The sequence below is a fragment of the Mytilus trossulus genome, chromosome 14 (genome assembly GCF_036588685.1).
Source record: "Mytilus trossulus isolate FHL-02 chromosome 14, PNRI_Mtr1.1.1.hap1, whole genome shotgun sequence".
In the NCBI taxonomy this organism is placed as follows: domain Eukaryota; kingdom Metazoa; phylum Mollusca; class Bivalvia; order Mytilida; family Mytilidae; genus Mytilus; species Mytilus trossulus.
Window position 1 is genome coordinate 67,944,155 of NC_086386.1, and position 72,089 is coordinate 68,016,243.

Below are 72,089 nucleotides of genomic sequence, written 5' to 3' on the forward strand. Positions count from 1 at the left end.
AAGGGGAAAATACAATTGTCAAAGAGATTGCGCCGGTGGTCTGTTATTTTTCCTATGTGCATAATGTTACATACGATCCTGTGTGAAAATAAATGCCCAATGACATGACAAAATCGATTTCATATTTGACAGACGTTAGAACACACTTCGTTTCCCGATAATGACGTGAAGAGTCCTTGGAAAAATCAATCGAAATTACGTCTCTTATCATTGTACCAATGATCGTTGGATTGATTTAACTTCAGCAGTAAATATTACTGGATATTTTAGGTGAATAAATATAATTTAATAAAAAATACATGTTAATATACCGTTACACTTGGAATGTACAAAGTTGGAATCCTGTCACAGTTTTTAATTAATATTTTTTATTCATGTTCTGCAAACACTTATCAGAAACGCAATAAATTTGTCAAAGGAGAAGTAAACTTTTAGCATGCATGACTTGAAAGGAAGTACTTTATTGATTTTAGCCCACTAAAGTAGGTTAAAATGTGGAAACCCTGTAGATGGTGTACATGTCACAAGTATCACATTGTGTCTATTTTAAAGATTTTAATTCCAAGTTATAGGATTTTTCTTTACTGGATTTAAAGAATGTTACATTGCCAATGATTTGGAATAAATTGTATATATTAACTGGAAAATCAAAACCAAATATAAATACATTTTTTTTGCTTAAACATCATGATTCAACGATTATGGTATCCTGTATCAATGGAGAAAATATGGAAAATTCTGAATAAAATGTACTAATTGTTTTCAAAAAAAGCACATATTTAGGAGTTTTATAATACTGTTACATTTAAGATGGATTTTAAGAAAAAGTATACTGTTCAGATTAATTTAAGCAGATTTTGCAATAAAATAAAATAAAAAAAATGCTTTCGGTTTCTTATGGTTTCCTGTCAGGTTTAAAAAAAACTTTAATATAACATTGAAAATAGATTTTAAATATTAACATGAATCAAGTAACACTAGTAATGGTGTTTATTTATGCCTTTTGAATTATATTGTGCAAAATAAAGAAAATAAAGATTGGTTTCCTGTTCGGTTTCATGTCACGTAAACGGTGAATCAAAATGTATTAATTTTTTCTCGAAAAACTCAATTGTTCCATTCATACTATTCTAACACCAACACAACCCACTAAATAAAAGTTTAAATTTTAGAACTTATAAAAAAGGATACAAAAAGAAACCAAAGGCCGAATACCAAATTATGGTCCATATAGATTATTGTCTTTGCAAAAGCAATTTACCAAGAAATTTCAAATAAATCCAACCATGCCAGCTGTAAACATCTATATTTTTCTTGTGGTTTCGATTTGTAGCACTGTATAATATTTGAACAATGAAATCCACTCTTCAGAACAAAAGTTTATATACGTAGCTGTAAAACAAAAGCTTGTTACAGTTAGAATTTTGCTGTGCAACAGAAAAATTTTAATGGACAAATGTAGCTATGCATGTACATTTACATGTATCAATATCAAAATACATTTGGAAAGGCAACAGAAAATTAAAAGTAAAGGAGTATGGGTATGATTACCAATGAGACAATTACAAAATGTATCCATCAGCATGATCAAATTCCAAATGACAATAATGAAACATGGATGTAAAAAAATGAAAGCAACTTAAGGGTAGAAGAGTGAGCAAAACCAATACCACAATCCAAAATAATCTGCTTCAAAGGGTCAGACAAAATTAAACCATTTAAAACAAGAAAAAAAAATTACTGATTAAGGACAAATCATTTACAGCTGATTTCGATGAGTGTGTAGCTAAAGGTAATATCTTTGGTTAGCTTACTTGCTAGCTGAACCATGAAGTCATTGTTAGGTAAGGTATAATACCCTCCTTTTGAAGTAGCCTTGTCCAACAGGCAACAGACAGATACATGTAGATTGGTCATTTGTCAGACTAACTAGCAAGCTAACAAAAGAAATTACCTTTGCCTACACACGCATTGAAATTGGCTGTGACAAATTTTTATTTTAAGAATATATCACTTACATCTATAAATCACTAATTGTCTTGACTATAAATTTCAAAATTTATATTATACCTAGTATAACATGTTTAAACAAACAGAATTACTGTGTCACAGCCTGGAATGAAATACTTGACACTCACCCACAAACACTAACATACAAATGTATTCATGTACATGTAACATGGTAACATTTAGGAGATGATAAATTAAATTGTTTAATCAGATTATACTTTATGTGATTTACAAAATGAACTGTCACTTTTAAAAACTTTCAAGCAGACATTAAGAATTCTTTAATGAATACAAACTTCACACTTTTGTTATTCAATAATTTGTAATTTAAAATTTTATTTAGGAATTGGAGTGTTGAATCAATATTTGAAATTTATTGCATTAAATTTAACTGACAGATGAAGATTTGTAAAATTTATCATACAAGTACTCTTTAATTTTATTAACAATATTGTGTACCATAGTCCATACTTTTAAAACATGAACTATGAAATTTTCTTATAATATGCATCATTGTATTTTTGTATATGAGTTCAAAGGATTTTAGTAAAAGGTTCATCAATCATTGCAAGGTAACATAAACCAGCTATAAACATGATAAATGTATGGTTATGAGTTTTTAAGTCCAGACTCCTGTGTAAAATTGTGGCTTACATGTAAAAAAAAGATATACTTTATGTAGTACAGTACATGTAGTTAGTTCATAATGAAAGTTCAGATCATTCAATATTTTATCATAGTCTAACCACATACAATTACTTCTAGATCTGTTCACACAATAATACATGTATATGATTTTGCGGTTGGTCTCATGGATATGAAACTTATATTATTATACAAATTCATTTAGAAGAGAACTTTTTAGAATACATGCATGTACATGCTCCAAATTAGTTTTTTTGACTAATATCTTTTGCTTCACCGTTTATGGCAAAGCTAAAGTACATTCAGGGCATAATGATGAACACACATACTTGTTTTATTGGACCAGTGAATACATGTTACTTACATTTATCTTTCATTGAATATCAAACAAGGGTTTAAGAAAAGAGCAATTACGGTAAATGTTATGTTCTGCCTTTAATGGTTTGCAAATAGAGTCTGAAGAATGTTTTTAAGGTTTCAATAGGAAATGAAAAGTTTTTAAGTGAAATTGAAATAATCTAGAATTTAAATTTTATATTATAAGATATAGAGCATTAGTTAAGGTGGTATGGGTGTCTTCCACCTTCTTGGATTGTAAAAAACAGAGAACCTAAGGTCCAGATTTTCTATCAAGTTAGCAAAATTTGATGCAGGAATGCAGACATTTAATATGCATTTTTATTTTAAAGAACAAATTTATAAGAATATAACTTATAAATATTAAATTCTTTACAAGTGTTGATTATTTTGGGTTGTTTTTAAATAGACATTTTAAGGGGAGGTAACTCTAAAACAGTGCATTTTCTGAAGGATTCTTCATGAGATTTTCCTATTTTGTATTTTAGCCTGGAAAAACGCACGGTGACCCTATCTTTTCTTTTGATATTCTAAAAGTGTTGTCTGAAAGCTGTCTTTTCCTAATTTATTTTACAACTCTATCGTTTTGTTTAGTTTCTAATCACAAAATGGTGTTTTCCCTGTATAATCCCGAAAAATGTGTCATTTTGTCACCACCTGTAGCTTGAGAAAATGTACAGTGACCTATCATTTTTCTTATATTTTTTAACATATATATATCAATAGATACTATGTTTTGGCAAAGTATGAACAAATTCTATCATTTTTATTATACGCCCGTCGTCTTTTAGCACGGGCGTATTATGGTATACCGTTGTCTGTCCGTCCGTCCGTCGTCCACACTTCGGACAATAACTCAAAAACACTTTCACCAATTTCCATGAAACTTTGGTGAATTGTTTATATCTATTTATGTAAGCTCCCTTTCAATTTTTATAAATTTCAGATTTAAAGTTTTGGATTTATGGGGCTTGCCGCCTTTATTCATAAAAAAAGGGGTATTTTTAACACTTCGGACAATAACTCAAAAAGGCTTTCACCAATGTCCATGAAACTTTGGTAAATTGTTTATATCTATTGATGTAAGCTCCCTTTCAATTTTTATAAATTTCCGATTTTACATTTCCGTGTTATGAATTTTTATGCTTAAAAAAGGGGTGAATTTCCAATTTTGGGACAATAACTAACACTTACACAAAATTTTATGCAACTTTGATAAATTGTTTATTGACCTTAAAAGTGCTAATTTTTTTGTGCATTTTTATTTATTATTGGGTGGGGGGGGTATTTGACAGGGCTCACACTACATGTATTTCTAGTTGATCATATAAATTCATTTAAAGCATAAAAGACAAGTTAAAAGAGCAATGGGCGTATCATGCGTTAAAGCGCAGCCCTTTATTTTAGACTCCCATACCACCTTAAGGACCAAAATATTTAGCTAAAAATATTGATAGGTTATCATGGTTATGTAGCTTCTTTTCGAGATACAATGATACATGTGTATTTGAGTTTGAAAAAATGTGTGCATGAAGCTTTCTCTGACTTTTACCTTATATTTGTATTGATGTCAAAAGAAAAGAACTCTAGAATCTGCTTAAATTTAGTTAAATGACCTTTTATGACCTATTGAAGTCTTATATGAAAAGAAAAATAGATGTTATGGGGCAAAATATTTTACCCTGTATTGTAGGAAAAAAACGAAGAATCCAAACATCTGACACAAATTCCAAAACTTCATCTTAGTACATTCTTAATGTACTTACATTGTTCTGTTGTTTACAAAAAGCCTTGTTTGTGCTGATGCAAAGCAACCATCAATCAATAAACCATTGTAAATGCTACAAAATATTTAATTTAAGTCCAATGAACCTGCAACATGCAGGGTTCCAACTCACAACCTCAGAAGTGATACTGTAACACTAGTTGGGAGTCCATGACTACTTAGAACCCTAATGTAATGCTATGTTGCTTGAATGTGATACTTTCTGAAATAATTTTCTATTTATTTAGTGTGATGATGTAATTTTTACTAACATGATGATGCTTGAAAAATACCTTTTTAATAGCATCCTGTATGCAATTTGTGGGGAAAGTACTGCTATTTAAGCCTCAAGGATATTCTTTTAAAAATGAATCTTTAATATTTGGATTAAATTTCATCTTTTTTTTTAAAATTGACATATACATGTATGTAAAAATTGCATGCAGTGTTCTCTTCATATTCTCATATAGCCTCTTGGCAATCAGGAAAATATGAATCTTCAGCATGTTGTTTCTAAAAATTATAGCATTGCGTCCATAAAACAATCTATAATCAATTATGATAGCATCACATTCAAGAAATATAGTATCACATTACCGAGATGCTAAAAGGCCCTTGGGGGGGGGACACTGGAATGTATACATGATTTCATAAAAATTACAAAAGGATTATTTCTGAAATTGTGTTGGGTTGGTTGTGTCCACCACCATATAAGTGTAACTCAATAGGATACTTTAAAAAAAAATACATATATTGCCCCCTTGATATCTTCCCATCCGTTTTCTTTATTTCAGAATGTTCATAAATTTTAATTTTGGTAAAAAATCACTTACTTTTTATTTTTAATGCTGTTTTCAAATGTTTTACATGTGTTTTGTATGTACATTTATGTATATAAAAAAAATGAAATGTGTGAGTTAAAAAAAATTGATATACATTGTCACATTTTAACAAACTAAAAAATCAACTCATAGAAATCTATAAAACCTGATCAGGAGCTGATTAAATGTTAACCAATGCTTAATAATTTCCTTAAAATTATAAGAAAGTTATCTTGGTTTGAAACAGGACCTTGAATTGATGGCAGTAAAATCATTTTCATAGGCAAAATAATTAACTTAGCAATTTTAAGACTGACACTAAAAAAATAGAAGAAATATTATTGGCAATTATGCTGTACAAAATGAAATATCTGATCGATTTTTTTTTCTGGATTTCAGTAATTCCAGATTTAATTAAGAAGCAGATATAAACATACAACTTCACAAGTTGTCTCAATTTGTTAAAGCACAAAATTAAATATTTGTCCCTCTTGATAAATATTATTAAGAATAATATTTAATTAGCAAAGTGTGAATTTTAGACCTTCCATCTGAAGTATGTTTGATTTATATTCATATATAGTTTATGAAAATCGTACCAACATAAATATTTTGACAAAGCAGGGATTGTCAATTTCAACATATAAAGAAGCTTGAATACACTACAAGATAATCTCCCCTTTCTTTGAAGATTGAATTGAATTATCAAATCTGCTAACATAATACTTGAGCATTGATTTTAAGTAAATCATTATGGACAAATAGAATTAGACATTTTTGTACTTAAACATTTATATAATGTAAATCATGACCGTAAATTGCAATTTAGAACCCCGTCCAAAAGAAAATATTTTCCTTAATCCTTAATTCACATAAATCTGGCAGTTATTGAGTCGGGTGGATAAATTGTTTGACAGAATTGTCTACTGTTTGATACTTGTAGGAGCTTGTTTTATTGAGGTTTTACAAAATTTATTTAAGAAAAAAAAAGCCTTCAACTTCTTGAAGTTGATATGCATTAAAAATATGAAAATTAAAAAGAAATACTGCGTTTTAAGTATTTAGTCATGTTGTATAAATTTAGTTACATGTTTACAAACAGATATATGAAATATGACAGTTATGTCAAAGATGGAAAAAAATAGCACCAAAAAAATGTAATTGCTATATCTAATATAACATACACACAGACAAATCAAACTCAGAATAAATAAAACATGAATGATTCTCTTCAAATTGACAAGAAAATATGATCCTTCAGATACAAACATTTGTAATTTGTGTTTGCTCATAGAAAATTTACACACCCAATAATTTGCACTTTATAAAACTTTGCATTGAGAGAATATACAACAAGAAAATGTAGAATGTTTACAACATAATGAATGTTCTATGTTATTAGAAAACAAAATAGTTGTGTTATAATAAAAGTAAATCAATATAGAGATAGGATTTAAATAAAGATGTAAAGACTTACAAATAAGCTTGTAGTTTGTAAAAATTAAACTTTTATTCAACTGTGTTATTTCTATGTTTAAATATATAATAGCTACAGTGTATGAATTTGAGACCAAAGGTAGTGAAAAAATAGTATATTTTTCTTATGGTTCAAGAGGGTATACTCAGAATATATAGCTGGTGATAGGTGAAATATTTGCATAGACATATAATCATGATAATGATTGAAAATTGATCTTTTAGATGACAAATATATAATATCATGTATATATATTCAGAACAAAATCAAATTACAATATATTGAAATATGAATATAGTAGTTTGTTTGTTCGTTCAAAATGACTAGACTAAAATGAATGGCAAAAATTGTTTGGCTGCCTCTAAAGAAGAGGACATTTTGGATCGTCATTGCAACAGGCATTACCCTTAATGTGGACGTTGTACATGTGTTGAACTGTTTGTACAAGAGGCATCAGATTTAACAATCCTTTCCTGTGTGAGTCAATGCAAGGCTGCAACATATGTTTTGCTATTTTAATCATTATTTGAAGAAAAAAAACCACCACTTTTGAAAGGTCCATCAGATTTTCAACATTTATCATGTTTATAAAAATTCTTAGACCTCACACATAAAACTCCACCCTGTTTACAATACAGGGTTGTGAATTAATGTATAATCATAGTTTAGATAATGACATATTAAACCTGAAAAATAGGAAATAGACTTGGGACAAGATTTCCAAGAGATTTTTACATGGATAAATATAAATAACTGAGTAGTCTTCCTTAAACAATGAGTTTTGTAGCCTGGCAACACAATGGCAATATGATAAACTAACTAAAGGGAACTACAAGAGTTGAAACTACAAATGTATATTATCTACACTTTATACCTTTTTCTAAAACTGACAAAACATTAAATAGCTTTAAATGAGAGGCTTGAATACTAGAAATGATTTTGATGAACATTTTGCTATAAAAACAAATGCATTTACATGTATATCAGACTTATGTGTCACAATGAATATTTTTACATGTTTTAATAGGTAGGTTATGGGGGGAACAGTAACATGAATAAAGGGTAGCAAAGCTTTTTTTTCTATTGACTCAAGTTTGAGGAACCTATCTATAGTTATTTTATTAATAAAGAACACATTTTTATTTCAGGAAATTCTATTGGTGAAGATTATGGCCACACAGATGTAAGTATAACAGTCTAGGACCATGGATGCTAAGGTCAAAGGCCAAACAAATACACATCACATAAAATTGATTTCACACTATGTATCTGTACAAATTAGATGAATTGGTATGATGTGATAGTAGAAAGGCCTTATGTTTTCTCCTCTGTGTATCCAACCCATATTTCATCGGTATATAAACCGCACCATATGACCATTCTTTATGGGGTTGAAGTTTTTGATAAAGTGTTTTTTTCTAGAATCTTTAGTCCCATCACACTTTTGAACTGATATCAGAGTTTATTTGACTTTGAAATGTATTAGAGTTTAGCTTTTGTGAGCAGGGCATTGTGTCCTATGGACACACATTCATTTTATACATGATATGTTTCTTTCAAACTGCAGATATACTCATTACCGTAGTTCAAATTAAATTTCTTACGTTGCAGTCTCTATCAGGAAAACCCAACATGACGCCCCCTTCTCCCTCAACACTGTCAGCACTGATAGATATAACAGCAGAACAGAAAACTATAGCAGATCTCAGGTAATTATTTTAACTATAGCAGATCTCAGGTAATTATTTAAAGGGACTTTTTTACTTATGTATTTGTATGGTGGATATATTTGTTCTTTAGATTGTTCTTGTGAAGTGTTTGCTTTTCTTTTCCTGTTTGAAATTTTCCTATTTTGTGAAACCTTACATGTACAAGGTGTAAAATCTAAACAGTCTTAGTAACAATTGATCATTGGAAGAGGTTGTTTTAAACACAAGCCCGTATTTGTGGACATCGATGTTTTAGAATATATATTACTACTATCCTTGAATTTTGAATAAGTAACAATGCAAAAGAGTTTAATTTCCCTTTATCATTTAAATTAAAATCAACAAAATATTTTGTTTGCCTGAAACACAGAAATTTTCTTTCATTTTACTTTGGAATAAAATTGCTAATGGTCTAATTGAAATAGTTTATGGTCAAGGGTATTTTACTTGTAAATGTTTTTATCTCCCTTTGACATTGCAAATTCCATATACAATATTCTGCTTTAGAAGAAAATTTCAATATAAGAGAATGACAGGTTTATTAGGTTTTTCTAAACAACAATTTTTTCTCAAAGCATACAAAAAAAAATGGAATAAGATAAATCCTGAATGTATTTATATAATTATAAGTTTTTATGGAAATTTTCAGAAAATTAGGTGCTACAGTAGTAAATCCGAAGTAAGATATAGATAACTATTTTAGTTTTATAAACCAATCACATATATATATGTAATATTCTTATGTCCATGCAATATGAAAATAGTACTTTATACATTTGGTGAACAAAGCAATATATTATTCTTGCAAAATTAAAAGCAAAATATCCTGGACTATTATTTGGAGATTTAACCAAATATGAAATAGAAAGATTTGATGAAACAAATGTTATATGGAATTTGTCTTTAGTTAGGAGTTATTGATTTATCATATAAAATGTATGAATTTAACTTGCTACAGATGTAAATTTCTGTAACATCTATTATCAAAGTGTATAAGTTTGATCATGGAAGTATTATATTGACATAATACTTCTATGGCTTGATGAACAACTGAGGTTATATAATATTTCCAAGTGATTGGTTTATAGAACAGTATATAAACTATGGGACAATTAGTAAGGTTAGGTCTTTTTATGTTAATTAAAAGGTGCATGGGATTCACAGATGTAGTAGATAGTAATTGTATATAGAGAAAGCTGCAGAGATGTCAAATTTTTAGTTATGGAAGACAGTATTATTCATAACTAACACATTATATTCAATTAGGTCTCAAATGTTTTTAATTAGTCATTTCATCAATAATTAGCATGTTTACTAACTTTATAAGAAAACCTTTAAAAAATTTATGAAAAACTTATCAACAGCATTTTATTTAAGCTTTTGTCTAATGGACACCTGGAGTTAAAAGGGCATATTTAAAAAAAAAAATAAGTCTATGTTGTATGGTATATATATTATATATACGATTTAAATAGATCAATTGCAAATTCGACATTTTTTCCCTGTTCCTGATGGATGTTTACAAAGAATTAATCAAATGCGTATACATGTGGTAACAGTTCTATTTTTAAGATAGATACAAGAAAAGAATACCTATAAATAGCCTGTGGAGATTTTTGAGAAAAATATTCTTGTAATTGTATTTTATAGGAATCAACTTGACTCTCAGAGGAAAGAAACTGATCGTTTGCAGCAGACTCTGTATAGTGGAGAGTTCTCCAACTTTAAGTCCGTCCCAGTATCTCATCACTCAGGGTTACCAAGTAGTCCATCTAAAACAGGATTTTCCACACTACCATCTACAGAACTATTCTCTGCTAGACGACCTGTATATGATTACAATCCCCCGTAAGATTTTAATCAGTATAGATTAACAATGATATACTTCAAATTCAATTCAGTGCAGCTCTGGCAAAAATCCTGTTTTTGATCAGTCAATATTTTATTACTGTGTTCTTGTCAGGCTACTGTCTTTGTTTCTTTTTCAAGGACTATACAGGGTATAAAAAAAGGTCATCAATGACCTATTAGGGAAAGTGGTTCTGATGGCCACCCACACCTGTTGCAAAGTAAAATATTAAGCCCCTATCCAAAATTAATTATATTTTTTTTTTTACATTTATTTCATTTTGAATCTTTAGTGTATGTTTCCCTTGCGCTTTTTGTGTGTGTGCTTTCTCAATCCTTCATGCATTTGTTTGTTATTTATTATGAAAAAATGAGAAATGTTCTATATTTGTATATGTGTATGAAGGAAGTGAAGACGTATCAAACCAATCAAATCTCTTTGAAAATACGAAAAATGGAAACTTCAACCTATAGGATATATGTTAGTCAATAGGATTGATTAAGTAGGGTAAACATCAATAATACAGCAACCCAAGGACAAAAAGGAGACATATTAAAAGAACATCAAGAGTGCAACATACATGTATGAGTTTTATTATTTTATCATTGTCTTTTATAAAATTGACAGATCACATCTAGAAAAAGCTTTAAAAGATTCCCAGGAGCAGGTCACTGATCTCAGGAAAAGACTTCAAGAGGTAAGATTTTAATGTCTTAAATAAACTAAGATGTTAAAAATATCCAACAGAATTCAAATGAAGTGGATCTTAGCAAAAATAGGTCTCTTCTATGAAATATGTTAAAATATTCATATGAAAAAATCCTCCATCAGATTTATGACAAGAAAGTTACAAAAAACAAAAATGACCTGCAACAAACAACAACCACTGAAGTTGAGGCTCCATTCCATTTGTTAAAAGGTGATCACACTAGAAGTGACACTACATCCAGAGTTGAGATTTGATATCAACAAAGTACAGGCCAAACAAATCAAGGAATCTAAACAAATACTGCCATAGGCTGGCAATTTCTCAGTGGCAAATGAAAAAAAATAAATTCAGTGCAACATAAAGACAACGAACCTAGATATTGTAAATATTTTTGTAGTAAATAGTTTATGAAAAGTTAAAATAATTTGGAATGACATGACAATTTCAATAAATAAAGAGACTTAACACAAAACTCTCCAACTTTACAACATGCATTTTCTTACATAGGTTTTATAGTATTAATATATGACAATGCATTTTATGCATTTTATTTTAGGTTTTATCTATAATGAACTTCTATTTTGATGCAAAAACAAATTCTGTTTTTAAACTGATAAAGGGTATTTTTTATTACATGTGACAAGCTATGAGTTTTATTTTTTCAGAACAGTGAAACATTTGAACAGCACAAGAGACAGTTTAGAAGTACTATAGAAGATCTGAAAGCCAAGTTACAACAGACTGTATCTAACAGGGACTCTGTCTTAGAACTCAGGTTAGCAATCATATAAGAAGATTGAGGTATTAACTTACAAAATAGTAAAGGTTTTCATGAATATTGAAAGTGAAATTGAGAATGGAAATGGGGAATTCCTCAAAGAGACAACAACTACCCGACCACAGAACAGACAACATTGAAAGTGGCTTTATTACTTAGATTTCAGAAATCCTTTCTCCCTTTGGGGAAGATATTATGAAATAAATAATTGTTACTTATATATTTTTTTCTAGAATTTTAATTTTTTTCTAGAATTTTAAATTCACAAGAATCATTCAAATGGGAGGTCATTGTTGTTCACGAAGAACTACATTGCAACTGTATAATTTAATATAAACTTTTTTTGCAGGCAAAGAGAATCAACTAATCAGGAATCAATGATCCATAAACTACAGAGCTCTGTTCATCAACTACAAGAAAAATGTAAAGTTCAAGAAGAGGTAACTTTCACTCCATCCCATCACATAAAGCATTGTAGGTTTCATAGAAATTAAATTGCTTTAATGAGCAGTATAAATAGATAGAAGAAGATGTGGTATGAGTACATATTAGACAACTCTCCATTCAAGTCACAATTTGTAGAAGTAAACCATTTTAGGTTAAAGTACAGCCTTAAGCACAGATCCTTGGCTCAAACTGATTAACAGCAATTGATCAAAGATCCCCAAAAAGCTAATGTAAAACAATTCAAACATAAGTTCACTTTTATAAACATGAATAAAAGGAGATGTTGTGAACCAATGACACAGCAACCAAGTGGCAAAAATAAAAAAAGACATCTTGGAGGAAAAAAAACAGTTGAAAATTTGTCACTGGATTTAAGGATGATAATGAATACTCTTTGCAATTTCGTTTCAAATGAAGATTGTATGAGAATCTATTTTTTTGATACTTATAATTGATTGATAGATGTCTGACTTGTTGTCGTACAAAACATCATTCTCCGTCAAATACAGAAAAAAACCTTATTGCAACAAAGTGCATTTAAATTCAGACTTCAGGCCTTTCAATTTGAATCTGTAGCATGTGCTTTCACCCATTTTAATTGGTCATAAGTACTATCTAAATCTTTACTGGCCTTCCAGTGGTGTATTTATACTCCTCATACAAAACTGAAATAATTATTTGTTAAGCAACACAAATAATCTAAACAATGATTTTATATATCATATAAATATATTTTAAAAAAACATTGCAAAGGTAACGAGGACTGTATAAAGAGAGATAACCCTTGTAGAAATAAACAGACAAGAATTTTTATTGAAATTGAATGTCTATTTTTATCAAGTCAGTTTATTTTTTCCAGATTTTCATAACTTTATTCAAAGACATTATTTTTTATTAAAGTCCTAACGTACATGAACATTATTGAAATACTTTAATATACTCATGTAATGGTCATTCAATATATCTGTGTTTTTTAATTTTTATTATAACATTACTTCATGTGATCTTTTTTTTTCAAATGAATATCATATTAAAAAAATTCAGGTTTGCGTAATTATTGTAATAGAAAGAATGTTTCTTAAGTTTGAATGTTACCTTTAATTTCTTAAGAAACCTTTTTGACTTTTTCCTATATCTCAATTAAAGTTTTGCTCAATAACCTCTATTTCTTGAAACTAATGTTTGAAATACTTCCAGCTAAAAAATTATAAGATTTTAACTTCTTATTTTTTCAATTTGCTGTATGTTTCTTCCCTTAATCAGCCTCGCTCTGGTTTATGTGTGTACATGTCCCAGGAGGACTGGTGTCAGGTAATTTACTGTTGTTTGATGTTCATGGTTATTGGCATAGCTTATTTGTCAGACACAATTATACAACTTAGAAATAATTTGTTTAACAGACATATTCATTGCAGTGGGAATGTAATGAGTGATTGTATTAACTATTTATAGTCAGCATTTGATTTTTAGCTCACCTGCCAAGTGAGCTTTTTTCATCACTTGGCGTCCGTCGTCGTCGTCTGTCGTCGTTAACATTTTACATTTTGAACTTCTTCTAGAGAACCACTGAATGGAATGAAACCAAACATGTCATGAATGTTCCTTATGAGGTGCTGAACAAGTGTTGTTACTTTGTAGCCGATCCATCATTCAAAATGGCCGCCAGGGGGGGACTTAGTTTAGCATAGGACCCTATGGGAAATGCATACAAATGACTTCTTTTAGAGAACCACTGAATAGAATGAAACCAAACATGGCATGAATGTTCCTTATGAGGTGCTGACCAAGTGTTGTTACTTTGTGGCTGATCCATCATTCAAAATGGCCGCCAGCGGGGGACTTAGTTTAACATAGGACGCTATGGGAAATGCATACAAATGACTTCTTTTAGAGAACCACTGAATGGAATGAAACCAAACATGGCATGAATGTTCCTTTTAAGGTGCTGACCAAGTGTTGTTACTTTGTAGCCGATCCATCATTTAAAATGGCCGCCAGCGGGGGGCTTAGTTTAACATAGGACCCTATGGGATATGCATACAAATGACTTCTTTTAGAGAACCACTGAATGGAATGAAACCAAACATAGCATAAATGTTCCTTTCTTAATGAGGTGCTGGCCAAGTGTTGTTACTTTAGCCAAATTTTATCTTTTTTTTATATGATTTCAAAAACCCAGGTAGAATCAGGTGAGCTATACAGGCTCCTGAGAGCCTCTAGTTTAATGTCAGAGTCAGACTAATTTTTTTTAAAACTTTTTGCATTTTGTTTGACATTTTGTTTTTGGAACTGTTAGAAAAGTTTCTGAAAAATTGGGATAAGGATTTGACCAGTATTTTATATAACTGAGTTCTGTAACTGTTATTGCCCAATTGAGGATTAAAATGATTTTACTAGAGAATTATTCAACAGTAATAAACATGCAGATTATAAACAAAGAAGGTGAATAAGAAAATAGTTATAGAAGGCAACATCATCAACAACTTTATATGCAGTATTGAACCTATTAATTTTTTTTGATGAATTCTGTAATGAGATTGTTGCAACTTTAAGAATATTACACTTTTACTGACATTTTTTGTGTTTAAAAGTGTTATCCATAACAAATATGAATATGAAGCATCTTTATATCGAAGGTTATTTTCATTTCTAATAAATTCAACAATTCTTAAACAATGGAGTTTTATATCCAATACTATATTTACTTGTTTATAAAACAAACAACTTTAATGTACCAAAGACAGATTTAAATGTTATGTAACCTGATATTCACAATACTTAAATTGTCCTTTAATAGAGTTAACAAAAATTGTGCATCTATTTTATATGGAAAGCAAATTTTATGTTTCTTGCAATCTTTAACACTAAAAAGTTTTTAACGAGTAAAATTAGTTTTTCTAATTAGGCAAATTTACTATGTTTTCTTTTCTGCATTTCAGGCTTTACAAGATACAAATAGAAAAAATGAAGACAACAGTCGAGACAAATACTTGTCAGAGACAGCCATTAACCAAATCAGGATTCTGTTGGGAGACGTAGAGAGGAAACGTGGAAGGAACTACTTTGATTCTGATCCTGTATCTAAACAAGTTCCTGGAATGTTGGTTCATACGTTAGAAAGATGCTTACAAGAGTTGACTAGCGAGGCAGAAGACAGAAAACAGAAAGTTGATGATGTGAGATAATATGCAATATAAGTTTATAGCTATTTATTTGCAAAATACATGACTGACAGACCTATAGTAGTCAAATACTTTTTTATGTTCCATTTATGGGCATTATGTTTCCTTGTCTGTGCATCTGTCTGTTTGTTTGTATGTCCTCCTTCAAGTTAAAGTTTTTGGTTGAGGTCGTTTTTGATGAAGTTGATGTCCAATCAACTTGAAATTTAGTACACATGTTCCTTATGTTATGATCTTTCTAATTTTAATGCCAAAGTAGAGATTTTCTCCCATTTTTAAGGTCCACTGAACATAGAAAATGACAGTGTGGATGGGGCATCTGGACACATTCTTGTTTCAAAATGTATGAAATATACAAAATCAGATAATGGGCAGTTCATTTTCATTCATTCACTATTGTGTTAATTATTAGACTTGGAACCCTGATAAAGTTACACCTAGGTGGATCTCTCACTATTGTGTTAATTATTAGACTTGGAACCCTGATAAAGTTACACCTAGGTGGATCTCTCACTATTGTGTTAATTATTAGACTTGGAACCCTGATAAAGTTACACCTAGGTGGATCTCTCACTATTGTGTTAATTATTAGACTTGGAACCCTGATAAAGTTACACCTAGGTGGATCTCTCACTATTGTGTTAATTATTAGACTTGGAACCCTGATTAAGTTACACCTAGGTGGATCTCTCACTATTGTGTTAATTATTAGACTTGGAACCCTGATAAAGTTACACCTAGGTGGATCTCTCACTATTGTGTTAATTATTAGACTTAGAACCCTGATAAAGTTACACCTAGGTGGATCTCTCACTATTGTGTTAATTATTAGACTTAGAACCCTGATAAAGTTACACCTAGGTGGATCTCTCACTATTGTGTTAATTATTAGACTTGGAACCCTGATAAAGTTACACCTAGGTGGATCTCTCACTATTGTGTTCATTATTAGACTTGGAACCCTGATAAAGTTACACCTAGGTGGATCTCTCACTATTGTGTTCATTATTAGACTTGGAACCCTGATTAAGTTACACCTAGGTGGATCTCTCACTATTGTGTTAATTATTAGACTTAGAACCCTGATAAAGTTACACCTAGGTGGATCTCTCACTATTGTGTTAATTATTAGACTTAGAACCCTGATAAAGTTACACCTAGGTGGATCTCTCACTATTGTGTTAATTATTAGACTTAGAACCCTGATAAAGTTACACCTAGGTGGATCTCTCACTATTGTGTTAATTATTAGACTTGGAACCCTGATAAAGTTACACCTAGGTGGATCTCTCACTATTGTGTTCATTATTAGACTTGGAACCCTGATAAAGTTACACCTAGGTGGATCTCTCACTATTGTGTTAATTATTAGACTTGGAACCCTGATAAAGTTACACCTAGGTGGATCTCTCACTATTGTGTTCATTATTAGACTTGGAACCCTGATAAAGTTACACCTAGGTGGATCTCTCACTATTGTGTTCATTATTAGACTTGGAACCCTGATTAAGTTACACCTAGGTGGATCTTAACTCATTTTAGTACTTATTTAGAGCTTTATTTGTTGAATTCTCATATGAACTAATTATATGTCTCAACAAACAAAAACTAAAAGACTACTAACACTCAAGTATATCTAGGAAAGTAGGTCTCTCAGATATTAACCCATTTCCACAAATAGACATAATGGTTAACATTACAACTTCTACTGGATTCCTTTTAATTCAGACAAAAAACAAGATACTTTTGAGCCACACGTTTTATTCAAATTACTTTTTTGAATGCATATTACACCTAATTGCTAACTTCTCATGCATGATTATTAGATTTTAGAATTTACTTAGTTGAATAATTTATTTGTGTCAAATTAGTGGAATTCTTTTCATAAAAAAACATGTATATGACGAATTTGTTGTTCAAAGAACTTTTGTAGGAGAAAAAGTTATAAACATGGAAATTTAATATTTTACAGTTGGAAAGTGAAGTGAAGTCCTTGAAACAGACAGTAAGCCAAGACAAAGAATCTTTAATTAAAGAACAACAAGAAAAGTAAGCATTCACAAGAGTTACTTCCCTTTAACTGGAATTATTTAAACAGAACTTCAATATGCAAGTTAAAAAATATTGCCTATATATTATATATAAAAAAGAAATCCTGATTTAATGTTTTAGCGTATGAACAAATATAATCATAAAAATTTACAATCATCTATTTTCTTTCTGCTATGTACATGATTTGAAATGTATTTATTGTGATTTTCAGTTTAAAAGTTCATAGAAAGAAATGGTAATGACAAACATTACACACCAGCACACGTCATGTTCATAAAACACATGCAAGAACATTGTCTAACACATACATATATTGTCATACATCAGGCGCGTAGCTCCCTATACGCCAACACGCAGTTGCGTGCACATCGGTTCGGCATGCAAAAAAAAATGTTGCAAAATTAAAAATTTATAAATTAAATTTTAAAGGAAACACATATGTTGTCACTTTTTTGATTGATGAAATGTCATTAAATAACGGCATTTGGTTTCAAAATAGAAGTTATATTGGAGATCATGCATGACAAAATCGGACACTGTAACTTGTAGATCTTTTACAAGATTTAGATTTGTTATACTCAATACATGTAGTTTCGGAGCACATTTTACAGAGTACGGTTTAACTGTTTGGAATGAGGTGTACCAATCGGCATTAGCTTTAAACCCTTCGATATCGTTGAAATTATGCCACGGCGATGTGTTAGGGACTACCAGAGCCATTCATCCTGCTAACACGCCAAAACAGTATTGGAAAGTCTCATTATATTTTGCGTTTACAGACCATATGATAATGGAACTGGAGAGTGGAATCGCGTCTGGTATTATCAGAAAATCGCTCCTTTGTGTCACGGCATATCTGCTTCCTCGTGTTGTAGGAAATATAACAAACGAACAAATCTCAACATTGTCTGAGACATACATGACATACGAAACTGACCTGGTATGTAATTTTGACGAATTCAATTGGGAGGTCGCTCGATGGCAAACACGTACACTGGTTTATAACATCTCGCTAGTGCTACCGTGGAGATGTATCAGTCACCATCAGTGTCACTACGTCTGTTGAAATCAAATGTACGATCAACAACGAACAATGACAGGTTATCATCGCTAGCATTACTGCTTATTAATCGAGATTTCAGTGTGAATATTGACAAAAAATAGAGAAGCTCGTTTCTGCCTAGACCCGAAGAGCAGATTTTGGACAATTTTGAGTAAATTCTGTATCAGAAAAATGTGTAGTTTATATGTTGTCAATTAACCATGATTTACTTTATTCAGAAGATTTATGAATAGTTTTACATTCATAAATTGTTTATAAGTCCTATCTACATGTAGCTCCTCTTTCAACTTTCTTATGACCGAAAACCGAAAAAAAACACATTTTCCTGCATAAAAGGGTCTCAAAATTTTTTCGCCTCGCTCCGCTCGGCGGTAGGTGCTTGCACATCGTTTCTTTCTAGCTACGCCCCTGTACATTGAGCTGCAGATCACTCTAATATGGTCAGTCACCACCCATACTTTGATGTTAACACTACACAAACAGTTGTTTGCTCTTACTCTCTTTCTGAACTAAATATGGACAGAAGTCTTTCAAAAAATACTGTACAATTAATTATAATAAAATATTACTTAAAACTTTTGTTTTGCACACGTTGAAATTTTCAAACATATAAGATGTGTTCTTTTAATGATTTGAGCTCACCTGACCCAAAGAATCAACTTTGCTTTTCTCATCACTCGTCCTCAATTTTTTTTAGGTAAAGATTGCATGAAATGCAATCAAAACCTTAGGGGAGTGACTTGATATCTTAATGTTCCAAGATATATCACTGCCTTTTTTGATACACTAACTATAGTGCATTGATCGTAATATTCTATGCATCCTATCCTTGAACATTTCCGAAAGTTTATCGATGTAATATATGCTCAGATATTCCAGGCCAAAAAAATGTTTCACTTGTGAAGAAAATTACATACATGTAATTTTTGCAAGGTGCAGGAATCTAATATCTGTTCTAAAGATAGAATTATGTCATTGTTAAAATCATCTTAAAAAATTTGAAGTTATCTTCCTTTGTCTAGAATTGCTGTTAAATCAACTACAATCGACTATGTTTTTATTTCTACATCACACTGTAAATTGAAGCATTTTTTATTGTTTGGTGCATACAAGCACTTTAATTAAAATGTTTACAACAAAATTGTCGGCAATTATCAGGGGATACTTTGTATAAATTTTTTTCTTCCATTTTCTCATCTGCCAACCAACACTTCTAAAATAAGGAGTAAAGCCACTAAAGGGGGTAAAATGCAACATTTGTCTATTATCTAGAGATCCACAATATATAGAGAAAATGGCAGAAATATTCAGAATATTGAGATCTGCATACTATACCTTTATACAAAAACTGTTAGACAACTTTAACAGGAGTTCTTTGCCTTTTAAAAATGACAATATTAATAACTTTCTAGATTAAATATGAATTTTTCTTCCACTTCAAATATATGAAACAAAAATAAATTTGCTGGTCTTGATTGTGATAACTGAGAATTCAGAATATTTGTGTCAGATAACATTTTGGAGTTTTTGAAATGAATAAATCTTGTAAATATTAAGATCTATTAACAAAAATTAAAAGGAGTAGGTCCGGTAAGATCACGTTTTGGCCCCAAAATATAGCAGTTTTACAAAAAATTTCAAATCTTTAACTTTTAGTTATTTATTGGACAGTTAAATGCTTTTGCTACATAAATATGGGCTGTTTTTGACAATACAATGCACATATATCAGGTACTAGCACCATTAAGTCATGCTAAATTACGGAAATCTTCAAAATTCTAGAATTTTTCTTAAATTTTAGACGGTTTCCGTGTAAAACGAAAGTGGCCGCATTGGTGTTCATCCAAAATATTGAAATGTAAGTTGTATTTGGTGATAATACATAACATATATAAAGGTTGAGGATGAACACGGATGCGGCCACTTTCATTTTTGACAAAAACCATCTGAAAAGTGACATTTTTTGGCATATTTGGTACATTTTTCATATTTGAGCTTAAATTGGAGCGTTTATAATGACTAAATTAGTTAAAATCTTTCACAAAAATTAACTGAATCAAATGAAATAGACACCTAAGTGTTTAAAAAGTGGTCAAAATCTTTCGTTAGATGAAACTAAAATTTGAGGCCAAAATCGGTCCTTACCGGACCTACTCCTTTATAATATGACAATCTTTACAATATATTGAGAAACAGAAGAATTTATATCACATTAAAGTTGTGTTTGTTTCACTAGAGAACAGGAGGCATTAGGAATGTATCGCAAGTAAGTCATGGTTTTCATAACAACAACTTTTATTGGAGCCTAATCAATATTGCTGATTAACCCAAGAAGTGTACATTTAGTTTAAAACTACCATCAAGTTATTTTCAAATCGTCTTTTCTTTTAGAAGGATTAAAATTGCAATCATTTTCATTTCCTGCCCGAATATGTTATGAAAAAGTAATCTTGATGGCTGGAAAATTATTATTTTGTGGTTATCTCCCCTTTTCCAAGTTTTTTATTGATGGTATACTAAACTAATTGTATGGGAAGGAATGATGGATGACAAGTGATTTTGAATATAAAAACTATAAAATGTTGTTTTTACAGAAATGGAAAAGCTTTTACAAGTTTCAGGTGTTAGTGGTGTTGAAATACTTAAAGTTAAGCAAGTTGTTGAAGTTTAAAGTGACAATAAATGCAGAAATTAGTATTATAGGGTTTAATTTGCTGAATATCTTTTGGAATCGATGTTACAAAAATTAAATTTAAACTCAATTACTAAACATAACTCTTTAATATGATCTTATTTAAATTGAATTTTTTAATCTACTAAATACATATCACTCCTACGGTGCAATAGCATGTACATGTATATACTTTTTAACAAATGTTAATGAATAATTATTATTTGCACAATGTGTAAACTTTTAATATGGTAAACAAACAAAAAGCAACAGGATTTATTTAGTAAAAAATTTGTACAAATCATATTTTTCATATTTCAAAAGAATAGTACTCAATATCTGAATTGCTGCTTGTTGATTTGAAAAGGTTGTAACCTTAGAATCCAGAAAAAGATAGCTTTGAATTTTTTTTTTATATTTAATTTGCAGTGAAACAGAATTGTTTTCATATAAATTTTGTTAGTTAAAAATTTGCAACAACAGTATATACATTTGGTAGCTAGTAAAAGGAAATACAAAAAGTGTTATGACAACTCTTTAGTTAAATCATTGAAGAGAACTTTGGAGTTTATTATTTTAGGATCTAAATAATTGACAGAGTAAAAGATTCTTCCAATTGAATTTATAAATACAATTAGATTTTTTTGGTATTCATTTGACATCAACAGAAGTGTTATTTTAACACTAAATGACATAAAAAAGACATTCCCACACTATCATATGTATTGTGAGACCAATTGCTTAAAATTTTACAACAGATTTTCTTGCACATGTATACTCGTAAAGAATTAGTTGTCAGATATTAAATAATGTTTGCTGTTTAAAGGCAATATTTAGAAAGAAAGACATTTTTATATTTTCAGGATAACAAGTATGACATCAGAGCATGAAAAGGAACTGAAAACTGCATTAGAAAGGGCAAGTAACTCCAGAAAACAAACAACACAGCTACAGTCTCAGCTAGCTATGTTAGAGTAAGTTATCACAGCTCAAATTTAATTACATGAAGGGATTTTATAGTAAAATATCTATATTATATAGCAGTTTGACAAACACTTATTTTACTATCCAATGAAATTTTCCAAGAAAGTGTGTGGTTCAAGGTTTTTTGAAATTTTTATATTTTTGTCAAAGGGTCAAAGTAAATATTTTGTCAAAATAACATGAAAATCAAACTAGCCAAATTTATTTTAGTCTAGGTGTTTTTGGTACCACCTTAAGTATCTACTTATATTTTTGGTTAATTATTAAAAACCTGAGTTACAATCTATCAAACGTATTATTATCATATTTAGTCACAATTAAAAATTAGATCTCTGCTTGCCCTTTTAGAAGTATGGAGGAGTATCAGGGAAAACAGTTATAATTAAGAGAGTTAAGATGTTGTTTGATTACTGACATAAAAAAATGTAGTTTTGGTTGAGTGACTACCTCCAAGAAGTGAAATAGCATTCTTATATTTTGAAGATAACATTATAAATGTAATAAATGTGATGAATGTAATAAATGTATTTATAGGGGACAGTATGAGCAGCAGATTAAACTTAAAGACGAGACAATCACAGAATTAGAGAGTAAAGTTAAACTGCTCAAGGAAGAATATAATGAGAACAGGATCAAATGGACTGAAAAAGTAGGTTAACAAATTGTTCAAATTTCATGTAGATGTTGCCTGAGTGTTAAGGAAAAAATGTTTGCTAGGGGAGAATGGAAGGCTCTTTGATTTCTCCTGCCATGCTCAAATTTCCATATTTCCTTAATTTTATGAACTGAATCTCATAAAAAACTTCCTTTAAATGCTTTTGATTTTGAATTGATTACTGGTCCCCCAACTTTAATGATATCTGGAGTCCTGAAATATATGGATATAAAATTGGAACATTTATTATGCTTCTCTCATAAACGAACCTAGGAATACTTGTTTCATTTAGTTTGTCTTGAATCTGTTCATTTGTCGCTCTTGTTTCTAGATTTAGAATTATGATAAAAGACATCTTAGCAGAATGGAATCACTTTTAACCATTCAAAGTGCACAATTTTTAATAAGCAAATCATTGAATTTTTCTATTCAGATGATTTTTTAGGTTATCTGTAGTAACTCACAATATTTGTCATATACACCAAGGGGAAACATTTCTAATACTCAACCTTATTTACCACTGACTAAATTTAGACACAACTTTTATAGATTTTCATTTATATTTAAAATTTTGTTTGACAGAAAGATTCAGTTGATGAGACTTTGAACAGTGTACAGAGAGATTTACTGAAGACAAGATCTGAGAGGGATGAAGCAGTCAGAAAACAAGCTACGTTAGAGTCTAAATGTGAAGAGCTACAGGTATGACACACTTAAAAACAGTCAGAAAAAAAGCTATGTTAGAGTCTAAATGTGAAGAGCTACAGGTATGACACACTTAAAAACAGTCAGAAAAAAAGCTACGTTAGAGTCTAAATGTGAAGAGCTACAGGTATGACACACTTCAAACAGTCAGAAAAAAGCTATGTTAGAGTCTAAATGTGAAGAGCTACAGGTATGACACACTTCAAACAGTCAGAAAAAAGCTACGTTAGAGTCTAAATGTGAAGAGCTACAGGTATGACACACTTAAAAACAGTCAGAAAAAAGCTACGTTAGAGTCTAAATGTGAAGAGCAACAGGTATGACACACTTAAAAACAGTCAGAAAAAAAGCTATGTTAGAGTCTAAATGTGAAGAGCTACAGGTATGACACACTTAAAAACAGTCAGAAAAAAAGCTACGTTAGAGTCTAAATGTGAAGAGCTACAGGTATGACACACTTAAAAACAGTCAGAAAAAAGCTATGTTAGAGTCTAAATGTGAAGAGCTACAGGTATGACACACTTCAAACAGTCAGAAAAAAGCTACGTTAGAGTCTAAATGTGAAGAGCTACAGGTATGACACACTTAAAAACAGTCAGAAAAAAAGCTATGTTAGAGTCTAAATGTGAAGAGCTACAGGTATGACACACTTAAAACAGTCAGAAAAAAGCTATGTTAGAGTCTAAATGTGAAGAGCTACAGGTATGACACACTTAAAAACAGTCAGAAAAAAACTACGTTAGAGTCTAAATGTGAAGAGCTACAGGTATGACACACTTAAAACAGTCAGAAAAAAGCTATTTTAGAGTCTAAATGTGAAGAATTACAGGTATGACACACTTAAAAACAGTAGAGTTACAGGTATGACACACTTAAAAACAGTAGAGTTACAGGTATGACACACTTAAAAACAGTAGAGTTACAGGTATGACACACTTAAAAACAGTAAGTTAACAAGCTACATTAGAGTCTAAATGTGAAGAGTTGCAGGTATGACACACTTAAAAACAGTCAGGAAACAAGCTATGTTAGAGTCTAAATGTAAAGAGTTACAGGTAGGACACACTTAAAAACAGTAGAGTTACAGGTATGACACACTTAAAAAAAGTCAGTTAACAAGCTACATTAGAGTGTAAATGTGAAGAGTTACAGGTATGACACACTTAAAAAAAGTCAGTTAACAAGCTACATTAGAGTCTAAATGTGAAGAGCTACAGGTATGACACACTTAAAAACAGTCAGGAATCAAGCTATGTTAGAGTCTAAATGTGAAGAGTTACAGGTATGACACACTTAAAAACAGTCAGGAATCAAGCTATGTTAGAGTCTAAATGTGAAGGGTTACAGGTAGGACACACTTAAAAACAGTCAGGAATCAAGCTATGTTAGAGTCTAAATGTGAAGAGTTACAGGTATGACACACTTAAAAACAGTCAGGAATCAAGCTATGTTAGAGTCTAAATGTGAAGGGTTACAGGTATGACACACTTAAAAACAGTCAGGAAACAAGCTACATTAGAGTCTAAATGTGAAGAGTTACAGGTATGACACACTTAAAAACAGTCAGTTAACAAGCTACATTAGAGTCTAAATGTGAAGAGTTACAGGTATGACACACTTAAAAAAAGTCAGTTAACAAGCTATGTTAGAGTCTAAATGTGAAGAGTTACAGGTATGACACACTTAAAAACAGTCGGGAAACAAGCTATGTTAGAGTCTAAATGTGAAGAGCTACAGGTATGACACACTTAAAAACAGTCAGGAATCAAGCTATGTTAGAGTCTAAATGTGAAGAGTTACAGGTATGACACACTTAAAAACAGTCAGGAATCAAGCTATGTTAGAGTCTAAATGTGAAGAGCTACAGGTATGACACACTTAAAAACAGTCAGGAATCAAGCTATGTTAGAGTCTAAATGTGAAGAGTTGCAGGTATGACACACTTAAAAACAGTCAGGAAACAAGCTATGTTAGAGTCTAAATGTGAAGAGTTACAGGTATGACACACTTAAAAACAGTCAGGAATCAAGCTATGTTAGAGTCTAAATGTGAAGAGCTACAGGTATGACACACTTAAAAACAGTCAGGAATCAAGCTATGTTAGAGTCTAAATGTGAAGGGTTACAGGTAGGACACACTTAAAAACAGTCAGGAATCAAGCTATGTTAGAGTCTAAATGTGAAGAGTTGCAGGTATGACACACTTAAAAACAGTCAGGAATCAAGCTATGTTAGAGTCTAAATGTGAAGAGTTACAGGTATGACACACTTAAAAACAGTCAGGAATCAAGCTATGTTAGAGTCTAAATGTGAAGAGTTGCAGGTATGACACACTTAAAAACAGTCAGGAATCAAGCTATGTTAGAGTCTAAATGTGAAGAGTTACAGGTATGACACACTTAAAAACAGTCAGGAATCAAGCTATGTTAGAGTCTAAATGTGAAGGGTTACAGGTAGGACACACTTAAAAACAGTCAGGAATCAAGCTATGTTAGAGTCTAAATGTGAAGAGTTGCAGGTATGACACACTTAAAAACAGTCAGGAATCAAGCTATGTTAGAGTCTAAATGTGAAGAGTTGCAGGTATGACACACTTAAAAACAGTCAGGAATCAAGCTATGTTAGAGTCTAAATGTGAAGAGTTGCAGGTATGACACACTTAAAAACAGTCAGGAATCAAGCTATGTTAGAGTCTAAATGTGAAGAGCTACAGGTATGACACACTTAAAAACAGTCAGGAATCAAGCTATGTTAGAGTCTAAATGTGAAGAGCTACAGGTATGACACACTTAAAAACAGTCAGGAATCAAGCTATGTTAGAGTCTAAATGTGAAGAGTTGCAGGTAGGACACACTTAAAAACAGTCAGGAATCAAGCTATGTTAGAGTCTAAATGTGAAGAGTTACAGGTATGACACACTTAAAAACAGTCAGAAAACAAGCTACGTTAGAGTCTAAATGTGAAGGGTTGCAGGTATGACACACTTAAAAACAGTCAGGAAACAAGCTACGTTAGAGTCTAAATGTGAAGAGTTGCAGGTATGACACACTTAAAAACAGTCAGAAAACAAGCTACGTTAGAGTCTAAATGTGAAGGGTTGCAGGTATGACACACTTAAAAACAGTCAGGAATCAAGCTACATTAGAGTCTAAATGTGAAGAGTTACAGGTATGACACACTTAAAAACAGTCAGAAAACAAGCTACGTTAGAGTCTAAATGTGAAGAGTTGCAGGTATGACACACTTAAAAACAGTCGGGAAACAAGCTACGTTAGAGTCTAAATGTGAAGAGTTGCAGGTATGACACACTTAAAAACAGTCAGGAAACAAGCTACGTTAGAGTCTAAATGTGAAGAGTTGCAGGTAGGACACACTTAAAAACAGTCAGGAATCAAGCTACGTTAGAGTCTAAATGTGAAGAGTTACAGGTATGACACACTTAAAAACAGTCAGAAAACAAGCTACGTTAGAGTCTAAATGTGAAGGGTTACAGGTACGACACACTTAAAAACAGTCAGGAAACAAGCTACGTTAGAGTCTAAATGTGAAGAGCTACAGGTACGACACACTTAAAAACAGTCAGGAAACAAGCTACATTAGAGTCTAAATGTGAAGAGCTACAGGTACGACACACTTAAAAACAGTCAGAAAACAAGCTACGTTAGAGTCTAAATGTGAAGAGCTACAGGTATGACACACTTAAAAACAGTCAGAAAACAAGCTACGTTAGAGTCTAAATGTGAAGAGCTACAGGTATGACACACTTAAAAACAGTCAGGAAACAAGCTACGTTAGAGTCTAAATGTGAAGAGTTACAGGTACGACACACTTAAAAACAGTCAGGAAACAAGCTATGTTAGAGTCTAAATGTGAAGAGTTACAGGTACGACACACTTAAAAACAGTCAGGAAACAAGCTACGTTAGAGTCTAAATGTGAAGAGCTACAGGTACGACACACTTAAAAACAGTCAGGAAACAAGCTATGTTAGAGTCTAAGTGTGAAGAGTTACCGGTATGACACACTTAAAAACAGTCAGGAAACAAGCTACGTTAGAGTCTAATTGTGAAGAGCTACAGGTACGACACACTTAAAAACAGTCAGAAAACAAGCTACGTTAGAGTCTAATTGTGAAGAGCTACAGGTACGACACACTTAAAAACAGTCAGGAAACAAGCTACGTTAGAGTCTAAGTGTGAAGAGTTACCGGTATGACACACTTAAAAACAGTCAGGAAACAAGCTACGTTAGAGTCTAATTGTGAAGAGCTACAGGTACGACACACTTAAAAACAGTCAGAAAACAAGCTACGTTAGAGTCTAATTGTGAAGAGCTACAGGTACGACACACTTAAAAACAGTCAGGAAACAAGATACGTTACAGTCTAAGTGTGAAGAGTTACCGGTATGACACACTTAAAAACAGTCAGAAAACAAGCTACCTTAGAGTCTTAATGTGAAGAGTTACAGGTATGACACACTTAAAAACAGTCAGGAAACAAGCTATGTTAGAGTCTAAATGTGAAGAGTTACAGGTATGACACACTTAAAAACAGTCAGAAAACAAGCTACGTTAGAGTCTAAATGTGAAGAGTTACAGGTATGACACACTTAAAAACAGTCAGGAAACAAGCTATGTTAGAGTCTAAATGTGAAGAGTTACAGGTATGACACACTTAAAAACAGTCAGGAAACAAGCTATGTTAGAGTCTAAATGTGAAGAGTTACAGGTATGACACACTTAAAAACAGTCAGAAAACAAGCTACGTTAGAGTCTAAATGTGAAGAGATACAGGTATGACACACTTAAAAACAGTCAGGAAACAAGCTATGTTAGAGTCTAAATGTGAAGAGTTACAGGTATGACACACTTAAAAACAGTCAGGAAACAAGCTACATTACAGTCTAAATGTGACTCTAAAAGAGTTACAGGTATATGACTATCCATTAGCCAATTTTATTTTTTTATGCCCAATTTATGGGCATTATGTTTCCTGGTCTGTGCATATGTTCGTTGGTCCGTTTATCCGTCCGTTTGTTTGTCTGTCAGTCTGTCCCGCTTCAGGTTAAAGTTTTTGGTCGAGGTAGTTTTTGATGAAGTTGAAGTACAATCAACTTGAAACTTAGTACACATGTTCCCAATAATATGATCTTTCTAATTTTAATGCCAAAATTAGAGTTTTTACCCCAATTTCACGGGTCCACTGAACATAGGAAATGATAGTGTGGATGGGGCATCCATGTACTATGGACACATTCTTGTTTGTCATAATATACAAATACCTAAAAGGCAAAAGTAACTAGATTCTTGGTAGTCTAAAGATAAACTTAGAGAACATAATAAGACATAACAGCAAATATTTGTGGTTTGCATTTTACAACACTCTTCGTTGCAATGGAAACTCATAAAATGTGAAAAAAACATCACAAATCAAAACAAGAAACTATAAAGAAGATCAAAGTTGTTGTGAATAGAAACATTTGTTTAATCAAAGAGCAAATATATAAATTGTATGTGTAAAAACTTTCCACCTTTGTTAGGTTATTAAATCAAATTCTTGTTGACAATTGTGAGCTTTACAAATTAGATCCTTTTTGTAAAGCAATTCTATCACAAATATTTTGACATAATACAAAGCCAACACTTAACATGTTTCCTTTTCAATCTATTAAAGAATATTTGCTTTTAAGATAATTATTCAAATGTATTACTTAATTATATTTGCATAATTAGAAGTGGCCTCAACAACAACTTAATGTAAAGACTTTCAATTTGTAATATAAAGTAGTATTCACCACATTTTTGAATACAGATTAGATTTAACCTTTGACTTATAAATTTGGAGATCAGTCCTAAAAAAATATCTTTTTCTTAAGCTTGTAAAGATCCCATGTCTAATCAAGTTGGATACATTTGGTAATCACATAATTTTGATAATTTACTATTGTATATTCATAAAGAAAAATGTGACCAGAGCAAACACTGACTATGAATCAGAAAAGAAGAGAAATTCTGAGCTTCAACAAAAGGAGACAGAGCTTCGTGTCAGACAAACAGATTTAGAAAACAAACTTGACGACAAACAGAAAGATGTGGATCGTTTGGATAAAATGTTAGAGCTTGTAAAACAGGAATGTAACACACAAGTAAATCAAAAGGTATGATATGAGGTTTATGTATTGGTGTAGGATTGTTTGTAAAGGAGGTTATGGGTCATTATAGTGTATGTGTGATATTGGATTTCTTATATTGTTAACACCTGTAATATGGTTGGAGGATTAATGTAAAGAGTAGGTCAGGGGTTATTGTATTGCATGGAAGAGTGTTTTGCATGTTATGCTATTGTGTGGTATTTTTTAATGCTTTTCTTCTGAGCAAAGAATGATGCCTTATGAATACAAATGCAAGCACTAGGTCTGAAATAATTAAATTTGAACAAGATATATTCACATACTTTTAAATGAAATTTTTATTAAGAATTGTAAAACAGCAAAAGTTTCAGATATTCTGTCTTTAGTGAACATGTGATCAAATCCCCAAAATAGAGATGTTTCCTGATTTTAGAACTTAACAACACTTTTTGTATCAACCACAGTAGTGGTTATTGCTTTTTCACTTCTGTAAAGTTAACTATTTATATTTTGAGGGCCTCTTAATGCTAATGAAACTAAGGTCCTCAGTTTGATTTTGATATCTGCTTGTAGTCTATGCATGAGCCATTATCACTTACAATATTATGCATGGTCAAATAAAATGTGCCTTTTAATTCTCTGCATGGTTTAGTCCCAACACTATTATTATAAAGGGTAATTTAGGTTTTAAGCTTTTTACATGGTTTTATGTCAATTTACTAATTTAGCCTGAAATGGCCTAAAATAATGATATAAAGTTCAGATAAAAAGTTAAGCCTGTTTGGTTTACATATAAGGTATTAAACAAGGTTTTTTTTATCAAACACACAGCAGCACACATGTATAGATTATGTAAATACAGTGGTGAGTTTTCAGAGCTGTTATTTTGTTCTTTCTTTATTTATAATTAATAATTTTCAATTGTTAGTTAGTTTCATTACAGATAAACATTTAACTTGTTTCAATATATTTCATGCTATATTAACTTTAATTGTGATTTTGATGTAGAATATATCATCTTCATCAAATCAGATATCTGTGGAATCTGCATGGTCATTAAACAACAATTTATCATACATGTATTGTTTGTTCTAGTGAACCCTGATATAAAAGAGACATAATGTTTAAAAATAATTTTAAAGGTGGCTTGCCATCTGATTCTAGGATCTAAAATTGCCATGTTTCTAAGCATACACAGATTATGCTTCAAGGCATTGGTTAATGGATACAATCTTTTATATATATATATATATAGTATTTAAAGCTGTTTCAGTTAAAAGAGTTTACCATTTGTGTGAAAATTTATTAATTGTTGAAAGTAATATTCCTAATATTTAATTTAAAACAAATAGTTTCATAACATTCTTAAAGCATGCACTTTCCTTCAGAACACAATAAACAGAAACAGCCCTCCATTATAAGCTGTTAAAACATTGAGTTTTGCAATTCTATATCATCATGTGTTTTTTGAAGATCCAAAAAGAGATTTATGTCATATTTTTAAATTATTTTGAAAGGGATGGTTTACCCATTAATGGAATACTGACTTTATTTTAGGAGCCAATACAAGATCCGCGTGTTTTTAAAACACTGGTATTTGTTTTGTTTATGCCACACAGTTTGAAAATATATTGTACACAATGTTTTTCTTTCCTAGATTTTGTGCAGATATATTTATTAATTTTTAAAGTAATCTAATAACTTTCTTACTATCAGTTTTCTTTTCTTCATTTACCATCTGTTTGCACTTGTTTGTCAACATTTTATAAATAAATTCAGGCCTTTGAAAATAATGAAGTTTTTTCTTCAAGAATGATATTTGTCCACTCTGGATTTTTGATTTTTAAATCTTTAACTGAAATGTATAAATACCATAATCAAATAGGCTGCATTTTGTGGAAACTATTGATATAAATGATTAAACAATTACATCAGATATAAAATTTGTCTGTGTGAGGATATTTTAGGGAGTAAAGATTACATTCATGCGATTCAAACCCTTATGAGAAAGGCTTGATAGTAAATCTCTCCAGACCTTTATAACTACTTTTGTAGGCCTAAAAAATCCCCAAAAGTGCATTGAGTAACATTCTATACATGCTATCCATGATCAGTTCAATAAGTTTATCAATAACAAGCATACTCAAATATTCAAGTTACAAATTGATGTGTATGATATAGAATAAGGATATATGCCAATGAGACATCATTCCGAGCATACAACATAAAATGGAGAATGGAAATAGGGAATGTGTCAAAGAGACAACAACCCGACCATAGAAAAAACAACAGCAGAAGGTCACCAACAGGTCTTCAATGTAGCGAGAAATTCCCGCACCCGTAGGCGTCCTTCAGCTGGCCCCTAAACAAATATATACTAGTTCAGTGATAATGAACGCTGTGTTACATGTAAGCAACTATAAGTCATTGTTATGCTTTCAAAAATCAGAAAAAAGCAACACTGCATACAAGGTCAACAAAGGCCCAAATTAACCATACTGGTACTTATCAAGAAAATTAAATGCCTTAATCTATCTGTTCTAGAAATATCAGTGAGGCCACACTTTTGGTTTGCCCAAACCCTACCTAACATCGAGACAGTGGGTAGGTAGATAGGCATTTTCTTCTTTTTTTTTTTATCAAAGAGAAATTTAAGTATCCGTATCAGTAGTCTTCATGCCTATCTGAATAAAAAAAACATATTTTCACATCAGGACAATAAAAGATTTTGCGTAGGCAGCTATTTTGTGGGTAGGTAGGGATAGGGCAAACAAACCTATTATTTTTTATGGCCTGAATTCACTTTTAACCCTTTCCTCCATTGATTTTTTTTTTCTTGCATGCTTGATTCGCATAGGATTTTTCAATAAAATTCTGATAATCTGCTTTCAAGAATTAATGCATTGCGAAAAACAAATATTTCATCAAATAAATTTAAGTCGTATATTCTTATGATATTCCTTTTCATATTGGATAAAATTTTATTTAGTCTACTCCAGACACTTTGTAGTCAAAGCGTTTCAACTGAGGTACTACACAGGCGTCAAAAGGCGTCATTATGGAGTAAAGGGGGTGGCGTCAAAAGGGGTCACTATGGAGGAAAGGGTTAAAGTAATATTAAAATTTGGAGTTATCTTCCTTTGTTCCAAAGAGTAGCTGAACAAGTAAAGATATCTCCAATTGATATATTGCCTTCCAATGCGTAATACTTAATATTATGCAATGTTTTTGTTCCCACTGCAAAATGAATACAATCTTTACCCATCAAAGCTCACAAGAATTTTGATCCTGGATTGCTTTCATCAGAGTCATTCTTAAGTATATAGACAAAAGAAGTCTTCTATGAAAATTGTTTTATTCACATATACAATGAAGAAACCAAATTAAAAGTTCTTTGGAAATAATGCAAATTTTTAAAAGAGAACTTTTATATGTAAGAAAAAAATTGAATGTTGATAAACAAGTCAAAATAATGAAACAGATCACTGCTCACTCTATTGTCTTTTCTTTCTATCACATAACTGAATAATGAGTTGTATGTACCTTGTGCATTAATTTTATGTTTGTTATTGCTTGGCTTGTTTGTTATATCAAGTACCTAGACCAGTATTTTGACTTGTCACTGTGAAAGCTTTTTGTCCTACCTTGACAGTCAAAAAGCAAGACATAGGTTTGCTGTTTCCAGCAACAGCAGCGTCGACAATGCTTTAGTTTGGGATCAGGTCAATTTTTGAGTAAACCACTAGTGGTAGGTCAATGCTATTTGATATGCAGTTTAATTAGTATTGGCACATTTGATATCCATTGAGATTATTTGGAACTGCCCCTGGGTCTTTGTCTTTTGACTTATAAACTTTTTCCTAGTCTACTTGTATTAGTTTGTGATTAAGTCAGTTAATTGGAAACCACTAGTTGCAGGTCAATGAGATATGGTATGAATTTATATAAGAATTGGTACATCTCATTTCTATGATGAGTTACAGATTAAGTTTAAGTTTCGTTCTGCTCCACTAAATTATGCCGAAATTTAAGAAATAATTCATGGAAGCCATAGATTGTTTGAAATTTACACATGACCTGGGCTGTGATATTCGAATTTTATCCTGAGGTCTAGGTTACTGTGACTTATATTGGAACATTTTTGGAAAATTGATTTTTTTAATTTTAACTTGTTCCCTTGGAGTGAAATTTATACAATGGATTGATCAGTTTTTGGGTTCAAAGGTCAAAGACAGTTGACTAAAAAGTTGAAGTTATGTGGAACGAACTGTGACTAAAGACAGTTCAAAGTGGGTTACAGGATAGTATTCCTCTATGAATTATAACATATATGTACAGCTTGTCCCTCCAAGCATATGGGTATTTTAATACTTTGAAATAAAAATGTTTCCTCTCAATAGATATGGAGTTCAGGGAGCACCAATGGACAGTGCCAGCTTTTAAATTATTTAGTATTTTAAAACAATATTGCTTATGTTACTCAGCTTTATTTAATAAACTTTACACAAGATTTACCCAAGTTTTACATCAACAAAACCCATACTGTAAAGTCAGCTTTGAAAAGCCGTGACCTGACAAAATGTGAAACAATTAAAATGTAAAAACAAATAAATAAAAAACAAATATAACAGTCTATTGTCCTTAACATGCTAAATAATATGTATTATCTGTTTTTAATAAAAAGACCCAAGTTTGATTGAGACTTTTCGTCATTAGAAAAACTTTCTATAAATATATAATTTTTCTGTCACTTCATTTCAAGAATACAATACTAATAAACAGACATACTTCTGTACAGAAGTTAAATAGGTATTTAATCCATGCTTAAGCAGAGCTCTAATTCTGTCTTAAGCTTTGTGATTTAGTCCCTTTAAATGAAAGATTTATTCAAGATTAGAACTTATATTTTTATTATTGTTTACAAATGTTAATATTTGGGTCACTAATTTGATAAGAAATGCATTTGTTTGTTTGTAAATTAACTTTTAAACAAAACGATGCTGTAATTGATTGGGACAAGACTATACATACCAGCACCCGTTGTAAAGTTCTAATGATAGATTAATCATCTAGCTATGTCTTGGTTTTCTGATGTTGATGATGAGTATGAGGTAATATTATGAATTTTATTATTTAATTTTTGTGAAGCTCTAAGATATATACTTTTAAAATAATTTTAATATTGAAGTTTAGTTTTTATCAAAGTTCATTATAATATTATAGTGGGAAAACAAGCAAAAACCTGTCAGAAGGAAAGACCAGCTCTTAAATAATCATTAAAAATTAATATTAATTAAATACATTTTTTCATTGAATTCCATTGACACAAGCACATATTCAAATAATTAAGAATTGATACTTTATTATAAATGAAAACTTTAAAATACTGTACATTGTCCCTCTTAAAATTTGGTTGCCATTATGGATGATATAGTGTAGATCACTTAAAGATTTGTATAAAACTATTGTTATTTTATTTTATTCACTGACATGTTATAATGTAGTGATGTTTTAGTGTAGAGTTGTACATGTGGCCATATCCAAATTGCTAAAATGAGTTTCTTTTGAAATTCATAAATATATGCTGTGTCACATGCATTGACTTTTTCCATGAGTAAACAAAAGAAGGTGTTTTCATGTAGCTGAATTTTAAGGATAATCAGTTAAAAAGTAATATTTTAAAAGAAATTAAAGATAAAGACAACTATTTTCTTTTGTTGCACGATGAAACTCATAAACTTACTTCATTAAATGATTGCCTTATCATGATGCTTATTGCTTACTTGTTTAAAGTATAATAATTTTAGACTTGCATGCAATTCAGTATATTTATTTGTTTGACTGAAAGAAAGCAGATAATCTTATTTGAATTGTATTTTGCAGATTAATTTTGCAGAGCGACAAGAGCGAGAAAGACACTTTGACCAAATTAGTAACTTAACATCCCAGTTGAGTAGTATAACTGAAAAATGTAATAGGATGAGTTTGGAATTGGAGTTAAATCGCTCGGAAAACAACAACCTTAAAAAGGAGTATCATGAAACAAGTGATAAATATGAGTCATTAAAGATTCAGTTTGATTCAATACAAGCTGAAAAATGTCATGTGACTAACATGCTTGATGATAAAAAGTCGGACATCGAAAGAGTTATACAAGAAAAAGACTATTACATGAACTTACTGGAACAAAGGAATGAAGAACTGGCACAAGTGAAGTCGCAGAAAGAGAGACTAAACATACAAATAGATGAAAAAGAACGAAACGTAGAAATACTGCAGAAGCAATCAAATAACTTTACTAATATGATAGAAAGTACATCAAAAACAACAGAGTCTTTACGTGACGAGAAGGAAAACTTACTGGTCATGGTGCAAGAGAGGACAAAAACTTTGGAAGAATTAAAATTATCACGGGACACTATGTCAAAGAAAATGAAAATACGGGAGAAAAGGATTAAAGAATTAGAAGAAGATAAACAACATAACATGGAAGAATTACAAATACGAAGAGAAGAAACAAATATTGTTCAGCATGAAAAAGACAATTTATATCGTGAACTTAAAGAAAGTCGATTTGAAGTGGCCACAGTAACTGAGGAAAAAGACAAAATAAAAGATATTTATGAAAAACAGAAAGCTGATAGAGAAAGAGAAATAAATAGAATGCAATCAAGGATTAAAGGTTAGAGTTCATATAGCAAGGAGAATTATGTAAGAATAACACCAAGCAAGCATGTAAGCAATCAAGAATGGTAAGAGTTTACAGGGCTCACACTTCTTCAGAATTATAGGGAGAAGTGACTTCCCTTTTTGAAACTCATAGGGAGAAGTAATGAGATTTGAAAGAGAAGTGCTCATTTTACTATAGTATTAAGGGTCATATGTAAATAATGTTCTTTTTATATTGTTCAATTCATATCTGAGTATATAATTAAAGTAACAGGTCAAATCAAAAATTATTTGACAGTAAGTGGTCATGATATTACTGTAAGGTATACACACTCTTATATTTGACATTTAGTTTGAAAACACACCATCAATATTCAAAATGAAAAACAGGGAAAAAAAGCTGCTGTGGTAAATATTGCTATCTTTTCTAAAATTTCATTTGACATTTATCGTTTGCATATGTTAAAATTTGCAATTGAATTATACAGTGATATTTTCGTGTATATCATTTTGTGAAAGTAAACCAGTGGCCATCAATTACTTTTGGTTTTTTTATGTATTTATTTAGATTATAACTTGTTGTGTATTATTGACATTTGATAACAATTCATCTGTTCATACTGTTTATGTTTCAGCTGCTGAACAAGAAGTCAAACTAGCCCAGAAAACCATGCGTACCCGAGACTCTGCAGATCATCAGGGTAAGGCATCACATGAAGGCTTTATTATCACTTATAGCTGTGTAACTGGTAAATTAAAGCTAATAAGTATCATTACTTATACCCATTACAAAGTTATAAGAAAATGGATTTTTCAATAAGGTACACGCTTGAATTTTGTATATTTTTTTAAATTTTAAATTCCCAGTGGACAATAGATAGCTATTCTTCAAACATAATACTGATATTCCAATTTTAAGGCAAAACAAACAACAGTTGGCATAAAAAAAGGCATCCAATCCAAACAAAATTCCATTAAGTACTAGATATGTGAATTATTTTGGTGCATTCAAGTCATGATATTGCCAAAACAATAGGTAATTAATATGAAGGAAATGTTTCACTCTAAAGATTATTCAGTAATTACTTGTATGATTCAGATTAGGAAACTATCTTATTTGATATGATGTCCTTCAGTTAGGTTGTGATTTGATGGTTTATAACATTGTAAAATTACCAAACAATGCAATAACGTCGTGTCAGTTGTTAATTTGAAAGTTGACGGATGCTAATAAAACTTAAGAGGTACCTAATAAATGCATCCCAAGAAAATGTTTGGGATTTGTTTATTATATATAATTTTACACATTCAGTTCGTATCAGGATAAGAAAATCATTGGAAATAATTGATAAGATCCTTTAATTTATGTCCAGTTTCCACCTTTGCCAGTGTGACTCCTCCTACAAGTGATTTGAAAACTCGGATGTGAACATACTTCAGATCATACAGACCATACTCAATCTGCAAAAAAAACCAGAACATGTAGTTATTATTGTTGGCACTACAATGTAATACAATTACAAATGAGAGGGGGGTGAGAGGGGAGAGTTAGTGCTTAGCATTGATTTTGCTAGATTGGTGTCTTTTTTACTTCAACATTTGTTCTTTTATTGCTCCAAAACTTATACTCAATTTATCTATGGTTGAAGACAGTATCACCCCTATAGTTTTTTGTGTCATTTGCCTGCATATCCACATTTCATATTCCTACAGATTTTTTATGATACTTAAAAAAAACATTTAATCAGTATGCAAATGATGAAACAAATTGTACATGTAGTATGGAAAGATTTTTTTTTTACCTACTGACGCTTGAATCTTTTGACAAAAATCTCAATATGGTGTATTACCAATTCATCATAAAAAATTATTCTCTTTTGCAAATACTGCAAAAAGTAACATTCGAGAATTAAGTTTTGTGCTACTTAATAGTAAATTTAATCTCACCTTAATGAAATAGTAAGTTCCTGCTACGACTTGTCTCCTGAATGAAACAACTTCGAACTTGTTCACTTTTTCAACAATTTTAGCCTCTATTTTACCTTTTAACTGTCAAAATAAAATAAGAAAGAAAATGCGATAAATGAGGGAATTGTTAACATTTAGGTGCAGTGAAAGGAAATTGTAAAATACAAGGTCTTGACATAAACACACACAGCATTGGCAACATTTGGTATCATTATATATCTTAAAGGCAAAATATCATAAATTTGAATAATTTATATAACATCTTGTGCTATATTTGATGTACAGTCCATGTTAAACATAAATTATAAAGCTTATAAAGTTTTGATAAATGATATGTTAGCCTCCAACAAAATTGTCCATTGACAATACATGTATGTTACAACCAATCTATATGTTAATAGTATATTGATTACATTAATTTCAATAATCATTATGCCTATCTTCTAAAATACATTATTTTACTGTAGAAACATTAATTTTCATTGGGTTAAAATTTCATGGTTTTGTTGCTCTATAAGATTTCTTGGGGATTTTATTTCGTGGTTTCTTTAAATGTAAGTGGTATTATGTGGAGGTTAAATTTTCATGGACAGCATTAATATCATGGATATAAATTTTCCACGAAATAAACCAAATTAAATCCGAAGAGAAAGAAATAATAGTATTGTAACCGTCAAAATTTAATCTGCAAGTTTTCATTTTTGGGAAATCTTTCCTGATGTAATTTTCCAAATTACAAAAAATATCTAAATAATGATGATTTTCAGTATAATCCAAATGGATTTAGAATATATGTCATTGAAATGACATCATGAGCTTCTCTCTTTAAATTTTTAGAAAAAACAGCTAATATAGGAAACATTTAAATATTGTGGCATTATTATCATAGAGCACAAATGTCCTCAAAAGTAATTTTTGAACAGTGTTACTGTTAAACAAAATTTGGGAAACAGAAGGGCTCTGAATTATTACTTACTAGTTATTTTAAGATATTATAAACCAAACAACGAAAAAATTGCATTTTTTTTGCATTTTATAGCTGCATAACCAACAAAAAAAAGTTGTAAAATTTTTGATTTTGTATATTTGTATATTTCAGCGGTAAAGGTTGCAGATAAAATGCAGAAAGAAGTTACACTGAAAAGGAGTGAAATTGATTCATTGAAAACCAAGGTTCGGTGGTTTGAAGACAAATTAGACTCTCTAACAAGGGTATGTAACCATGGTAACAGTACATAAACACCACTGTTAAGATTAAGTGTTGCACAAGTATGCTTAATGTAGACAAGACTATTAGAATATATACCTTTGTCTTCATAGTGGTCAGAACTTTCAAATAGAACATCACTTTCTTAAAGCAGTCAAAATTTCATATATTGGGTTTTATTCTTAGTAATCTTACTCATTTTACCCCAATAATGTTCCCTTTTCTTTCCCAAAATACCACATCAGTGAATTTGTACAATACTCAAGACCATTTTTCATTTGCTTTACTTCATTTCTGCAATAAGTGCTGATCACAGTTTTACACCTGTCAGAATTCAGTTATGCACCAACTATTGGTGCATGGATTCTTTTAAAAAAAATGTTAGGTCTTGCTCCAGTTTATAAAATTTTGTAATGTTGAATTCATATATTCACTTAAAATTAAAAAAAAAAATCCTGACTGTTAGACAAATGTACAAAATTTAACCAGATTGTTAAGTTTTTTTTTTACTTTGATCAATAGTTTTTTAAATATATTCCAAATATCATAAAAATTGTAATCATAGTATTTTATATTTATTTCTGCATTTAACCTAAAGTTGTTGTCAATTTTACATGAAAATTTGCTTGAAAGGTAAATTCATTTATTAATATTTATAATTTGTTTACTATTTTTATGGTTTAGAGCATAGTTTTCCAGACCAGAGTAATAATTAATTAGATTTATTTTTGGATTGTAAAAGCATGTTGTAACATCTTGTCAAATATACATACATATTCCAAGGTCAGTTTATTTTTGTTATAACACATAATATAAATTCATATATATCTTAATGATGTAGTAATTTGAAATTTTATTAAAATACAACAAATTCAAGCATTCCATTTATATTGAAAATTTCAACAAAAAATGTACAGATTGTTGATAAGAATATTAAAGACTTTATGATAACCCTCCTTATCATATATTACACAATGAAACACATATTTATGCCCCACTGTTTTTTTCAGTCTGTGCATCTGTTGTTTGTCTGTCTGTTAGTTAGTCTGTCTGCCCTGCTTCAGGTTAAAGTTTTAAAGTTAAGTTTTTGGTCAAGGAAGTTTTGATGATATTGAAGTCCAATCAACTTAAAACTTCTTTATGATGGATATAAAATTTCTAATTCAAATGCAAAATTAGAGTTTTACCCCAATTACTTGTCCTTCGAGCATAGAAAATGATACTAGAAGTCGGGGCATCAATTTTCTGAAATGAAAAGTCAAACTGATTTGTTATTTGAAAGAGCCTTTTAAGTCCTAAAACAGTTTTCCATAAGATTTTAAATCATTGTCTCTTACCTTGTTACAGGATCGCCATAGTTTAGAAAATGACAAAGATCGACTGAAATCTACGTTAAATAAGACACTAACACACAATCAGCAATTATCAGGTGACCTTGAGATATCACAGGAGAAATTGATGGAGATGAAGCAACAAGTCAGTAATCTGGAGATGTTACTGGATAAGGTGAGTTGTCTACCTTTGTATGTCATTGTAGCATTAACATGTCATTTGTCAACAAAAACTAGGGAAAGATCTTCATTCGGAAACATTGCATATTTATGACGCTTTTCATGTGCAAAGATTAAGTTCACAAAGTCTAAATGATTGATTGAATTTATTGATTATCAGTTGCAGTTTAACAAGTTAACTGAGCCCTTAATATAAAACAGTCAATTCTTCCATTATGATAACATATACACTTCACTAAACATTTTGTAGAAGACTTGACTAAGAAGAAAAAAATTGTGTTTAATCCATTTGTAATTTTGAACAATAGAATATGTTTAAAAATAATCTAATACTGTGGATTCATTTATTTTTGTGTGTACCAGTTTTTGTGGATTGAGAAACACTTCCATTTTCGTGGAAATTTGATTTCGTGGTTTATCAAAAGTTAGCTTTTAATCATACAACAAATTTGCAATTAGTTGAACATTGAATATCGTGGTTTTCTTTTACCCACGAAATTTACGAAAATTGATATCTAATAAATAATAATGAATCCACGGTACATATAAATATGTACATTTTAAATCTTACAGAAGAAAAAAACTTATGAAAATATTTGTAAGCTCTTTGAAATAGTTTCTCTAAAATAGCTGTACAGAAGCCCTTTAGTTGGCCATTTGATTTCCAAATTTTCATTTTTTAAGTGGCTTATCCCTGTTTGTATTTATTCTTGTACCTTTGACGAGCTGCATACTGAAAATTCAGAAATAACTTTGTGCAGTTATTATAGTAATTGTTGGTCAGCAGACAGTGGTACATGCTTACTACCACTTCATTTTACCTCTGGTAAAAGTTGTCTCATTGGAAATCATACAACATCTTTTGATTAAGTGCTATTTCATACAAGTAATGTGATCATAATTTTAAATATGAGTTTTAACTAATATGAGGCTAATTCCTGTAATAATAACATAGATCTTATATCGTTATAACTTTTTCATTCATCAAATTCATATAGTCTGTGTCATTAACTTTTCAGAACAAAACTGTGAGTGAAATGCATGATTTGCGAAAGATTTGCATGATAAAATGTCAACTTATAGAGCCAGTATATTTTGAAAAAAAATTCTTAATTTATCAGTTTTACAGTCGTTAAGTATTTTTGTTGTTGAAATTAAAAAGACATGATAGATAAGTACTTTGGAAAATAACAATTTATATGTTGTATATCTGAATCAGTTTTCTGGAGTTATCTTCATCAGAAGTGCCAGGTTGAACCTAAATATTTGAAAGCTAGAGATTGCAAATAAAACCCTTTTTTATGATTCTAATGAGAAGTTACGCTGTTGAAGCATCTGTGAAAAAAAGTGTTCTTATTAAGGAAAAAAAAAGTTGTCAAAATTTACGGTTTTTCATCATCATGTTCATGAAAATATAGGATAATGAATGATTTATTATTATTTCTAATAATGTCCAAAATGTACCAACAGTCAGTTTCTCTTAAATGGACACTGATCTGTATTAAAGATATATAAAAATATCTAAAACATACTTTGCAGCATAATTGTTTTTCAATTCTGAACCCAATTGTTATTTTAAATGATTTAACCCTTTAGTTTGGACATGCAGTGAATGAGTTCATTTTGAATGCAGTTGTATTGATTTTATTAAACATGAAAGTTTTTTTCTGATTTGCTTGTCAGTGACACAATTTGCATATTAAGGTGAAAAAATTAACATATTTAATTCTATAGAAATACCCAGTTTTTGTTGCACAGAGATATGTTTTGATTTTTTTTAAAGTACAATGTATTAAAATTGATGCAGTTAAAAAACACAGTATGCATAACAGTTTTGAATTATAATTGTTGAGATATCTTGCAGTCTCATATTTACAAATATCAAACATTCATATTACAGTCAAAACGAAATCCAGGGGACAAAGTAAATAAAAAATGTCCTGCAAAACCCAAGAAGGTTTGTTTAATTTGGCCCGTGGTGTCACCTTGTTGTCTACAGTCACTGTGTGTTTCTCCCTCAAATATCTCTAACCTGTACTTCATAACTCGAGCATATATATATACACCAAGTTGAAATTTATCATTGAACATAAACACCAAGTTGAAATTTATCATTGAACATATACTGAAAGTTGAAATATTTTATCAAATAAACACACACAAGTTTGTGATCAAATCACAAACCAAATATATACTTTAAACCAGCTGGCAGACAAAACAAATTTTCTACAATTTGAATGAATATCAGACTTACGAGCTAGTGAAAATTAGAATAAAAAAAGTGTACCATCTAGCAAGATGGCTATTATGTAACAGGGGTGGCCATTTGCAACACAGACTTTGAACACCTAAGCCAGTAAAGAATAAGGCCTTGATGACTTTATGTATCTAAGGTGTCTAAATGTTCAACTATTGATTTTTTTAGACTTCTTTTTTAGTGTACAGTCTTTCATTTGAAAAAGTTTATCTTACATTTTAATTGGCATATATACTTGCTAGTCTTGTAACACAATGAAAGAAATAATACCAGCATGTTAATTCCTTTTCCATTGGTTGGATGACTTAGCCCTTCCCCTTTTTTTCTCCAATTCTAATTCGAGATGGGCTAGAAAGCCAACATTTATTTTAGATTTAGTTAGCTTCATTTAATATCTAAGGAGATTAGTTGAAAAGTATAAATGCCAACTTCTTTTTCCCTCTGATTATTTTTTAATGGCTAGCTTTTCAGTAACAAATTCAAGGTAAATTTCAACTTGGTGTATACAGATTGTTTCTTGCCTGAATAAAAGAGAACAGATAACTTTGTCATAGCCTAGTTTTACAAAAGGAATACTCTGTTTTCTGCAGGGAGATATATGTTGCTTTCTCACTGTGTTATTGTTGCAGTTTTAAATCAATTGAAGATTCTGTTTTTATGCACAGTTGGTGATTTGTACAACAGCACTTAACAATGCTTAACACAATCACATGTTTAATTTCAGCAGAACATTTGATTTTTGTCTGGCAGGTGTTTCAGAATGTTTCTTGATTCTGTCAGTGGTGTAGGCAGCATCCCTGACACCTTCCAGTTCAAACCCTTGTTACAAACAAACTGTGTTAGAATGATCTGTGTAACTAGTAGATGAATACTGATTGATTCATAGAATGTTGTACTTAGTAATTATATATAATATATTCATTGTCAGTATCAATTATATATAATATATACCTTGTCATTATTAAGCATGTTGTACAAATATAATAAAGGGGTTAGAGACATTCATTCTCAGCTTATCTGTCCTCTGCTATTTTCTACAAAGAAAGGAAACCCTAGTCACTTTTATAACTAAAGCAGTAAAGATTTATTCATAGCTTTAATGGAATAGAACAACAGGATCATACATATATCATAAAGCATTATTATTTTTATACTTATATAATATTTAATGCTACATTGACAACAACACTTGTTAAGTAAACTGCATCTTTTATTGTCGACATGTTTCGCTAATTAGATATTATGTATTATTTATAATCATTATTTGTAACAGGCCCTTGCACAACTAACTTGATAGACCATTTTGATTTTGAACAGGATAGAATAAATTTAGAATTAACAACAATTATCTCCCTTGTTATAGGCTGCTACAAGGAATGCTACAACTCAGGCTGAGATAGAACAGTATGAACAAGAGCTAGCTAGACTCAGATTAAAACATCAACTTGATCTACAGGTGACATTTTGGTTTTTTTCTTCTTCAATGTTTCAAACTTATATAATGATTATCAGGATTATTTATAATGATACATTCCACACTTCTTGCTCATGCTAATTCTTACATTGAATGGTTGAGTTATGCTGCTTTATTATACCCCACCTAGGGGCATAAGTTTTTCGGTCTACGCCTCTTTTCATTTATTTGTTGTCAATCTGTCTAGCTTCAGGTTAAAATGTATGGTCAAGGTTGTTTTTTTATGAAGTTCAATCAACTTGAAACCTAGTACAGTGTACAAATGTTTCCTATGGTATGATCTTTCTTTTTTTAATGCCAAATTAGAGTTTTTGACTTAAATTTCATGGTCCACTGAACATAAACTGAAAGTGTGATTGGGGCATCCGTGTACTATGGACACATTCTAGTTTATTATACTTAAAAATCACAGGAATCCCCTACCACCACACATATTTAGTTTTATTCCTTAGTATTCTAACTAAGAGGAAGTTATAAAAAAATTAAATATGAATATATTAAGAGAGGCTATAGATCATCAAAGGGTTGGTTACCTAGACAACCAATTTTGAACCCCTGATAAACAATTTTCAACCTTGAATGTGATGAAACAACCATCTATATGATTCCTAAATCGATACATAAATAAATGTTTTATTGTACATAAGTTAATTTATCATTATCCCAACAGTAATTATACCTTGTCCTTTATCTAATTACCAGGAGGTAATACAGAAGAACAAAGACAAGTATCCAAGTATTGTTTACCCAATCTCTCCACATTATCCTCAGGAGGAGTTTAGTCAAAGTAGTTCTAGAACCCAGGAACAACTGACAAGGAGTTCTGAACCTCAGTCAACTGGTAGATCCTCAGATTACGATCGTCAAGAAAAACCTACCAGAGTAAGATATAATAATATTGAAAAATCCAGTTAAATGCCATTAGTCTCTGTTATTGTCAATCTCAATGGAGGAGAGTTTTTATCATCTTAGATATATACGCTTATGAAATACAATAGTATATTAAGTTGCCTCAATGTTCCTGCAACGATCTGAATTTCAACAGTCTGCAACCTGTCATTATAAGCCAAATGGTATCCAGATGACTGCTTTATCTTTTTATCTACTTCATAACCTATCTACTTTATAGACAGATAAGTTCAGTTGTAAATATGTTAACAGATATTGTTTTTTTCTAAAGTGAATATTGATTGGTTAAATATTTCACAGTGATGTCCTGCCATGGCTTTGTTTGAATTTTTTCGTTAGCTTTTTGGTCATGAATGTTTGTCTCTAATATTTAATTAACTGTGCATTTGTATTCAGATATCGCAGATCAAATTTATTCGTCATTGTGTAAGTATTCGTTTTTTGATTGAGTTAAGTCTGCTAATTGATATTTTATCGTATGTTTATCTATGTTGTGATGTTATGCTATTGTTTCAGAAAAAGAGAGAAGGTTTGGATCCATTAAAACGTTTAATCCCGCTGCAAATGTTTGCACCTGTCCTAAGTTAGGAATCTGATGTACAGTAGTTGTCGTTTGTTTATGTAATATATACATGTTTCTCGTTTCTCGTTTTGTTTATATAGATTAGACCGTTGGTTTTCCCGTTTGAATGGTTTTACACTAGTAATTTTGGGGCCCTTTATAGCTTGTTGTTCGGTGTGAGCCAAGGCTCCGTGTTGAAGGCCGTACCTTAACCTATAATGGTTTACTTTTTAAATTGTTATTTGGATGGAGAGTTGTCTCCTTGGCACTCACACCACATCTTCCTATATCTATATAAGTTTGAAATCATATTTGATGGATATTCAAAAGCAAATCTTTGAATTTAATTTTTTTCAATTTTTCTGTTTTTTGTGGATGGATGGATTATTTTGGACAGACTACATTATACTTTATCAATTACAGCGGCAATTTCAGGCAGGACATAAGTTTTCATGGAATCCTTTATGAGATTTATTTGTCTTTTTGCTGCAATTTTTAAACTGAAGGTCAGAGCTAACCGTAAATATTTGTATACATTTTATAGGATACAGATGATTACAGAGCTTTTGGGAATGAACTGAAGTCTTTACTGACGGAGATGAGAGAACTAGTAGATGAGAAGAAGCAGAGCGCAAATTATGCACAGAAAGCGTCATTACATAGATATTCTAAACCTCCTGTACAAACTAATATCAACTATAACCATAAACATGACAGGTAAACTGATACATATAGATTCCTACATTCCTACCAGGGGATTATCAGATTATCCAGTCAAGATTAGGATATTTGATTATTTAACTATTGTCATTGGATAAATCTGATAATCCATGAGTAACTATTTAAGAAACCCATGGGCATAATGTTTTTGGTCTGTGTGTCTGTTCATTTGTCTGTCCATCTGTCCCGCTTCAGGTTGAAGCTTTTGGTCAAGATAGTTTATGATGAAGTTGAAGTCCAATCAATTTGAAACTTAGTACACATGTTCCCTATGATATGATCTGTCAAATTTTTTGTGCCAAATAAGAGTTAACCTCAATTTTAACTGAACATTGAAAATGATAGTTCGAGTGGGGCATTTGTATACTATGGATACATTCTTGTTATAAACAAAAAACCCTTCCAAGTGCCTTCCACATTCTTGATTTCCATGTCATCTCTGGATCAGATTGATTCAAACATTAATAAAAGACCACTTTTAATAAAGAATTTTGACTACATAGAGCCCAATGGAGGTTTTGACCATTTAAATAAGCTAATCATTGGCAACCACACGTTGATTAAATTTCTTTTGGTCAAGAAAGGGTTAAATTTCAAGAAAATGAGAGAAAATCTTCCAAAAATTTTATCATTAATTGTCAGGAAATGGACTAATTACTAGTTGGTCTAAGATAGTAAATCCCACAGAAATACATCCTTTTTCAGTATGCATATAGACTATAGTAATGTATTGGTTTAAGGATTGTCTTACATTTTGGTTTGTTTATTTTGTTGTAATGTGCCTCTATATTTGAAGGTTGTGCTTTTTAGCTCACCTGGCCCGAAAGCTTTTCTCACCACTTGGCGTCCGTCGTCCAGCGTCGTCGTCGTTAACAATTTACATTTTGAACTTCTTCTGGAGAACCACTGAATGGAATGGAACCAAACATGGCATGAATGTTCCTTATGAGGTGCTGACCAAGTGTTGTTACTTTGTAGCCGATCCATCATCCAAGATGGCCGCCAGCGGGGGACTTAGTTTAACATAGGACCCTATGGGAAATGCATACAAATGACTTCTTTTAGAGAACCACTGAATGGAATGAAACCAAACATGGCATGAATGTTCCTTATGAGGTGATGACCAAGTGTTGTTACTTTGTTGCCGATCCATCATCCAAGATGGCCGCCAGCCGGGGACTTAGTTTAACATAGGACCCTATGGGAAATGCATACAAATGACTTCTTTTAGAGAACGACTGAATGGAATAAAACCAAACATGGCATGAATGTTCCTTATGAGGTGCTGACCAAGTGTTGTTACTTTGTAGCTGATCAGTCATCCAAGATGGCCGCCAGTGGGGGACTTTTGAATGAAATTAAACATGTTCCTTTCCTTATAAATGAGGTTGTGTTGTCACTTTTAACCAAATTTTATATTTTTTTATATGATTTCAAAAACCCAAGTAGAATCAGGTGAGCGATACAGGCTCTTGAGAGCCTCTAGTTTTTTAGTAGTCATTAAGTTCTTCAGAAGATAATTTTTTAAGTTCATTGTGAAAAGACAATCTTTTTTTAAAGATTTTTTGGCCTTGAGTTTTCCTATTTGACCCTTTAATAAGGATTAATAAACTACTTGCTCTACACTTTCATCAAATTTTACTTTATATTTGTATACACAAATCCAAAAGACCAAAAGACCAAAATGACAAGGATATGAATATTTAACAGCTTTTTCCTGAATTCCTTTCTAGATGATTTATACTTTTTCCTTTAAAAATAAAATGTATTTCTTTTTATTAAAGCTTGTCTTCTGACACTGAATACCATTCCGATGCTGAAGTAGACCGAACTTGTAATAGATCAAGGTCGAGGACACATGATTACTCAGCATTTGTATACAAAGGTAAGTAGATCAAGGTCATGGACACAGGATTACTCAGCATTTACATTCAAAGGTTAGTAGATCAAGGTCAAGAACACATGATTACTCAGCATTTGTATACAAAGGTTAGTAGATCAAGGTCAAGGACACATGATTACTCAGCATTTTTATACAAAGGTTAGTAGATCAAGGTCAAGGACATGATTACTCAGCATTTACATTCAAAGGTTAGTAGATCATGATCAAGGTCAAGGACACAAAATTACTCAGCATTTACACACAAAGGTTAGTAGATTAAGGTCAAGGACACATGATTACTCAGCATTTACATACAAAGGTTGGTAGATCAAGGTCAAGGACACATGATTACTCAGCATTTACATACAAAGGTTAGTCATGAATTATTATATTACACAGGAAGTAGATTGCTCTTCAAATCATTCTTATATTAAAAAAGATTATAAACTGTAGAGCTACCTACAGGATCTACTGTTAGTGTAAACATACCGTGAAGAATGTGTAAATCAACACCTGCAAGAACTGGTAAGTGGCAGAAACTGAACTCTTGTACTTGGTAATACAGTGGAAATTCAAAAAAAAACAAAACTTGTATATATTGTAATCAGACATCTTCACAATAATTTTATTATTAAGAAAATTGTAACCAGATAGGTTATGCAAAAAATAAAAACATATATTTATTCATTTTAGAACCATTCTTTTGTTTCTAGCATTTCCTCAAATCCCAATAATTAGTCTCACGTGTCTGTCCGATGTTTAACAGTCACAATTTGAGATAACTGTATTGTATTTTAAGTTCTGAGGGCATCAATAGGTGATTTGATGGTCGCAAATTAAGATTACTGGTGACGAGTTAGAGGAGACAGTAAACGGATATTTGCTACCATCAAATCACCAATTGATGTTGTTGAAGCTTAAAATGCAATATTGTTATCTCCATTCTAATGAAACTGAAAGAAAACAACATTAAAACATGTATTTATAATCTGTCATATATCGTCTGCACTTGCACGTACGATCAATAGCATCAATTGTGAATTGTTGCCATGAAAATTAGTGACTTTATCCAATTAAAATGAACGTTACAAACGTTGTTGCGTTAGATCTAGAATAATGAATACATATTAAAACAGTATTGTTATTGTTCAGATATTCATGGCAACATTTCTATTAACTTATATTTCAACTTTAAAGTTATTTGATATTTACTTTTTACTAGATAACAGATCAAAGTCCACCTCACCAAGGAATCGACACAGACGTAGCAACAGTGCAGAGTTATCTCTCTTGCTGAAAAACAAAAACATCTACAATCCACAAGATTCTCATAGAATTACTAACTTACCAAATAGATCTGTCAAAATCAACAGTTATACCTCAGGTAAGGGGAGATAATTTGGATATTTTGTTACTTCAATTGCTTAAACAGATTATTATTATCAAGATTTTGTGATTTAAATTTCTGCTAAAGTTTATGATTAATGATATTATGTAACAATGGAACTCAACTTCCTTTTAAGATAATAACATTGATTTGTACTTGTCTTACCCCAAGGAGAAAATTTCTTGAATATGCTAGATTTCCAAATTTAGAAATTTTTCTTGTACTTTTGCTGTAGGAAAGGGTGGATTTCAGTTTTATTAGTAGCATAATGGGACAGAAACTTATTGTTCAGTTTAAGGTTTTATAGGGTAAAGATGAAATAAGAAATAAGGGTTATGGTTATCACTGTGGTAAGGATAGGGGAAAGAAATGTTCATATATTCTTGAAAAGGACCAATATCCCCTTACAAAAATAGAAAGCACATTTTCCTTCTCCATTCAGGTTATTTTATATATCTTTTACAAATATTTCCAAATTATTATCCCAATTTGCCTCAGGAAAGTGATGAAAACTAAAATTAATGAAGAATGTATATTAGCTTATGAGATTAGACTCTAATATGGAGCTTGGTTTAGATTTTGAAGTGTTTTGGAAAAAAAATTCAAGCTTAAAATCTATTTGCTTTTAGATATTTTTAACTGATTCATAAGACTCTATTTTTAAATTGCTGTCAATGTATTATCACTGGTATAATTATGTGAAGAAAAATGAGCAGGAAAAAATTTCACAAGTAAAAAATATGTACCAAAGAGCATTTATCATTTAAAGACTTTTCTTGCAAGACCCTTTTAAATAAATGTTCTTGATGCAATCAAGATTTGTTTTACAAGTTTTAAAAAGTTTTATGGAACAAAAGGGGATAAGATAACATAAATGGAAGATTTTTTTCAATTGCTTCTTTAAAAGTTGAAATAGAATCAGATTGGTTAAACGTTTTATGGCTTTTGCTGAGAAAATGGTTGTTTGATGGTACATTCTGATTATGACAAACTTTTACCAATATAGATAGTGTGACTGATTCACGGAATGATTCAGACATGTCTGATCAACAATTCCAAGGTAGGATTGCACAAAATATCTGTTGTGTCTTTTATACGCTTCAAGTACTACTGGATATCAGAGCATGAAATTAAAATAAATAATTGTGATTGAAACTTCAAAATAAGAATTTATATTTTTTTGTGTGTTTAAAATATACATTTTGAAGGGATTGATTGATTGTTGCATGTCATGTAGCAAATATTCAGTAAAAGTACATAAAAGCATCTTTCAGTTCTGCAATCAACCTATCTGGGACAAAAGAAGAGAAAACAACTGCCTCTGACCAAAAAAATATTTGATAATTGCAGACATTTTATCTTCTTAATGTTACCTTCAAAGACCTGTTGCCAGGTATTCATTAGCAGACAGAGTGTGACCCAGAAGTTAGGCATTAGATTAAATGTCACCACTCTGACAGGATTGTTCTCTCAATAATAACCCAATAATTTCATGCTCTTGATAAGCTAGTTATCCCCACATAATAGCTTTTTGTTCTTAATGTAATGTACTTGGTATTGTGATGCAAAAATTATTTATATAAACCAATAGATAGATGTTTTATTTGTTTTACCAGCAAGCTTGATTTTATACACCATTTATAATTTTATTTCCTATAACAGCCAGCTTTTAACACTATTTATGGCCCTGTCTTCAGTTCACTTGTATTTTGTATATTTTGATAACTCATTTATCTGAAATGAAAAGTTGTGATTGTAAAACTTCTTTTCAGTTAACTTTAATCCTATTTTAATGAATATTATTATCACTAAATGTGTATATATAATAAGATAAACTGACTTCATATGTATACATGTTCACTATAATGTGTATATATATATATGTATAATACAAGTGTAATAATCATTGCTATTGTTATAGTCTTTTAAGAAAATAGTGTAAAATAAATAATTTAAAAACATTCATACAATATTTAAGAATTGAATGCTTCTTTTTGTAACTTTATTGGGGTGTAAAAGCGTTGACGGAAGTACATTTTGTATGAAGCGCCATTCTAAAAAAGTGTGCACGGTCAATGCTTTTACAACCCTATGAAGTTACAAAAAGAAGCATTCAATACTTATAATTACATATTTTAGCTAGGATCATGAAAACACGATTTACATCAAGTTTTTATTTAATAATTTACCTGTGCACTTTATTATAGGACCTCGTGTCATCATGAATGATAAGTTTTATTGTGTAATGCAACTGCTTAAGGAATAACACGTGATGTGCAGTTATCCAATCCGAATAACGTATTATGATGAAACATACATCTAATGTAATTATAAGCATACATCAAATTATTTTAGTTTGCTTTAACAATGCTGTTGATAGAATGTGAGAATATTGACAGTGTCATAATATGATGATTCTTGCTTTAAATGCTTGTTATGAACTTGTGATCATAAAAATTATAGGATTAATCTGGTGTTATATTACAAACAATAACTTTGTTTCCAACAACATTTGGTGAAATAAAATATACATAAGAGTTAATTTCTTTATAGTAGGATAGTTTTGAGGATCATATAGACATTCAACTAGATTCATTTCATTTGGATGGTTAGCTGATTTATAAAAGTATGATGCAATAATAATTTTTTTCATGTTAAAAATGTTTCCAAGTATTTTTAGGAATATGTTTAAATCAGTGTAATCTTTCACTTACATATATGTTTGGACCAATATTCAACTAGTCATTTTAGAAATTCCATCAATTTGACTATTTACTCATGGTAAATTTTATTTCAGCAGTTCCATTGTCACATCCGTCCAGAGAAAAGCCAACACGATTGTTACCAGACACACAGGAGTTGTGTAAACGTTTGGAGGAAAAGATTGAATCTCTTACAAAAATGGGAGGCACCCTACAGAGAGAAAATAAAGGTTATATATCTTCACATTTACAATTGATTTACCAAACCTGTTTTGGCTCCAAATGATGTGTCTTTGAGAAGATGTCAAGTAAAAGTGTAAAATAAGGGAAGCAGTACAAATTTCACAAATTTTTATTTGAATGGTCCGGTAAAAATGTGGGGGAATAAAAATGAAATGAAAAGTATATTCCTCCATTGTTATTACATCTTTTTTCAATGCAAACAATCAGCTGAATATCTCATTTTTAGAGTGAAACTAAAGAATTTTAGGATGTAAGTGTTCAAATTTATGTGAAATATTTCATAAAAAGGTATACTTGTAGGAATGATAAAAATAATTTTTGTTTAACTTGTTTTAACTGTGACCAGAAAATAGACACATGCAAATATGCTTTGTAGCATGAATTTATATTATTAGCCTGATTGTTTTTATATTTATATTAAACATTTGACCACTATTTAAGCTCTAATTTATTCTTTTACAGATACTGCTGAATTAATGAAGAAACAAGGAAGGAAGTTACAGAAAGTAAAGGATGGACAGACAAGAGGGAGAAAGTCAAAACGATGATACATTTTTATATTAGGTCATGTTCTATTGTTTTTTTTAATTTGAGCCATTAGAATTGAATTTTGACTGTGTTTGACTTCAACATGTCTGGGTTTAATCTACAAAGTAATACATATAATACATTTAGTTAATCATATCAAGGCAGTTGTAAGTTATTCACATAGTGCTATTTTTGTCATGCAAGGACTGTTGCAGTAGAAGAAACATAGCAGTACCTCTTTAAGTATAATTATCAGCAACACTTATATTAAGTTATCTGATAAAATCAGGAATTATTACAATAAAATGTACTAAGAACTTTCAATAGTAATATCTTTTTGTTCAATATATTTATTAATGTTTTCACATTTTTGTGACTTTTTGCAGACTTGAATTTTGAAATTACCTCATAATATTCAATGTTCTTTTCTCAGTGGCATATATATATATATATAAATTTCAGTTATTGGGGATCTGATTCATCTTTTAACATAAAATTTTACACACTGTTTTTAGATCAGATTATAGATGAAAATATCTGTGGTTCATAATCTCTCTCTCTTTCCTTTTTGTGCTTTTTAAAAAAAAACTTTTAAGTTACTGAGAAAAAAACCACTTAAATAATTATTAGATATGAAAAGAATAATAATCGTCAAAGCATAAGAGCAAATTTGATTGTTCTATAATATTTATCTCTTATTCTAACATCTGTTTTCCATAGATTGTATACAACATCAGTATCTCTGTTATTTACCAGCATTATTTATAACACAAGTATACCTAACATAATAATGTATTCTATGCATACTTTCAATTTTGTTTATCAAGATTATCAAATACTATGATAAAGTGTTATATGTCAACAAAGTGTGAACACAACTATTTGTCCACTATTACTGGACATCTAGATGGTTCCCTTCAAATTTTAATGTCACAAAAGAAAATGTCCTGACACTGAAAAGTTATTCATATAAGATGTCAATAGTTCAAGTGTCATAAATTCAGATTCCCTAAAAAAATGAAAAGGTCTATGAAATCTTATGATTTCTTATGCAAACAAAAAACATTGAATCATATCCACTTATTTGACATGGAATCAAATACTTAATACCAGAAAGATTAACTAGTAGAGGTTATGTTAACTAATATTTTTATTTTATTTTAAAACTTAGCCTATCACCAGTATTACTTTAATAAGAATTAAGAGTTTTGAATGTATAAGTAATATTAACTGAAACAAACTTTGTGAAATCCTTAGAACTGTATAGCTGTAATAGTCATGTATAACCCTATATTTAGATAGTTGATGTTAACTTGTCGACTGTATCCTAATTTGGTTGAAATGGCATTAGCTGTCTAATTCATGTTCACTGGTTTGACCCGAATGTGTGGGTAATGTCCCTTTAATACATCAAAGTTTTTAATTCCATTTCCAGTTGAAGTTGACTTTTTTTCCTCTAGACATAAGTGTTTGTCTGTCATCTATCACCCTTACTACTCAATATCATTCCCATTCATCAGCATACAAATAAATTATAAACTAAAGTTCTATGAAAGAGTTGCAAGTCATACCCTGTTTAGTAGGATAACATTTTATATTCTAAGAAAATTTACTGAAAAATGTTAAAAGTATTGTTATGACACTGATATGACCTTAGACTAAAATCAGGAGTGGAGGTATAGCTAGTTTTAAAATAAGAACCTTTCTTCCTTTGTTAATTGTTTTCTTTAACTTTAAGTAGTGTTGTTCCGATGATCGGAATAAGTCGGAAATCAGTTGGTTGGGCCTTGCGATGTCGATAATCGATTGGGATTTTGTTCAATCGATTGTCGTTTTAAATTTCCGGACCTTTAGCTTGTCAACTTCCGGTCTGTTTTACGGTTTGCATTTTATATGCGCAGTCAAACAATGTTAACCAGTCGATGACAGTAACAATGTCAAACATCCAATAATTAAAGAATAAACCAATTTCCTTCTTTATAAACGTGACAAAAGCATTTGCAGATTGATGGAAGGTTATTTAACATTAATAACTTTGTATGAAATACTTTCTTTCATTACCGGTACTTGTTACTTGAGAGCGGTACAAATCATTCTGATTTTAGACAAAATAATTTCGTTGCTTCATTAGAACGTGTTGCAAATTGCCTTTTAGAAATGTTTATCCATGTGTTGCATCAAAAACGTCATATTCCTTTCCAAATTGTTTGCCAAACATCGTTTATTGTTGTAAATTTTCCGAAATTTGTCCGCCATTTATAAAAATATAAGAATCACGAATCGGATACGGTTCAACTATGTAATAATTCCGCATTCTTACAATTATAAGTTCAGACGTACGAATGACACAATTGACAGAAATTAATGATCACAAGAGTGAAAAAAAACGTTCTTCACGAATTAACAGACAATGGCTTAATACCCTTTGTATACTGTATATCTTATAATGCAAATGCATTATTTTATTTTTTTGTGTTAATTTTGAATTTCTAAAAATTAAAAACTTTATATATCTTTTCCTAATTAGAAGCAGATATAATTTAGTACACAAGAATATGAAAAGGAAACAAAAAATCAAATATGAATATATAAACTCTGCAATGATATTGAATGTACACATAAGACATACAGCTATGTTATTGAAATTGTTTTGTGAGTTACACCATTGAAATTTTGAAATGTTAGTGTCACTGTTGGTAATAAATGTTGTAATTATGAGATAAAATATGTTCAATATGAATCTTGATTCTTATCAAGACATTTCATTGTTTTAACTGCTGAATAGATAATTATCAAAGGTACCAGGATTATAATTTAGTACACAAGAATATGAAAAGGAAACAAAAGATCAAATATGAATATATAAACTCTGCAATGATATTGAAAGTACACATAAGACATGTACAATGAGACTAAATACATGATTTCCTTTAAAAAAAAGGGCAAGGTATTATGATCCGATTATAACCGATAGTCTGTTGGTTGCTGTCAACCGATTGTAATAGATAATCGGTTGGTAATTTCAACCAATTATCCAACACTAACTTTAAGTGATCTGTTTTTAAACATATATATATCATTGTAATCAGGCTTGCAATTTTATTTTTTTGATAAACAATATGTTCTTTTGTTTTGTCCATGGCACTTGATTGTAATTCAGTTTACCTTTCTCAGAAATTCTCTGATTATAAATGTTATGAAAAGAGATATAATAAAATGTCTTGCAGATCACCATTTTAGAGGGGGAAATTATTGATTTTCTTAAATGACTGACCAAAATATAAACATGCCTTTCAAACAAGTTTAATAAGATATCCTTGCTTAAAGGTTATGAATCAAGCAGTGCTAAGCGAAATTAAAATTGTTCAGAAATTATTTTTTTTCAGTTTTCAGTCAGTATAACAAGTTAAAGATTCCTGCACTCAGACCTCCAACATGGAGACAAAAGAGTGTTAATTCTGGGTCTAAGCATGACACAGGATTGCTGATTTTTTTAAAGCATGACACTTGAAAGTAAAATTATTGTGCTGTGAAAATGAAGTCTAGCGGGACATGGAAAATTACAAAAAAATAAGAATTATGTACATAGGGTAAGCGGGATATGGAAATCTGAAAAAAACAGTAAGTGGGATCTGGGATCAGAACCCCCAAATGAGACCCCCTTAATTCTTACTAAATTTCTTATCTTTGAAATCTGTCTATAATCATCATAGTTTGAGTACTTATCATCTTTGAAAAATCTGCCTCATTCTCAAGATTATAAACAGCTATTTGTTGTTATTTCCCAGTACATGTATTTAATGATGTTTTCCCATAAATAAATTAACATCACATGATTTGTTATCATTTGATATTTTACAAGATGCCATATTTATTTTATATTTAAATATTGTCTGTGATATTGTTTGTGTGATATATTTGAACATTTGACTGTATATTTTTAGGTTGTTGTATTTGTGATATATCAGATTGTGTTAGTGATATTTGTATCATGTCATGTCTCTACATATCACTATATCAAGGTATAAGTGTTAGCTGTATATTGAACAATTTTTATTGTAAGTTAGTATATTTTTATTCTCTTGAATCTGAGATATATATTGCCAAGTTTAATATAGTTGCAGATATTAACTATATATCAAACAAATACTGATATGAAAAATATTTTAAAGCATGGATAACTAATCACTTCATTAAATAAATACTATAAGTTCTGTAATATATGCATGCATTTTAACGTATGGAACATGAATTCTGTGAAATAAATTAAAAACAAACTTCACTCTGTATTTGTGTTTATGTAAAAATATTTTTGGACCTGCAAGGAACAGAGTAAAAACAAAAAAGCAAGTAGTGTAGATATTATATAGAAAACTCTATGGTGAATAAAGAATTGATCATATGTTCTTTTTTGTAGCTTCTTCAATTAAAATTTATTTGTTTTGATTTTCAATATATAGGGGAAATGAAACAAAGGATTCCTCAAAAGAAAATGTAAATAAAAAAAGACAATTTTCTGACTGCATGTTCGATGAATGACAAGTTATTTTATGGAATGTTACTATTGAGGGTCCTCATAACTAAAAAAATTGGTCAAAATTCAATATCTTAGTGTTTTAAAATTGGTTTCTCTCTTTTGATAAGAGCAATAGTCTTACAGTTTTTGATTATGCATTCATGCAGTAAAACACATGAAACTAGCCTCATATCAAATATATTTTATGAAATGTAAGTAATCCTATATTTATATTTATAATAAATCAGAGATTTGTATTTGTGTCTTTTTGTTTATTTGTTTATGGAAAAAGCTGATTATACGGTAATCTTGTCTAAATATTCAGAGATGTAATCGGAGAGAGAAAGTAGACAAATTATAAATTTAAAGAGAAATAATGACAGGAAAAATCACAATGCATAGCCAATTTGTACCTATATAGATGAATTAGCATTATGAATATTTAATGTCGGCTGAGGTTCAAATAATATGTCAGCATTAACTAAGGATGCTGCATCCCTTCTGAACTATTATTGTCTTCCTGCTGAAGGTCAGTTGTTTTCTCTGGTAATGGTGGATTCACCATCACACAAAAAAACAAACTGGCCGATGTGATAAAGCCAAGCTTGCTGGTAGGGCCTAAAATGCCAACAATGAATCAATGCATTGTTCCTAAATAAACGAGTGTACCTTTGATTGTATATGAGAAAGAACTTATGGTTCTAAGAAATCTTAACATGTGAAAATAGGTATTTCTAACAGGAATTTCTATTATATATCAATCACTTTTTGACCTGAAATAATTGCCTTGTCGTTTATTATCTTGCTATGCTAGATCATACATCAGTTATCTTCAAGTTTTTACAAATCTCCACAAAACCATCTGCACAAATTCAACCATTAGTTTGTGTTGAATGATCCTTAAGATATCTAAAATATAGATATTGAGATTCTTATTCCAGTAATTGAAAAACATGGCCACCAAAACTAAAAGTATAATATTATGGTGAAAAATGAATTGTTTAATATCATAAAATAGATAAGATAGAAAAAATCATTTAACAAAAGCCAAAAAGCAACAAATGTGAAGATTAATATACCGGTATTGTGTGCATCAAAATTATCAAATGACTCCTTAGGGAATGATCTTACATTCATTTTTTAGCTCATCTGCCCAAAGGGCCAAGTTAGCTTTTCTCATCACTTGGCGTCTGTAATTTGTCATCCGTCGTCCTCGTAACTTTTACAAAAATCTCCTCTGAAACTACAGGGCCAAATTTAACCAAACTTGGCCACAATCATCATTGGAGTATCTAGTTTTAAAAATGTGTACGGTGACCTGGCCAACCAACCAAGATGGCTAAAAATAGGACTTCGGGGTAAAATGTGGATTTTGGCTTATAACTCTGAAACCAAAGCATTTAGAGCAAATCTAACAAGGTAAAATTGTTTATCAAGGCAAGATCTACCTGCTCTGAAATTTTCAGATGAATCGGACAACTAGTTGTTGGGTTGCTGCCCTTGAATTAGTAATTTTAAGGACATTTTGCCGTTTTAAGTTATTATCTTGAATATTGTTATAGATATAGATAAACTGTAAACAGCAATAATGTTCAGCAAAGTAAGATCTACAAATAAGTCAACATGACCAAAATAGTCGGTTGACCCCTTAAGGGGTTATTGCCCTTTATTGTCATTTTTTACCAATTTTTTCGTTAATTTTTGTAATCTTCTATAAAATCTTCTCTGAAACAACTAGGCCAAATTTAACCAAACTTATCCACAATCATTATTAGGGTACCTAGTGCGGTGACCCAGCCAACCAACTAAGATGGCCGCCATGGTTAAAAATAGAACATAAGGGTAATATGTAGATTTTTGTTTATAACTCTGAAACCAAAGCATTAAGTATCAATTCAATATCTATCTGCCTTGAAATTTTCATATGAATTATACAACTGGTTGTTAGGTTGCTGCCCCCAATTGGTAATTTTTAAAGAAATTTTGACGTTTTTTGTTATCTTGAATACTGTTATTTTTAAAGAAATTTTGACGTTTTTTGTTATCTTGAATACTGTCATGCAGATAAACTGCAAACACTAATAATGTTCAGTATTAAGATTTACAAATAAATCAACATGACCAAAATGGTCAGTTGACCCCTTAAGGAGTTATTGCCCTTTACAGTCATTTTTTTACAATTTTTATTAATTTGGTATTTTTTTGTAAATTTTTACAAAATGTTTCCCTCTGTAACTAAATGACCAACTTTATTATAGATAGAGACAATTGTAAGTAGCAAGAATGTTCAGTAAAGTTAGATCTACAAACACATCACCAAAACACAATTTTGTCATGAATTCATCTGTGTCCTTTGTTTGATATGCACATAGACCAAGGTGTGCGACACTGGGAGCCTCTAATTTGGTTCATTATTGTCATGTTTTTCACCTGTGTACTTTTAAAAACCAAAAAGGATAGATAGAACAGATTAAAGCAAAATTATCAATACAAGATCTACAAAAATAACAATATGAACTGAACTGGTGTATGACCCATAAGGAGTTATAACCTATACATTACGATGTTTGACTAGTTCCAATGATTTTGCCTGTAAAAGATAGGTAGAAATTGTACACCGCAAACATAAATAATTGGATGACCTGTTATCAAATTGTAGCCCATTTGGGTCCAGCCTGCAACTTATGTTGCAAACAGCTCAAATAAGGATAGTCTTGGCGGTGGCATTAACTTCTTATAAACTTACTGTTTCAGAAGATAGAAAACATGGATCCTTCATACTTTCTGGGACTATTATACTAACTTGAGTATAATTGTCCCAGATACTTTGTATATATATGCCATGTGTTACCAATTTTCTGTCTGTCATTTGTCCATTGTCCTTGACCTCATTTGCATGGTGCAGTGACTACTTGGGAAAAAACGTTGAGATTTTTAGTATTTTACTTTCTATCTTAGTAATTAAGTAAGCAATTTACATTTGTTATGTGGGTACCTTGAACATTCTTCATGCCCGTCAAACATTTCATTCGACCTCGACCTCTATTTCATGGATCAGTTATCAAGGTTAAGTTATCTTGGTCAAGTCCACACCTCAGATTTTATAAGCAATGTACTACTATATTTGATGTATGGCATGATTGAAAGGTGTAATGTTCAACTGGTAGGTGTCATCATTTTCATGGTTCAGTAGTTAAGGTCTAGTTTTTGTGTTTTGGTCTATTTTTCGAATACTGTATGCAATAGATCGGTCCACTTTGTTTGGTGTATGTTATGATTGTAAGGCGTACAAGTTCAACTAGCAGGTGTCATCTGACCTTCGCCTCATTTTCATGGTTTGTTTGTTGTAGTTACGTTTTTGTGTTTAATTATACCCCCGCTTTTAAAAAGGGGGGACATACTGTTTTACCTCTGTCTGTCCATACGCCAGTCCGTCCGTCCCATGAATATTTTTGTCACATTTTTTTCAGGAACTACTCGACAAAGACGTTTTGAAATTTGGTTTCAGGGTTTACATAAGTCAGTTATACCATGTAATGCGTTTTCAGATATATCACTCAGCAATTTTCTGTTTACCGAGCACTTGTATCATTTTACACATGATGTGAGTTCGTTGTCTAGTGGTTAAGAGAGATGTCTACAGTGCTGAAGGTCCTGAGTTTGATTCTCACTCGGGGTGCTAAAAATACCAGTACTTCAGAAGGGTGATCTTACTTTTAGACTTTCCTTTTGCAAATTAAAACATTGCCATAGCATAAACTTTGGAGTAGCCATTTTGTATGATCAACACCTTATTGCGTTTTTATGTTGGAATTATCATATGCTATATATATGAATTTAATTCAAAAATAGTTTGAATTCAATGAAAAGGTCTTTGTTTTCATAGATGCTAATAAAATTAAGCGGCACACACTAATAACATTACACGAATATCTTGAAAGAAAAACAATAATGTAATTGATTTTGATTTGTTTATTAAATATTACTTTATATAGTGAGTTCTTTGTATTCAGGATAAGAAATCATTAGAAAGAATTAATAAGATCAAGTAATTTATGTCCAGTTTCCACCTTGGCCAGTGTAACTCCTCCTCCAAGTGATTTGAAAACTCGGATGTGAACATACTTCAGACCATACTCAATCTAAAAAAAAACCATATTGGTATTAATGGTACAACAACGTAATACAATTACAAATGAAGGGGCGAGGGTGGGATGGGGGGTAGTGCTTAGTATTTGGTTTTGTTAGGTTGGTGTCTTTTTGACATAAACATTGCTTCTTCTATATTTCTACAAAATCTGTACTAAAATTTGTCTATGGTTGAAGAAAGTATGACCACTTTTGTTTTAATCTTTTTGTGTTATTTTCCTGCTTATTCAAATTATTTCTTATTCATACAGATTTTTTATGATATGTAGGTATACATAGAAACATTGAATCAAAATACAAATGATAAAATAAACTGTATATATGTGGTTTAGAAAATATAAGTTCTGACCTACTTACCCTTGACCTTTTTTTTTTTTTAGCAAAAACCTTAATATAATTTTTTTGCCTGATTTTTCGTGATTCATTTAGTTTTTTATTGGGTTCTATAAAAACTATTCATATTCCCTTTTCAAAAAAGTCACATTTCGAAAAAATTTAAGCTTCTTGGTACAACTTTTTGTTTTTAAGACAACAGTAAATTTTACAATTCAAGGACAAATCAATTATAAGATGCCTGATTGAAACATATAATTTTCTCCTACCTTAATGAAATAGTTTGTTCCTGCTACAACTTGTCTCTTAAAGGAAACAACTTTGAAATTGTTCAGTTTTTCACCAATCTGGTCTTCTATTTCACCTTTTAACTGAAAGAAATATAGAATTTGACATACATTAGATAAATTTAGACTTATTTAGTTTTATATTTTAGTTTCTTGTGTACAATTTGGAGTTTAGTATGGCATTCATTATCACTGGACTAGTATATATATTTGTTGAAGGACACCTCCGGGTGCGGGAATTTCTCGCTGCATTGAAGACTTGTTGGTGACCTTCTGTTGTTGTCTGCTCTATGGTCGAGTTGTTGATGCTTTGACACATTCCCCATTTCCTTTCTCGATTTTACTTAATGAGTTGCTATGCATCACTGTTTATTGTTATCAATAAAGCAATCTTTGATGATTGTATTAAAAAATAAATTCCTTAGGTTTAGCAAAATAATTGTTGTTTCTTTGACACATTCCCCATTTCCATTCTCAATTTTATTATTTGTAACGAAAATAAATAGTTTACTGCAAAATGTAACGAAAAGAAATTGTTTAGTCCTAAAGATTACCCGGTTGTTTTGGTTATGTTCATCTGTCTCTGCTCAGTCTTAACATTTTTATTTTTTGAACAGACTAAGTACTGTTGTCTGTATTTTACACGTTTAAAAAAAAAACAATTTACATGCGTTGGTGGTTTGTTTTTGACATATGAGTTTACTTAACCCTATAGTAGTATTGTTCGCCTCTCATTAACTATATATGAATGGTAATGAAAAGAAACTGTTCCTATCAAGAGCAATGCCGAAATAGTATACGCCCACTATAAAGTATCATAAACCCACTCTATATAAAAAATTTCCTTAATTTGAGTGACACTTTACAAACTTTTCTATAATTTTGATATAATGTCATAATGTTTTTATACTACACAGTAAAATATTTTTGGATAGTGCAGGTATAATTGTTTTTAATTCGCCTTTTCTGTCTTAGATAAACCCCCGCCATATTCTGTATTTATGTTCCTATTCCAAGTCAGGGGCTTGTAATTCAGTGATTGTCATTTGTTGTTGTTTTCCCTTTTTTTTTTAACATAAATTAATCTCATTTGAATTGATTTACATTTGTCATTTCCAAATATTTGCCATTGGCGTAAAGCAATTGACAGTCAACCAAAAGAAGAGCTTTACAAATAGATAAATTAGTAAAGTGGCATTTTTTCTACAAATTCAGAAAACATTTACTTACATCGGCTACTATCCTAGTAACTTCTTCATTTGGCTGCTCCACGTCCGATAAACCACCAGCTATTAAAGCCTCAACAGCAACTGCAAAAACAGATAGGCACAAGAGGATCACAAGTTTTGCCATGATTAGTAGTTTTATGTGTTAGATATGAGGTTTTGTTCACTTATATACAAACACAACATTGGTAACATGTGGTATCAGTATATATCTTAAAGGCAAATATCATATATTTGAATCACTTATGAAACATCTTGTGCCATTTGTTGTACAGTCCATGTTAAACATAAATTTAAAAGCTTGGACAGTTTTAATAACAGATATGTTAGCCTCCAACCAAATGTCCATTGGCCGAAAACATGTATGTTACAACCAATCTATATGTTAATATCATATTGGATAACATTTCAATAATCATTATGCCTAGCTGTTATATTTCTATATGTCTGCAAAAGCTTATAAAAAATATTACTACATGTAAAACCAGAAGTCACTTACTTGACAAAGTGTGCAAGCTGTGCTTTATTCTGTGGATTCATTTATCTTGGTGGGTATCAATTTTCGTGGATTGAGTAAAACTTGCATTTTCGTGGTTAAGCAATATCTGTATACAAAGCCTATATGATATTTGTAATTCGTTGAACATTTTATTTCGTGGTTTAGCAATCTCTGTATACAAAGCCTATATGATTTTTGTAATTCGTTGAACATTTGATTTCGTGGTTTAGCAATCTCTGTATACAAAGCCTATATGATTTTTGTAATTCGTTGAACATTTGATTTCGTGGTTTAGCAATCTCTGAATACAAAGCCTATATGATTTTTGTAATTCGTTGAACATTTGATTTCGTGGTTTAGCAATCTCTGTATACAAAGCCTATATGCTTTTTGTAATTCGTTGAACATTTGATTTCGTGGTTTAGCAATCTCTGTATACAAAGCCTATATGATTCTTGTAATTCGTTGAACATTTTATTTTGTGGTTTAGCAATCTCTGTATACAAAGCCTATATGATTCTTGTAATTCGTTGAACATTTTATTTTGTGGTTTAGCAATCTTTGTATACAAAGCCTATGTGATTTTGGTAATTCGTTGAACATTTGATTTCGTGGTTTAGCAATATCTGTATACAAAGCCTATGTGATTCTTGTAATTCGTTGAACATTTGATTTTGTGGTTTAGCAATCTTTGTATACAAAGCCTATATGATTTTGGTAATTCGTTGAACATTTGATTTCGTGGTTTAGCAATATCTGGATACAAAGCCTGTATGATTTCGTGGTTTACATGTATCTATGAAACCCACGAAAATTGACAATTAACGAATAAAACTGTTGATGAATCTACAGTAGTAAGGCGATCACGATGTCCCCATAATCAGTGGAAAGCGTCATATGTGGTCTTGCAAAATCTTCCTAAATTTAAATGAGACTATTATAAAAACCTACTTTCGTGACTCAGTCTTCAAAAGTTTGAAATTATAGCATTTTGTTTTTAAAAAGTCAAAATTTGTGATATTCAGAGTGTGGGTGTAGGGGAGGGAGGTTTCTAAATCATTTTACCAAATAATATTCCATTTTCTTTCCCTAAGAACTGAACTGGACAAATGTGCGAGATTATTCCAGGTTTTTTTTTACCTTTTGAACAAAAGCAAGTAATAAGATATCAAAATATTTCAAATTATATCTTAATTGTGAACATACTATTAGTATTATATATTTATAATTGCATTTAACATAAAATTGTCAATTTTACATATTTTTTTTTTATAGAAAGGTAAATTCATTTATTCATATTTGAAAATTGCTATTTTTATGGTTTGGAGCTTAGTTTTCAGGACCAAGAGCTAATTTATAATTAATTAGATTTTATTTTTATAATTAATTAGATTTTATTTTTGATTGTAAAGGCATGTTCAATGTAACATCTTGCCATACACATTTCAAGGTTAGTTTATTTTTGCTATATCCGTGATATAAATTCATATCATTATAAATATATTTCTGATTGATGTAGTAATATTAAAATTTTATCACTGAAATACAACAAATTCAAGCATTCCATTAATATTTATATTATATAAATTTAAATGTGTTGTTAATTTCTAAAGTTTAGCTTTATCTGTTAAAATGTTTGCTCTAACCATCAAGTCCTCGGTATCATAGTATCAGATTATAACATGGCATTTTTCATATCGCATGTATTATCAGCCCATGATTCACTATCCGTCCAAGAGCAGCGGATAATTGAAATACGTAGATTTTTCCAATTGCATAAAATTTCTAAAATTGCAGCTTTTATTAAATGAAACAAACAATATTTCAAGAGAAGCAACTTTCCTACAGACAATTGTTTTTTTTGCAGATTTTTCTGATTTCACAGCTGTAAATCATAAAAATTGTCACTTTTATCAGAGACATGTATATATGTCTCTGCTTTTATTAAAGGAATAAAAAAATAAAAATTCAACACTTCCCCAAGAAACATGTTATTTACATTGTTATAAAAACACTGAGGTTTAATTTGTTTATTTAACATTTTTATCTAAATTCACATTTCGCCTTAGTTCAATTCCCATATCGCCTTAGTATATTTTTTACCTTTTTACCTGGAATTCACAACTAAGGCGAAATGGGAACACACCGATTATTCATGCGATATGAACAATGACATTCTATGATATTTTGATCATATGTTTCAACAATGGAGAAAAATAGCGGATTAATGTGTAATTGTTCCTTTTACGTGGTTCTCAAATAGAAGTTCAATGAGTGAAAAGTTCAAGGACGTCGCAACCCAAATGTAATTAGATTCAATATGAAATCTTTCTAGTATATGTCTCAACAGAGAAGAAAAACAGTAGTAATACATATATTTTTTTATTAACCAATCATGGTGCCCAAAATATGAGCTATACAATCAAATGAATGAATTACAAAATAAAGCACAGAAAATGATTAGAATGATTAAAGTACATTTAGACAACAAAAAAACAAAAACAACACATGAATACACATTTACACTAATTAACCTGATATAAACCAAGTTATTGACAAAACATAGTTGTTATGGGTGCCACTGTGACCTGGAGAAATAACATAATTCTTTATAGTACTAGGTCTATGGGAGACAACTCCTGATCAATTTTATTTCCTATAATTATATGTCTATCTATTTTTTTCTTCTATTTTTTTTTTTTTTTTTTTTTTTTAAACAACAATATTTTCTATAATTTTCTTTCGTTCTTCAAAAAGGGAGTGCAATAAATTAGATAAGTTTGAAGTTACAAACAAATCTTCAGATGAAAGAATCCAAACAAATTTCATTTCATCAGATAATCTTGAAATTTTTTTGAATTTGGAATTTAAATTAGATATGTATGTGAAGTTAGCAGCCGGTTCGTTATTCGATATTCGATATTCAATATCCAACCGGCTGCTAGCAGTCGGTTGGATATTCAAAAAATTGTTGAAAATTTTGAAAAAAAAAGAAATACTTGATAACATTAAAAACATGATTTTCATAGTTATAATGACTGATAAGATACGTAGGAAATCGTAAAATGACCTCTCCAAGCTGTTGTAAGTGCTCGTTGTCCTCGAATATAAACCCTTTTCTATGTTGCATATTTGTCTTTATATAATATAGATTGTTGTCAATAAAACAACTTCAAAGATTTACTTTTATACATGATATTTCTTTAAACAAAAAGAAAAACCACTAACTCTAGAAAACATTATGAATTATAAATAGAAATATTTATGGAATGCCCAAAAAAGAAATATATAGACAAATGAAAACCTATCTGAGACCGCATAAATGAGTGTGAAACCCCCCTGGTAATTCAATGTTCATAAAATTTAATTAAATTATAGACTCTGTATATATAAAGGTTGTATTAGAAGGATTTCCCAGAATATTGTTATTTTCGATATCTATGGAGGGCTTATATTGTCACTTTTCAGTTAAAAATTATCAAAATTTTAGGACAAAGGGCACAGGGCAATGGTGATAGCCCCCTGATCTTCCAATCTGCCTAATATTAAGCAGACATCTAGTCAATAGGTAGATACAAACGTGACGAAAAGGAATTTGGGTACACTTTATGTCTTTCATGTTTACTGAGCGCCCAAAGTGCCAGTTGGATATTCAAAATATACAGTGAAAACCTACTTGAGACCGCTTAAATGAGTGTGAGACCCCCCTGATCTATCAATGTCCATAACATTTAATTAAATTATAGACTCTGTATATATAAAGGTTGTATTAGAAGGATATCCCAGAATATTGTTATATTCGATATTTATGGAGGGCTTATATTGTCACTTTTCAGTAAAAAAAATATCAAAATTTTAGGACAAAGGGCACAGGGCAATGGTGATAGTCCCCTGATCTTTCAATCTGCCTAATATTAAGCAGACATCTAGTAAATAGATAGATACAAACGTGACTAAAAGGAATTTTGGTACACTTCCTGTCTTTCATGTTTAAGGAGCGCCCAAAGTGCCAGTTGATATTCAAAATATACAGTGAAAACCTACCCGAGACCGCTTAAATGAGGGTGAGACCCCCCCCCCCCCTGGTCATTCAATGTCCATAAAATTTAATTAAATTATAAACTCTGTATATATAAAGGTTGTATTAGAAGGATTTCCCAGAATATTGTTATATTCGATATCTATGGAGGGCTTATATTGTCACTTTTCAGTTAAAAATTATAAACATTTTAGGACAAAGGGCACAGGGCAATGGTGATAGCCCCCTGATCTTTCAATCTGCCTAATATTAAGCATACATCTAGTCAATAGGTAGATACACACGTGACAAAAAGGAATTTGGGTACACTTCCTGTCTTTCATGTTTACAGAGCGCCCAAAGTGCCAGTTGGATATTCAAAATATCCGATGAAAACTTACCTGAGACCGCTTAAATGAGGGTGAGACCCCCTGGTCATTCAATGTCCATAAAATTTAATTAAATTATAGACTCTGTATTTATAAAGGTTGTATTAGAAGGATTTCCCAGAATTTGTTATATTCGATATCTATGGAGGGCTTATATTGTCACTTTTCAGTTAAAAATTATAAAAAATTTAGGACAAAGGGCACAGGGCAATGGTGATAGCCCCCTGATCTTCCAATCTGCCTAATATTAAGCAGACATCTAGTCAATAGGTAGATACAAACGTGACGAAAAGGAATTTGGGTACACTTTATGTCTTTCATGTTTACTGAGCGCCCAAAGTGCCAGTTGGATATTCAAAATATACAGTGAAAACCTACTTGAGACCGCTTAAATGAGTGTGAGACCCCCCTGGTCTATCAATGTCCATAACATTTAATTAAATTATAGACTCTGTATATATTAAGATTGTATTAGAAGGATATCCCAGAATATTGTTATATTCGATATTTATGGAGGGCTTATATTGTCACTTTTCAGTTAAAAAATATCAAAATTTTAGGACTAAGGGCACAGGGCAATGGTGATAGCCCCCTGATCTTTCAATCTGCCTAATATTAAGCAGACATCTAGTCAATAGGTAGATACAAACGTGACTAAAAGGAATTTGGGTACACTTCCTGTCTTTCATGTTTACGGAGTGCCCAAAGTGCCAGTTGGATATTCAAAATATACAGTGAAAACCTACCTGAGACCGCTTAAATGAGTGTGAGACCCCCTGGTCATTCAATGTCCATAAAATTTAATTAAATTATAGACTCTGTATATATAAAGGTTGTATAAGAAGGATGTCCCAGAATATTGTTATATTCGATATCTATGGAGGGCTTATATTGTCACTTTTTAGTTAAAAATTATCAAAATTTTAGGACAAAGGGCACAGGGCAATGGTGATAGTCCCCTGATCTTTCAATCTGCCTAATATTAAGCAGACATCTAGTAAATAGATAGATACAAACGTGACTAAAAGGAATTTGGGTACACTTCCTGTCTTTCATGTTTAAGGAGCGCCCGAAGTGCCAGTTGGATATTCAAAATATACAGTGAAAACCTACCTGAGACCGCTTAAATGAAGGTGAGACCCCCCTGGTCATTCAATGTCCATAAAATTTAATTAAATTATAAACTCTGTATATATAAAGGTTGTATTAGAAGGATTTCCCAGAATATTGTTATATTCGATATCTATGGAGGGCTTATATTGTCACTTTTCAGTTAAAAATTATAAACATTTTAGGACAAAGGGCAAAGGGCAATGGTGATAGCTCCCTGATCTTTCAATCTGCCTAATATTAAGCATACATCTAGTCAATAGGTAGATACACACTTGACAAAAAGGAATTTGGGTACACTTCCTGTCTTTCATGTTTACGGAGCGCCCAAAGTGCCAGTTGGATATTCAAAATTTCCAATGAAAACCTACCTGAGACCGCTTAAATGAGGGTGAGACCCCCTGGTCATTCAATGTCCATAAAATTTAATTACATTATAAACTCTGTATATATAAAGGTTGTATTAGAAGGATTTCCCAGAATATTGTTAATTTCGATATCTATGGAGGGCTTATATTGTCACTTTTCAGTTAAAAAATATCAAAAATTTAGGACTAAGGGCACAGGGCAATGGTGATAGCCCCCTGATCTTTCAATCTGCCTAATATTAAGCAGACATCTTTTCAATAGGTCGATACAAACGTGACTAAAAGGAATTTGGGTACAATTCCTGTCTTTCATGTTTACGGAGCGACCAAAGTGCCAGTTGGATATTCAAAATATACAGTGAAAACCTACCTGAGACCGTTTAAATGAGTGTGAGACCACCCTGGTCACTCAATGTCCATACAATTTAATCAAATTATAAACTCTGTATATATAAAGGTTGTATTAGAAGGATATCCCAGAATATTGTTATATTCGATATCTATGGAGGGCTTATATTGTCACTTTTCAGTTAAAAAATATCAAAATTTTAGGACAAAGGGCACAGGGAAATGGTGATATCCCCCTGATCTTTCAATCTGCCTAATATTAAGCAGACATCTAGTCAATAGGTAGATACAAACGTGCCTAAAAGGAATTTGGGTACACTTCCTGTCTTTCATGTTTACGGAGTGCCCAAAGTGCCAGTTGGATATTCAAAATATACAGTGAAAACCTACCTGAGACCGCTTAAATGCGGATGAGACCCCCCTGATCTTTCAATGTCCATTAAATTGACTAAAATCATAGAATCTGTTTATATAAAAATGTATTAGAAGGATTTCCCAGAATACTGTCATATTTGATATCTATGGAGGGCTTATATTGTCACTGTTCACCTAATATTATCACAATTTTAGGACAAAGGACACAGGGCTATGGCGATAGCCCCCTGATCTTTCAATCTGCCTAATATTAAGCAGACATTTAGTCAACAGGTAGATACAAACGTGACGAAAAGGAATTTGGGTACACTTTATGTCTTTCATGTTTACTGAGCGCCCAAAGTGCCAGTTGGATATTCAAAATATACAGTGAAAACCTACCTGAGACCGCTTAAATGAGTGTGAGACCCCCCTGGTCTTTCAATGTCCATAAAATTGAATAAA

General features: G+C 30.9%; 2 protein-coding genes across 7 annotated transcripts; one reads left to right on the forward strand and one right to left on the reverse strand.

Moving 5' to 3' along the window:
- The first annotated feature begins 8,692 nt into the window (after positions 1-8,692).
- LOC134696861 (coiled-coil domain-containing protein 158-like) lies at positions 8,693-58,800 on the forward strand. Of its 6 annotated transcripts, XM_063558816.1 has the most exons (26): positions 8,693-8,784; positions 10,435-10,632; positions 11,261-11,330; positions 12,008-12,117; positions 12,470-12,560; positions 15,507-15,743; positions 17,722-17,798; positions 21,101-21,130; positions 22,399-22,509; positions 23,054-23,168; positions 23,757-23,876; positions 29,838-30,035; positions 31,566-31,601; positions 35,892-36,690; positions 37,313-37,378; positions 39,745-39,857; positions 41,200-41,358; positions 43,264-43,320; positions 44,984-45,076; positions 45,797-45,976; positions 47,110-47,282; positions 49,070-49,170; positions 50,390-50,551; positions 51,561-51,614; positions 53,355-53,486; positions 53,962-58,800. In XM_063558816.1, exons 1-26 carry the CDS (start codon positions 8,708-8,710, stop codon positions 54,045-54,047), a joined length of 3,645 nt encoding a protein of 1,214 aa, XP_063414886.1. In that variant the 5' UTR covers positions 8,693-8,707; the 3' UTR covers positions 54,048-58,800. The 6 variants fall into 6 exon arrangements, with proteins under 6 accessions (XP_063414886.1, XP_063414890.1, XP_063414892.1 ...); XM_063558820.1 differs by lacking the exon at positions 51,561-51,614 and having other exon boundaries at positions 53,352-53,486; XM_063558822.1 differs by lacking the exon at positions 51,561-51,614.
- A 3,697-nt stretch (positions 58,801-62,497) lies between these two features.
- LOC134696980 (cystatin-A2-like) lies at positions 62,498-64,734 on the reverse strand. The gene is made up of 3 exons (XM_063558947.1): positions 64,543-64,734; positions 63,295-63,396; positions 62,498-62,685 (listed from the first exon to the last, which is right to left on the reverse strand). Exons 1-3 carry the CDS (start codon positions 64,663-64,665, stop codon positions 62,569-62,571), a joined length of 342 nt encoding a protein of 113 aa, XP_063415017.1. The 5' UTR covers positions 64,666-64,734; the 3' UTR covers positions 62,498-62,568.
- Between the last annotated feature and the right edge of the window lie 7,355 nt (positions 64,735-72,089).

Excerpts from the sequence above, each read along its gene's own strand:
- LOC134696980 (XM_063558947.1), bottom strand. The coding sequence starts at position 64,665 with ATGGCAAAACTTGTGATCCTCTTGTGCCTATCTGTTTTTGCAGTTGCT. Across the intron at positions 63,397-64,542 it reads TTACTAGGATAGTAGCCGAT|TTAAAAGGTGAAATAGAAGA; the intron begins GTAAGTAAATGT and ends TATTTCTTTCAG. Across the intron at positions 62,686-63,294 it reads GAACAAACTATTTCATTAAG|ATTGAGTATGGTCTGAAGTA; the intron begins GTAGGAGAAAAT and ends GTTTTTTTTTAG.
- LOC134696861 (XM_063558816.1), top strand. The coding sequence starts at position 8,708 with ATGACGCCCCCTTCTCCCTCAACACTGTCAGCACTGATAGATATAACA. Across the intron at positions 10,633-11,260 it reads GTATATGATTACAATCCCCC|ATCACATCTAGAAAAAGCTT; the intron begins GTAAGATTTTAA and ends TAAAATTGACAG. Across the intron at positions 21,131-22,398 it reads GCATTAGGAATGTATCGCAA|GATAACAAGTATGACATCAG; the intron begins GTAAGTCATGGT and ends TTATATTTTCAG.